Genomic DNA, 53816 nt, shown 5'->3' on the forward strand with positions numbered 1-53816 from the left:
GGATATTAAATACTGTTTTATTAGGTGTATGTACGGGGGTGGGGATATTAAATACTGTTTTACAGGTACTGTAAATAAGGTGCTGTCTCAGACCGGTACTGTAGCTTTGGGGGTGAAATGTATAATAACTGCACATCTTTTGAAGGTGTGTGTGTGTGTGTGTGTGTGTGTGTGTGTGTGTGTGTGTGTGTGTGTGTGTGTGTGTGTGTGTGTGTGTGTGTGTGTGTGTGTGTGGTTTTCCATGACGTCAGTCTCAGTTCCTGTGGTTTGGGGTCTCAGCTACTGTGAGTATCAGTCATGTCGGATCACTACTTTCACATACAGGTAACTGCCAAACTAAAGCAAACCCCAACATAAAGTGGCTTAACATGCACCTTGGAACTCAATTGGAGGGATTCTTTCACGAGAAATTCTATCTTTTGGTGTTTTGTTAATCTCCCATAAGTGTTCAGTTGGGTTGAGATCTGGTGACTGAGACGGCCATGGCATATGGTTTACATCGTTTTCATGCTCATCAAACCATTCAGTGACCGCTCGTGCCCTGTGGATGGGGGCATTGTCATCCTATGGGGGCATAGACATGGTAGCTAAAATAATGGCCTGCCCAGCAATTTTATACATGACCCTAAGCATGATGGGATGTTAATTACTTAATTAACTCAGGAACCACACCTCTATGGAAGCACCTGCTTTCAATATACTTTGTATCCCTCATTTAGTCACGTTCGTCTAATGACGGGTCAGACCAAGGCGCAGCGTGAAATGCGTACATGTTTATTAAACTAAATAAACACACGACAAAACAACAACCCAACGATACGTGAAGTCCTAAGGTAACACACAACAAACCTCACACGGAACAAGATCCCACCACTCAATAGTGCCCAATAGGCTGCCTAAGTATGGTCCCCAATCAGAGACAACGAGCGACAGCTGCCTCTGATTGGGAACCACACCCGGCCAACATAGAAATACACATACTAGATAATACAACATAGAACATACACAACAAAGAATATACACACCCTGACTCAACATATAAGCGACTCACATTTACTCAAATGTTTCCTTTATTTTGGCAGTTACCCGTATCTATCACTCTCTTCCACATCTAGAACCCTTCATTGACTGTGTCCCAAATGGCACCCTATTCCCTATTTGGTGCACTACTTTTGACCAGGAACCAATGGGACTCAAAGTAGTGCACTTTATAGGGAATAAGGTGCCATTTTGGGACTCAGAACCCTTTTCATCCACTTTCAGTAGGAAGCAGTACCTATAGTCACCACAGGGTGGACTGAAGAGCTCACAATGGGATTCAGTACATTTTACATTTTAGTCATTTAGCAGACTCTCTTATCCAGAGCGACTTACAGTTAGTGAGTGCATAAATGTTTCATACTGGTCCCCCCGTGGGAATCGAAACCCACAACCCTGGCGTTGCAAGACGCCATGCTCTACCAACTGAGCTACACGGGACTGTACCAATACTCACCACAAGGTGGAGTGAAGAGATTACAATGGGGTTCCAGTGACATTTTCAGAGGCTTGTGTGTTTTTTGATACAAAGAGGACATGTGCTCATATTCACACTAGAGGGCAGTAGAGCACGTGTTTTTGAGCTGAAACAATGTAGCTGCTTTATACAAGGATAGGAAAATGACCAGCTGATAAATGCTTAGTCAATTCTTCAAAATGAAACAATGATCTACTTTTTCAGTTTATAACCTTGACTGGGTATTTCCTTCTTCTCACTTAGACACACACACTCACACACACACACACACACACACACACACACACACACACACACACACACACACACACACACACACACACACACACACACACACACCAATCTGAATGGAGATGTATTGTATTTGCAGGAATATTAACATTTCTCTCTTTCAGGTGCTTCATATCCCTGCTGTCACACTGACAGAATGAATCAAAGAAAGAACAGATTACAAGGAAGACATCTTTCAGAGTATGTCAAAGACTATAAGAGGGGGGACAATAAATCTGGTAACACCAGGAAGTGATGTTTGTTTCCTATGGGAGTCGTGTAGGACACTGGGGTAGGATTACTGTCTGGGCAGCACTTCACAGCATTCTGTTTAGACCACCTGCGTGTGTGTGTGTGTGTGTGTGTGTGTGCGTGCGTGCGTGCGTGTGTGCATGCGTGTGTGCGTGCGTGTTTTGTGTGTGTGTGTGTGTGTGTGTGTGTGTGTGTGTGTGTGTGTGTGTGTGTGCGTGCGTGCGTGCGTGCGTGCGTGTTTTGTGTGTGAGTGTGTTTTGTGTGTGAGTGTGTTTGTGTGTGTGTGTGTGTGTGTGTGTGTGTCTGTGTGTGTGTGCGTGTTTTGTGTGTGTGTGTGTGTGCGTGCGTGTTTTGTGTGTGTGCGTACGTGCGTGCGTGCGTGTGTGTGTGCGTGCGTGCGTGTTTTGTGTGTGTGTGTGTGTGTGTGTGTGCGTGCGTGCGTGCGTGTTTTGTGTGTGTGTGTGGTGCGTGCGTGCGTGCGTACGTGTTTTGTGTGTGTGTGTGTGTGTGTGTGCGTGCGTGCGTGCGTGCGTGCGTGCGTCTCCGGGAGCATGGCACTGAGAGGTAAACAGGACTGAGGGGGAAAGTCCCCCTTTATTGTGCTGTAGAATACATCTCCTCCTCTCTCCCAGTGTTCAACACGGAAATAGACCCCTGGCAGCTAGCAGGTGCTTCCTACAACCTCCTACAGCCTCTCTGACTATTTGCCCGCATTTCCAGAGGATTTTTGAGGGAACTACATTATGGACACGGTCCAAATCGGCCTCACCAACCCCATAGCGGGCATGCATTTAAATCTTGTTGTTTGCAATATTATAATACGGTTACTCCTAAACATACCGGACCTGGGTTCAAATACTATTTCAAATATCACAATTACTTTCACATACATTCGAGGGAAGTATTCATATGTATTTTATTTGAAAAGACAAGTAGACATATTTTAATGTATCTGGAAATACACTTGGAAAGTATTTGACAGTATTTTTAAAATACCTTGGTTAAATCCATGGGAGTGTATTTGAGTCTGTGTATTTGAGGATTTGAAATACAATTTGGCAGACAATTATTATTATTTTTTTTTACAAATAACCATTGAAATACTCAAATAAAAGTACTTGTTTTGACCTGATAAACAGTGTACCCGACCAATGAACTTTGATTTGTTTTCCAAATGACACCCTATTCTCTATGGGGCCGATTCCGACCCGAGTTAAGCGCGTAAATGGAACGTAAACAATTTTTTTCATGCACTCTGTATGCGTATTCTGACCTTGAACTTAAGCATGAGTATAGCATGCTATTCACCCTGCTATTCACCCTGCTATTCACCCTGCTATTCACCCTGCTATTCGTTCTGGGTGGAGATCTAAGAAACGAATGTGTGGGAGAGGTGTGTCTACAGATACACCCTATATTGACCTTGACTTCATTTATTCATAACTAATTTATTCATAATTCCACCACCTTTACTTGTGAGGAAACCATGAATAAGGTCGAGGGAACCTGTCAATTCCATGTGTAAAAACGTTATTTTTTCCTGATAGAAATAACAGCATTCTCCATGCACTGTAATTTATAAATTGATAAGAGCCATTGATAAGAGCTAGAGAAATGAGTAATCCGTTTGGATAAGGGGGACTGTAAATATACATACAGTGCCTTCAGAAATGATTCACAGCCCTTGACTTTTCACTACATTTGTTGTGTTACGGCCTGAATTTAAAATGGATTAAAATACGATTTTTGTCACTGGCCTATACTCAATACCCCATAATGTCAAAGTGGAATTATGTTTTTCGAGATTTTTAATCAAAAATTAAAAGCTGAAATGTCTTGAGTAAATAAGTATTCATCCCCTTTGTTATGGCAAGCCTAAATAGGTTCGGGAGTAAAAAAAGGTGCTTAACAAGTCACACAATAAGTTGCATGGACTCAGTCTGTGTCCAATAATAGTGTTTAACATGATTTTTGAATGACTACCTCATCTCTGCTCCCCACACATACAATGATACAGTCGAGCACTGAATTTCAAACACAGATTCAACCACAAAGACCAGGGAGGTTTTCCAATGCCTCGCAAAGAAGGGCACCCATTGGTAGATGAAAAAAAATAATTGAAAAAAAGCAGACATTGAATATCCCTTTGAGCATGGTGAAGTTATTCATTACACTTTGGATGGTGTATCAATACACCCAGTCACTACAACGATACAGATGTCCTTCCTAACTCAGTTGCCGGAGAGGAAGGAAACTGCTCAGGGATTTCACCATGAGGCCAATGGTGACATTAAAATAGTTACAGAGTTTTAATGGCTGTGATAGGAGAAAACTGAGGATAGATCAACAACGTTGTAGTTACTCCACAATACTAACCTAAATGAGTGAAAAGAATGAAGCCTGTACAGAATAAAAATATTCCAAAACATGCATCCTGTTTGCAACAAGGCAAACTGCAAGAAATGTGGCAAATAAATTAACTTTATGTCCTGAATACAAAGCGTTATGTTTGGGGCAAATCCAACACAACACATCACTGAGTACCACTCTTCATATTTTCACGCATGGTGGTGGCTGCATCATGTTATGGGTATGCTTGTCATCGGCAAGGACTAGGGAGTTTTTTAGGATAAAAATAAACGGAATAGATCTAAGCACAGGCAACATCCTAGAGGAAAACCTGGTTCAGTCTGCTTTCCAACAGACACTGGGAGACAAATTCACCTTTCAGCAGGACAATAACCTAAAACACAAGGCCAAATATACACTGGAGTTGCTTACCAAGAAGACATTGAATGTTCCTGAGTGGCCTAGTTACAGTGTTGACTTAAATCGGCTTGAAAATCTATGGCAAGACTTTAAAATGGCTGTCTAGCAACGATCAACAGCCAACTTGACAGCTTGAAGAATTTTTAAAAGAATACTGTGTAAATATTGTACAATCCAGGTGTGCAAAGATCTTAGAGACTTACCCAGAAAGACTCACAGCTGTAATCGCTGCAAAAAAAAGGTGATTCTAACATGTATTGACTCAGGGGGTGTGAATAATTATGCAAATGAGATATTTCTGTATTTAATTTACAATACATTTGCAAAAATGTCTAAAAACAAAGTTTTCACTTTGCCACTATGGGGTATAGTGTGTAGATGGGTGAGAAGGCACTGTACTATATTGTGATGCAGGCCAGGGAGACCTAGGTGACCGTCCTCAGTGCCACACGGTCCATCAGAGTGACACCTACTATTTATGTCACATCCCCTCAGGTAGGGACCAATGGGATTACTCAGAAAGAGGCACATCCATCAGCCTTGTCCAATGGGGCGCCTATCTTGTAGCAGTGGCTCGCTATAGGTCTAGGTCTAGAAGGAAGTCTGGACGGACAGAAAGCTTCACATACTCATCCACCAACCCAACACTGACAGGACAGGGGGAGACTATTCACTAAAACCTGATAATAAGTACAGGCATGTCAAAGATGACTGTTCATTAAAACTGAGAATGAACATGTCATATCAAACTAATTATAAGATTCAGACTCAAATTCTCCCATTGAGTGTACAGCTAGATAGAAATGGAGAAATAACTGGATGTGTATACAGTAAGCCTTTCCTATAACAACAAGGTGATCAAATTAAGATTCTACATCTGTACATGGTTCTATATACTATCAGTTTCCATAGTGTTACATGGTTCTATATCCAATCAGTTTCCATTGTGTTACATGGTTCTATATCCTATCAGTTTCCATAGTGTTACATGGTTCTATATCCTATCAGTTTCCATAGTGTTACATGGTTCTATATCCTATCAGTTTCCATAGTGTTACATGGTTCTATATCCTATCAGTTTCCATAGTGTTACATGGTTCTATATCCTATCAGTTTCCATAGTGTTACATGGTTCTATATCCTATCAGTTTCCATAATGTTACATGGTTCTATATCCTATCAGTTTCCATAGTGTTACATGGTTCTATATCCTATCAGTTTCCATAGTGTTACATGGTTCTATATCCTATCAGTTTCCATAGTGTTACATGGTTCTATATCCTATCAGTTTCCATAGTGTTACATGGTTCTATATCCTATCAGTTTCCATAGTGTTACATGGTTCTATATCCTATCAGTTTCCATAGTGTTACATGGTTCTATATCCTATCAGTTTCCATAGTGTTACATGGTTCTATATCCTATCAGTTTCCATAGTGTTACATGGTTCTATATCCTATCAGTTTCCATAATGTTACATGGTTCTATATCCTATCAGTTTCCATAGTGTTACATGGTTCTATATCCTATCAGTTTCCATAGTGTTACATGGTTCTATATCCTATCAGTTTCCATAGTGTTACATGGTTCTATATCCTATCAGTTTCCATAGTGTTACATGGTTCTATATCCTATCAGTTTCCATAGTGTTACATGGTTCTATATCCTATCAGTTTCCATAGTGTTACATGGTTCTATATCCTATCAGTTTCCATAGTGTTACATGGTTCTATATCCTATCAGTTTCCATAGTGTTACATGGTTCTATATCCTATCAGTTTCCATAGTGTTACATGGTTCTATATCCTATCAGTTTCCATAGTGTTACATGGTTCTATATCCTATCAGTTTCCATAATGTTACATGGTTCTATATCCTATCAGTTTCCATAGTGTTACATGGTTCTATATCCTATCAGTTTCCATAGTGTTACATGGTTCTATATCCTATCAGTTTCCATAGTGTTACATGGTTCTATATCCTATCAGTTTCCATAGTGTTACATGGTTCTATATCCTATCAGTTTCCATAGTGTTACATGGTTCTATATCCTATCAGTTTCCATAATGTTACATGGTTCTATATCCTATCAGTTTCCATAGTGTTACATGGTTCTATATCCTATCAGTTTCCATAGTGTTACATGGTTCTATATCCTATCAGTTTCCATAGTGTTACATGGTTCTATATCCTATCAGTTTCCATAGTGTTACATGGTTCTATATCCTATCAGTTTCCATAGTGTTACATGGTTCTATATCCTATCAGTTTCCATAGTGTTACATGGTTCTATATCCTATCAGTTTCCATAGTGTTACATGGTTCTATATCCTATCAGTTTCCATAGTGTTACATGGTTCTATATCCTATCAGTTTCCATAGTACTACATTGATTGATGTAGGTCGTATTATTAATAGTTTGCTGGTTTTCTCCTGTAATGTTTTTCAGGAGGCATGATCTATATATTTGTCACGGTATACTACGCCAGAACCCAGAAGCAGACCAGGACAAGGTACTTAGAGGAAAAGGTGAGTGTTTATTAATTGACTCCCGAGTGAGGCTGAATAATCCAGGGACAGAGCGGGTGGCGTGGATGGGTTGTTGAGGGTGCAGTGGTAGGTCCAGACATGGCTCGGCAGCCGCCGACCATCAGGCAGAGGTTGGGTGAAGGTTCCGGGTGAGAGACTGCAGACAGAACAAAACGGAGGTGAGTACACAGCAATTCAACAAGGTGCAAAACAACAAAAACTAACGCTAGAACTCAAGGCTGATACGCTGACAAACATACTGTTCATGGCTAACGATCCGGCAGGAACTGGATGTTTGGCCAGAGCCTAAGAAGGGTGATGATCAGGACCAGGTGTGCAGATTGCTGATGGGATGCAGGTGCGGAAAACAAGAGAGCTCCCCGGAGCGTTCCCGAACCCTCGGGAAACTGGAGATCACGAACAGGAAAAACTAGTCACCAGACAGGACCCGACTCAGACTGCCGGGATCGTTACAGTACCCCCCCTCCGGCCGAAACGCCACCGGGCGGACCTCCCCGGAGCGCCAGGATGGAGGCGGTAGAAATCACTGATGAGGTCAGCATCTAGGACCTGTCGCCGCGGAATCCAACTCCTCTCTTCAGGACCATACCCCTCCCAGTCCACGAGATACTGGAAACCCCGGCCCCGCCGTCTGGAATCCATGATGCGACGCACCGTGTAGGCAGGACCACCTCCGATCATCCGAGGAGGAGGAGGAGGAGGCGGAGGAGGCAACAGAGGACTGAGGAAGACAGGCTTGAGGCAGGAGACATGAAAGGTGGGATGGACTCTGAGCGTCCTCGGTAGTTTGAGTCGAACTGCCACTGGATTGATCACCTTCTCCACCACAAACGGACCAATGAACTCGGTAACAACTTCCTAGACTCAGTCCGTAAAGGAAGATCCCGTGTGGCCAACCAGACCCTATCTCCGATGGTGTAGGTGGGAGCGGGGATCCGGCGACGATTCGCCTGGAGCTGATACCGGTCCGAAACTCTAAGGAGTGCCTTTCTGGCCCGATGCCAGGTCCGGTGGCAACGCAGAATATGGGCCTGAACAGAAGGCACTGAGAGCTCCTTCTCCTGAGAAGGGAACAAGGGGAGGTTGGTAGCCATACAGGCACTGGAAGGGAGACATCCCAGTGGCAGATGTAGGGAGAGTATTGTGGGCATACTCAACCCAAGGCAACTGAGAGACCCAGGAGGTGGGGTTGGAAGAGACCAGACAGCGTAGCGTGGATTCCATCTTCTGGTTGGCTCTCTCCGCCTGACCATTGGATTGGGGGTGAAAACCAGATGTGAGACTGACTGTAGCTCCAATGGCCAAACAGAAGGACTTCCAGACAGCAGAGGTAAACTGAGGGCCACGGTCGGAAACGATATCACTGGGCAACCCGTGGACCCTGAAAACCTCCCTAACCAGGATCTCGGACGTCTCCGAGGCAGAGGGAAGCTTGGCAATAGGCACAAAGTGGGCGAACTTGCTGAATCTGTCCACGATCGTCAGAACGACCGTGTTCCCCTCAGAAGCGGGCAACCCAGTGACGAAGTCCAGGGCCAGATGCGACCATGGTCGCCGGGGAATAGGAAGGGGGTGAAGTAGTCCAGAGCTGGGCCGATTGGTACTCTTATTCTGCGCACACACTGGACAGGCAGCAACAAAACCCCGAGTATCCTCGGCCATGGCAGGCCACCAAAAACGTCTGCGAAGAAACGCCATTGTCCGAGCCACGCCAGGGTGACAAGCCATCTTGCTGGCGTGGGACCATTTGAGGACAGCAGGACGAACCGACTCAGGCACAAACAACCGACCGGGTGGACCGTTACCGGGACCGGGCTGAGTCCGAAGGGCCGCCAGCACCTCCTCCTCAATCTTCCACATAACTGCTCCCACGACGCAGTTCCGGGGGAGGATTGTCTCGGTCTTGGACCCACTCTCCTCCGTCTTGGAGAACCTCCGGGACAAGGCGTCCGCCTTGCCGTTCTTAGATCCAGGTCGGAACGTCAGGGCAAACTTGAATCGTCCGAAAAACAACGCCCACCTGGCCTGACGGGAGTTGAGACGTTTAGCCGATTGCACGTAAGCAAGATTCTTGTGGTCAGTCCAGACATAAACGGTTGCTCCGCCCCCTCCAACCAGTGGCGCCACTCCTCCAAGGCAAGTTTCACCGCGAGAAGCTCCCGGTTACCCACATCGTAATTCCTCTCCGCAGGCGAAAGGCGACGAGAGTAGTAGGCGCAGGGCCGGATCGTTCTGTCACGGTATACTACGCCAGAACCCAGAAGCAGACCAGGACAAGGTACTTAGAGGAAAAGGTGAGTGTTTATTAATTGACTCCCGAGTGAGGCTGAATAATCCAGGGACAGAGCGGGTGGCGTGGATGGGTTGTTGAGGGTGCAGTGGTAGGTCCAGACATGGCTCGGCAGCCGCCGACCATCAGGCAGAGGTTGGGTGAAGGTTCCGGGTGAGAGACTGCAGACAGAACAAAACGGAGGTGAGTACACAGCAATTCAACAAGGTGCAAAACAACAAAAACTAACGCTAGAACTCAAGGCTGATACGCTGACAAACATACTGTTCATGGCTAACGATCCGGCAGGAACTGGATGTTTGGCCAGAGCCTAAGAAGGGTGATGATCAGGACCAGGTGTGCAGATTGCTGATGGGATGCAGGTGCGGAAAACAAGAGAGCTCCCCGGAGCGTTCCCGAACCCTCGGGAAACTGGAGATCACGAACAGGAAAAACTAGTCACCAGACAGGACCCGACTCAGACTGCCGGGATCGTTACAATATTATCTATTGTGTCAGGGATGTCATAGAGTGGTATTGTATTTCGCCATAGCTGTGGGATCCTTTTCTCTTGAAAAAAATAGCCATAGGCCAACCATTTTTATTTAACTAGGCAAGTCAGTTAAGAACAAATTCTTATTTACAATGACGGCCTACACCGGCCAAACCCGGACGACACTGGGCCAATTGTGCACCGCCCTATGGGACTCCCAATCACAACCGGTTGTGATACAGCCTGGAATCGAACCCAGGGGACTGTTGTGACGCCTCAAGCACTGAGATGCAGTGCCTTAGACCGCTGCGCCACTCGGGAGCCCATAGGTCAACCATAGGCCAACCATAGGATAACCATAGGACAAGTATAGGATAACCATATGACAACCATAGGATAACCATAGGACAAGTATAGGATAACCATAGGCCAACCATAGGATAACCATAGGCCAACCATAGGATAACCATATGACAACCATAGGATAACCATATGACAACCATAGGATAACCATAGGACAACCATAGGACAACCATAGGATAACCATAGGATAACCATAGGCCAACCATAGGATAACCATAGGCCAACCATAGGATAACCATATGACAACCATAGGATAACCATAGGACAACCATAGGACAACCATAGGATAACCATATGACAACCATAGGACAAAGAAATGAATGAGTAAAGAGAAAAGTAAAATATATTAATGAATTAATAAAAATGAATCAAGAAATGAATAAACAAGGCCTTTTCTTAAATATATTTTATTTCATAAACCATATCAGTACATGATTTACCATCATCAACTGTACAACTGAGAAAATATATTTTCATACAGGATAAATACAGCACAGAAAAACATGAGGAAACATTCAATAACTTAATTTGATACAAACATTTATATTTTTAAAATATATATATATATATATATATATATATATATATATTGCCACTTGGTTTCTGATATCCTGTAGATGCAGTGACTTTTGTATTTTCTACGATGGGAGAATCATCGACTCAAGGTTTTGTTGCTTCTATAGGTTTCTCTTCATTTGTATTTGACGGTGGTGTTCAATCTTGTGCAGTGAATAAAATTAAAAATGGTGGTTCACTGATGTTAATCAAGAAGCATCTAAGGCATTTTTTTTTTTCCCGTTTGTAGAATGCGTCCAATGTGTGTATTTAATGGGTTTACACCTAAAGTGGCAAAAGCTTATTTTAACCATAGAGTTATGCATGTCAGTTGGAATTTGAAATTTCAAAGATCATCAACAGGATAATAAAATAAAATGGTGAAATTGGGTCAACATTCTGGAATGGTTATTAAGTGACAAAAAACATGTAACTTAAAGAAACTTCTGTGGGTCAACAACCTGTTTCCACTAAAAATAAATAAAATAGTGTTTGTAGCTTAAATAGTTAAGTATCGTACGCTATCATAAAAGTGTCTGTTAAAATATTTAGTGCAATTTCATCTCGAAAAATACATTATCTCAAACATATCATGTTCATTTGATCATTCGAAGCCACAGCAATCTGATTTAAAGAAAACTTTAAATTAGATTAATTACATATAATCCTAAAGACATATATTCTCTCTTTCATACATACATACATACATACATTTGGAATGTATAGCTTCAAGCTACATGAGATTTGTTCAGTCATAGACAGGCAACAAAGAATGTTGCCGAAAAATGTGATATATATATATATATATAATCCTAAAATATCTACAAAATATATTTATTGTGCCTGAGGTACTTAATTTTAGATTCAAGTTTCACTTATACAGTACATAGTGTATATAACTATAGCTCCGTTTGTAGTTCGGCTTATTAATAGGTGAGTAGAATACAAAACATTTATTTGAACAATTAATTATTCTATTCATTACAGTTATAGTTGATTATTGCATTAAAACCACTCAAACGTAGTTTGATAAAAAATAAACAACACAAACGAGTGTAAATAATCTTCCAGAAAAATAAATATATATTTTCTGTTCTGCGAAAATAACAGAGAATTCGACTAATTTCAGTTTGCATATTTCAAGTTTGAAAATATTCCCTTTTTTTTGCATAACTTTCCTGTGCCACGTGACATGTGCAATCACAGTAGCAGTACTGAAATAAAGTTAAAGTTAAATAAAGTGCTTTGATCATTATTTGATCAAGTGATGGATCATTATTTGATCAAGTGATGGATCATTATTTGATCAAGTTATGGATCATTATTTGATCAAGTGATGGATCATTATTTAATCAAGTGATGGATCATTATTTGATCAAGTGATGGATCATTATTTAATCAAGTGATGGATCATTATTTAATCAAGTGATGGATCATTATCAACAATTCTATTATCCCTTTCAAACCAATCCGTTTTTCCGCCAACTTTACCGTACAGCCAACTTTTTTCCTGCTTTTCCTTACATCTGAAAGGTATTGCCGGTATCAAACCCTCTACTTTTTTTTCTGCCTAACAACCTAGTAATCATTTGGGTAATGTTCTGCCTATGGCTTGGTATGAAACGTAGCCGTAATGCTGAGACGTTAATGGCACGCACTACGCTGTTAAACTTTTGATAGTTGCTAGGCAGTGCCAGTTAACCATCCACCTGCCAGTTCTAAACTTTTGATAGTTGCTAGGCAGTGCCCGTTAACCATCCACCTGCCAGTTCTAAACTTTTGATAGTTGCTAGGCAGTGCCCGTTAACCATCCACCTGCCAGTTCTAAACTTTTGATAGTTGCTAGGCAGTGCCCGTTAACCATCCACCTGCCAGTTCTAAACTTTGCAAGGCATGTCACTTCACCCATCTCTTCGCATAGCCCACCACTAAGCATGCACTGTTTTCTTAGCCACAACTGGATGGATTCATAATGAATGACTGTGGGAATAAATATCACTGAATGATGAAACTATTGGAATAAAGTAGAAAGCTAAATCAATTGAAGGCATGTATCAAATTGTTGCTTACTGAAACATCCAATTGTTATTATACATTTGAAGCAACCTACCTGCGTCAGGCTGCGTGTGGTCAACTGGATACAGTGCCTTCAGAAAGTATTCAGACCCCTTGACTTTTTCCACATTTTGTTACGTTACAGCCTTATTCTAAAATTGTTTAAATAGTTTTTTTCCCCTCATCAATCTACACACAATACCCCATAATGACAAAGCAAAAACAGGTTTTTAGAACTTTTTGCAAATGTATGAAAAAAAAAATGTTTATATCACATTTACATAAGTATTCTGACCTTTTACTCAGTACTTTGTTGAAGCACCTTTGACAGTGATTATAGCGTTGAGTCTTCCTGGGTATGACGCTACAAGCTTGACACACCTGTATTTGGGGAGTTTCTCCCATTCTTCTCTGCAGATCCTCTCAAACTCTGGAAGGTTGGATGGGGAGCGTCGCTGCACAGCTATTTTCAGGTTTCTCCAGAGATGTTAGATCGAGTTCAAGTCCAGGCTCTGGCTGGGCCACTCAAGGACATTCAGAGACTTGTCTGCTTAGGGTCGTTGTCCTGTTGGAAGGTGAACCTTCTCCCCCAGTCGGAGGTCCTGAGCAGGTTTTCATCAAGGATCTCTCTGTACTCTTTCCCTCGATCCTGACTAGTCTCCCAGCCCCTGCCGCTGAAAAACATCCCCACAGCATGATGCTGCCACCCCCATGCTTCACCGTAGGGATGGTGCCAGGTTTCCTCCAGACGCGACGCTTGGCATTCAGGCCAAAGAGTTCAATCTTGGTTTCATCAGACCAGAGAATCTTGTTTCTCATGGTCTGAGAGTATTTTAGGTGCCTTTTGGCAAACTCCAAGTGGACTGTCATGTGCCTCTTACTGAGGAGTGGCTTCCGTCTGGCCACTCTACCATAAAGGCCTGATTGGTGGAGTGCTGCAGAGATGATTGTCCTTCTGGAAGGTTCTCCTATCTCCACAGAGGAACTCTGGAGCTCTGTCAGAGTCACCATCAGGTTCTTGGTCACCTCCCTGACCAAGGCCCTTCTCCCCCGATTGCCCAGTTTGGCCGGGCGGCCATCTCAAGTAAGAGTCTTGGTGGTTCCAAAATTCTTCCATTGAAGAATGATGGAGGCCACTTTGTTCTTGGGGACCTTCAATGCTGCAGACATTTTTTGGTACCCTTCCCCAGATCTGTGCCTCGACACAATCCTGTCTCCGAGCTCTACGGACAATTCCTTCGACCTCATGGCTTGGTTTTTGCTCTGACATGCACTGTCAACTGTGGGACCTAATATAGACAGTTGTGTGCCTTTCCAAATCATGTCCAATCAATTGAATTTACCACAGGTGGACTCCACTCAAGTTGTAGAAAAATCTCAAGGATGATCAATGGAAACAGGATGCACCTGAGCTCAATTTCGAGTCTCACAGCAAAGGGTCTGAATACATCGCGCTGCTTTGAGACAAGCGTTTGGACTCATCTTGATAAATCAATCAATGTCCGTTTGGATATTGGTTAGGCTACAATTAGGCTGGGGAAATGTTAGCTAAGTTGAGGTGAGTGATGCTCTGATCGTCTTGTCTAGTTGGCTGATTTATTAGAACATTTTGCCAGCATGTTATACAGTATATGTAGTTTAACAAGTGAATTATTTTGCACTTCACTCGCAGTCACTTAGTCGCTTTATTCCCGACCAAAAGCCTGTGACTTCACTGACTTGTCTCGATCAATGTGATTTTGTTTCACTGAATCTCCGTCTGTATATTTGGTTAATTCTCTGGCTGGGCAAATAAGTGGAGGTATAGCTCATCTATCACTGATCAGAAACATTTTAGCATGTAGCAATGTAGCCTAAATCAAGAGTAGGCCTATTCCTTTGCTCGATCGCGTGTAGGCAACTCTAAAAGCCCGCGGAGGTTATGAAATATGAACATGAGACGCACATGCTTTTGAAAATAGGATTTCTATTATTTTTCTATTGGTATCATGATGAAGAAACTCTCAACTCTCTATGCCTGCCCCCTAACAAAGGGGCTCTGTTTCAAAATATCACCTTTTTTTTATATATGACAGTGGTTCCACATATTTCCGTGACTCAAGTTGTGTGGGAACGAATTAATAATGGATTTTCTTTTTGATGGTGTAAATTCAATGGATTTAATAAAATAGACGCCCAGCCACATCTGCACACCTCTATTACCGCGGGAGGTATAAAAGGCATATGCAGGCAAGAATGTGGTAAAATGGGGGGGTCATATAAACATTGCCCAATTTTTGTTTTACAAGCAAAATATCGTAAATTAAGTTTTAAGAGTTTTTAGAAATCAAGATCGTCTTGATCAATATCCTTGGCCTTGCTTGACTTGACAGATCTTGCCAGAGACTTCTTTGGAGTCTTCTTCTTTGGGGAACTTACTTGTCGCTCGAGAACCTCGCTGGCTGACTCTGTGACTTCTGACACTCTGCTCTCGTCCTCTGTGTCCATCTGCTTTCTCTTCACCAAGAGGTGGTGGCCCGAGCTTATCCCTGACCCTGTCTGTGAACTCTTCTCGCTGTTGGACTCTCTCTCTGCCTCTTCATCCAGGATTTCGTCCAGCGAGCCTGGTTGGGATTCCATGGAAGATTTGGTTGGCTGGCTATGTAGGCTCGTTTCAGATGTCCCAGAAGGTCCATCGCCATCACTGTTGTCTTCAGACTGTCCTTTGATTGTGACATCATCAGCCTCATTGGCTGGTTCTTCCTCAGGAGCAGCATAGTTTTCAGCTGTATCCTCCTCATCTTCCTCCTTCCCCTTCTCAGCTTCTGCCAGATCCTCGTCAACTTCAGCCTGATCCTCCTCCACTTCAGCCTTCTCCTCTTCCTCCTCCTTCTCCTCCACTTCCTCCTGCTCCTCCTCAGCTTCTACCTGCTCCTCCTCAACTTCCTCTTCAGCTTCCTCCTGGTCTTCCTCAGCAGCAGCAGCAGCGTCGTCTTCTGCTGCATCCTTCTTTTCCACTTCCTCCTGCTCCTCCTCCCCTTCCTCATTCAGCTCCTCAACTGGAGTCTCTTCAACTGGGGTTTCCTCAGCTTCCTGCTCCTCTTCAGCTTCCTCCTCCGCCTCCTCCTCAACCTGAAGCTCAGCCTCTGCTTTGTCCTCTTGGGCCTCTGACTCTTGGTCGTTTACATCAGCCTCTGAATCCTCAACGTCGGCGTTGGCACCATCTTCAGAGAACTCTGCTCTGGTCAAGGCATCGAATGAGGTCACTGGAGTTTCCTCAACAGTTTCCTCCATGTTGTCTTTCCTGACGGCTGGCACTTCTGATTGTTCCCCCTCATCTGCCGACACTTCCAGCTCAGACAAATCCTCATCCCCTCCGTCGACCGAGTGCCCAAAGTTTCCGCAGCAATCCTCTTCATTGGCTGTCTCGTTTCTTGCCGTCATTTCCGCTTCTATTTCTTCCTTTTCAAACCCCTCTATGACATCTTCGGCTTGGTCTTGGCTTCCGTTTGCAAGATCCTCACTCTCTGCTTCTTCTGCCTCCTCTTCTTGTTCTGTTTCTTCCTCCTCCTGAACCATATCTTGGTCTGTCGTTTCGCCCTCCTTCGCCTCATCGTCTGCTTTTATCTCCGACATGTCATCGTGACCCTCCGTCTCCTTGACTACTGGCTCTATTTTCTCTTCTTTTTCAGCTTCCACTTTTTCTACATCCTCTTCAGCTCCATTTCCTGCTGCTTCAGCTGCCTCTGCTTCGGCAGTCTCTTCTTCGTCTGCTGTTTCGTCGTCAGCTGTTTCGTCGTCAGCTGCAGTTTCAGCTTGTGCTGTCTCTTCTCCTGCAGTTTCAGCTGGTGCCGACTCATCACCGGTTGTTTCAACTTCAGCCGACTCCTCGCCAGTTGTTTCATTTTCTGCTGACTCATCCCCTGTGGTTTCATCTTCTCCAGCAGTCTCATCGTCTGCAGTCTCAGCTTCAGCCTCCTCTTCTGCCTCTGCCTCCGCTGTCTCTTGCTCTAAGGCAGCTTCATCTTCATCTGCCTCTATTTCAGCAGTATTTTCTTCTGCTGCCTCAGCTTCAGCTATTTCATATTCAGCTATCTCTGCTTCAGCAGTCTCCTCGTCTTCTTCAATGCCTGTTCCATTTTCAACTGTTTCAGCTTCTGCAGTTTCCTCGTCAGCTGCCTCTACTTCAGTTGTACCCTCTTCTTCAGCTATCTCTTCTTCTGCAGTCTCCTCCTCTCCTGCAGTTTCATCTTGAGCTGTCTCTTCTTCTGCTGCTGTCTCAGATTCTGCAGCCTCCTCTTCTCCGGCAGTTTCGTCTCCAGCTGTTTCACCTTTAGCATCCTTTTCACCTGCTGTCTCATCAGCGGTTTCTGTCTCTGCTGTCTCAGCTTCGGCTTTCTCATCTTCCTCTTCAGCTGCCTCTTCTTCAGCAGTCTCTCTTCCTGCTGTTTCATTGTCAGCAGTTTCAGCTTCAGCATCATCCTCTACTGCTTCATCTTCTGCTAACTCATCTTCAGCTTCCTCCTCTCCTGCAGTTTCCTCTTCAACTGCCTCAGTTTCAGCTTCCTCCTCTTCTGCTGTCTCTGCCTCAGCACTCTTCTCCTCTCCAACAGTCTCATCTTCTCCGGCAGTTTCATCTTCAGTTGACTCTACTTTGGCACTCTCAGCTTCGACAGTGTCATCTTCTCCATCTACTTCAGCTTCCTTGTCTTCTCCTGCTTCATCCTCAGCAGTCTCTGCCTCTGCAGTTTCAGCTTCAGCTTCCTCCTCTCCTGCCATTTCATCATCAGCTGCCTCTGCTTCAGTGCTCTCCGCTTCTTCTGCTGTTGATCCTGCTGCTATAACAGTTTCTTCTTCTGCTGCATCTTCTGCTTCTTCGTCAGCTGTCTCTACTTCAGCAGTTTCCTCTTCTCCTGCTGTTTCGTCATCAGCTGCTGTCTCTGCTTCAGCAGTTTCTTCTTCTCCTGCTTCATCTTCTGCTTTCTCAGCTTCTGCTGTTTCTGCTTTAGCTTCCTCCTCCTCTTCTCCTGCTTCATCTTCTGGAGTTTCTGCGTCAACAGTTTCTTCTTCTGCTACTTCATCTTCAGCAATATCAGCTTCCTCTTCTTCTCCTGCTTCATCTTTAGCTGTCTCTTCTACTGCTGCCTCAGCTTTATCACCCATTTCATCATCCTGTTCAGCATCTTTCTGTTCTTGTGATGCCTCCACCTCCTTCTTAGCCCTGTTGATAACGTTTTCAACAAGAGTTTCCGCTGCTTTGGCTTCATCCATGCCTCCAGTCTCATCTGTAACATTGACTTCTTCTTGTATCTGTGGAGGATTGTCCTTTTTCAACTGGAGAATTGACTTTAAATCAAATGCATGTATAATACTAGTTTTCACTACTTTGGCTTCATCCATAGTTTCAGTGTCATCAGTAACATCAACTTCTTGTGTATTTGGAGTAGGGTCCTTTTTCAACTGGAGGATTGACTTTAGATCAAACGCCATTATGACTGGAGCAATATGCAAAACTTCTGCAGGAAGCAGTGGCCCCAATTCTAGTTTATTTTTATACACGTTTCACAAGGGCAATATTCATCATCACTCCGTTGGTCACTGAAAGAAGTGCCAGTTGCATCGTCGCTTTTCTCCTCTCGGTAATCAATAGACTGGTTGCGCACGACCTTCAGTCTTCTTCGCCTCGTCTCTGTTTGTGCACTTGATTCTCGTGACAATTCTTCTTTGGGTGGTCTTGGTCTTCCAGCCCGACCGTGGATCTTCCTCAGTTCCCTGTCGACGCTTAATTGTATCCTCCTATGCACATCGTCTTTCAGTTCGGCTATCATGGCATCGAGCTGTTTGCTTTCGTCCAAGTTCCAGCGAACCTTGAACTCAGCCATGGCATCCACATAATGTGTCATGAACTGCTTCTCTAGTTTGTTCAGTAACTTCAAGACCCAGACAGGATCAGGATCTAGGGAAACCTTTTTGGCTAGTTGTGCCCTTTGGACAGACGGAGGAGAGCCAGAGCTTGTGTCCTCTCGAGGGTCTGAGCTCTTGTTGGAAGACGGGGGTGTTTCTGGTAATTCTCTCAGACTTTCATTTCTAACGGTGTCATCAGACGCCGGGATGTCTTCATCTTTTTGTTTCTCTTCCTCCACTGCTGTTCCTCCTCCTCCTTCTCCTCCTCCTTCCTCTGTGGTCCATTGGACCTGACTGGCTACGTCCAGAGTGGCTGGATCAGACAATGGGATTGAGGACTCTGGGCTTTCCTGTTCCTCTGCAGTTTCATCAACTTCTTGTACCTTCAGCAATGCTTCCCCCTCTGCGTTCGGTGCCTGAGCCACACCACCTGAGCTCTTACCTGAGCCTGTTGAGCCACTGCTGACGTCCACCCCAGAGGAGGACTTTGCTTTGGTATCACCGTCCACAGAGTGTTGATCACAGCCATTCTGCTGTGTCTTTTGATTCTCTGCAGGGTCACACAACCAGAGGGACTGAAGGATGTTCATTAGCTCTCTGTACCTTGCTTCCTTAGCGTTTGCATCGTCATTGGGATCAAAGTCTATCAACTGCAGCTTTGCGAGGCAATCCAGGAGACCTCTGGCTGAGGTGCTCAGTTTACGTCCGTACACTGGGGAAACTTCCGGTAAGCTGTGACACCGGTCAAGCTTGGGACTCAACAGCACTTTCATCACCTGCACTGAGGAGTGAAAGCTCTTTGATAAGTCCTCCTGTGGAGCGGTGCCCTCTGGTGGGGTCTCTGGTGGAGTCTCCGCTGGCTCCTCACCGTCAGCCACATGGTTGGCTGCTGTCTCTTTGGGCTCTTCCTTTTCTTTTTGAGTCTCACACTCAGCAGTGATGTCAATCTCCTCTGTCCCATTCGGTTTTTCCTTTGGTGCCATCTCCGGTGAATGGCCTCTGTCACTGAATTCATCCCCAATGTCGTACATCGCACTGTCGGATGGTATTTTCTTAAGCCACTCACTCACAACATCTGTTGGAGAGGCGTTGGGTAGATTGGAGGGAACCAGCTCAGAGACATCTCCTTCCAGCAACCGTAGGGAGGAACTGCAAGAGGAAACCCCTTTCCTGTGTTTGCGCTTGCTGCTCTTGCCACTTTTGTTGTCACTGACATTCCTGCCTGTCGCTTCTAAGGGGCCATCGCATAAGATGTCAGAGTTCTCCTTCACTGGATCTGCTGCGTGTAACTTGTTACTGTCACTCGAGACACCAAGTAGAATAACAGGTTGTTTAATTTGTCTAGGGGTTGGTGGGCAGTGTGGTGGAGTAGGAGTGAGATGACTCTCTGACGCAACAGAGTTAGGTCTGGGAGTGTCTACATGATCTCTAGTGGCAGTCTTCTTTGATCTGTTTGTCTTAATTGAAATATCACTCCCTTTGTCACTTTTGGCATCATCCGTATTGTTTTTGTCCTTTTGTCCTTTCACTTGCAGGTGGGACGACACATTGGACATGTTGCTTTTAGGTCTCTCAGTCACTTCAGCAGTTCTGCTATTCTCTGATGCATGGGTCCTGTCTGATGCGTGGGTTCTGTCTGATACGTGGGTCCTGTCTAATATGTGGGTCCTGTCTGATATGTGGGTCCTGTCTGATGTGTGGATCCTCTCTGATGCGTGGATCCTGTCTGATGTGTGGGTTCTGTCTGATCCGTGGGTCCTGGCTGATGCTTGGGTCCTGGCAGATGCGTGGGTTCCGGCTGATCTTGCCGACACAGCACTTGTTGCTTTTTCCACATTTTCCTCTACCTGCTCTGCAGCCTTTTCGTCAGCAGTAACTTCAGAAGCTTTGGATTTCCCTGATCTTGCAGAGACATTGGACTTAGCTGACATAGCACTGGGTGCTCTCTCTTCTGTTTCATTCTCAGTTTCGTCAGCAGGAACTTCGGACTTAGCAGATATAGCGCTAGCTGCTCTCTCAGTTTGATCCTCTTTTTCAGCAGGGACTTCAGACACTCTGGACTTCCTGGATCTTGCAGAGATATTAGACTTAGCTGACTTAGCTGACATAGCGCTCGGTGCTCTCGCTTCAGTTTCCCCTACTTCATATTCAATGGTTTCTTCAGCAGGAACTTCTGAAGCCTCCACTTCCACTTCCACTTCAGGAGGAACTCCAGAAGCTTTAGATTTTGTCGATCTTGCTGAAACATTTGACTTAGCTGACATAGCACTAGCTGCTCTCTCCTCCTCTGCAGCAGGATCATCTGAAAAGTCGTATTTCTTGTGTCTTGCTGACATATTGTACTTAGCAGACTTAGCAGACATAGCACTGGATGCTCTCTCGGGTTCTTCAAGACAGAGTTCAGAAACATTAGACTTAGCAGACTTAGCAGACATAGCACTGGATGCTCTCTCGGGTTCTTCAAGACAAAGTTCAGAAACCTTGGACTTCTTTGATCTTGCAGAAACATTAGACTTAGCTGACTTAGCAGACATGGCACTGGATGCTCTCTCGGGTTCTTCAAGACAAAGTTCAGAAACCTTGGACTTCTTTGATCTTGCAGAAACATTAGACTTAGCTGACTTAGCAGACATGGCACTGGATGCTCTCTCGGGTTCTTCAAGACAGAGTTCAGAAACATTGTACTTAGCAGACTTAGCAGACATAGCACTGGATGCTCTCTCAGGTTCTCCAAGACAGAGTTCAGAAACATTAGACTTAGCAGACTTAGCAGACATAGCACTGGATGCTCTCTCGGGTTCTTCAAGACAAAGTTCAGAAACCTTGGACTTCTTTGATCTTGCAGAAACATTAGACTTAGCAGACTTAGCAGCTACGGCACTAGGTGCTCTTTCTTTAATTTCTTCCAATTCCTCGTCTCCATTTTCCATAGGAAAAATGTCAGAAGATTTAGACTTCGCCGATCTTGCAGAAACATTTTTGGATCTTGCTGAAACATTGGACTTTGCAGACATAGCGCTGGGAGCTCGATCCTCTGTTTCGTCCTCTGGCTCAGCAATTTCCTCTACATCCTCTTCTGCATTTTCTTCAGCAGGAATTTCTGAAGCTTTAGATTTCTTGGATCTTGCAGAGACATTGGACTTAGCTGACTTAGCTGACATAGCACTGGGTGCTCTCTCCTCAGCTACCTCCACTTCCTCTTCCGCGTTATCGTCAGCTGGAGCTGGAGTTTCATCCTCAGGTTCAGCAGGAACTTCAGACATAGCTGACATGGCACTAGGTGCTCTCTCAGTTTCTTCTATCTCTTTTGCATTTTCCTCAGCTGGAACTCCAGAAGCTTTAGATTTTGTCGATCTTGCTGAAGCATTTGACTTGGCTGACTTAGCTGACATAGCACTAGCTGCTCTCTCCTCCTCTGCAGCAGGATCATCTGAAAAGTCGTATTTCTTGTGTCTTGCTGACATATTGTACTTAGCAGACTTAGCAGACATAGCACTGGATGCTCTCTCGGGTTCTTCAAAACAGAGTTCAGAAACATTAGATTTAGCAGACGTAGCACTGGATGCTCTCTCGGGTTCTTCAAGACAAAGTTCAGAAACCTTGGACTTCTTTGATCTTGCAGAAACATTAGACTTAGTTGACATAGCACTAGGTGCTCTTTCTTCAATATCTTCCAATTCTTTGTCTCCATTTTCTACAGGAGGAACTTCTAAAGCTTTAGACTTCACTGACCTTGCAGATACATTGGATTTCTTTGATTTTGCAGAAGCATTAGATTTAGCAGACATAGCACTGGGTGCTCTCTCTTCAGTTTGATCCTCTTCTTCAGCAGGAACTTCAGAAGCTCTGGATGTCTTGGATCTTGCTGAAACATTAGACTTAGCTGACTTGGCAGACATAGCGCTCGGTGCCCTTTCCTCAGTTTCTTTTTCTTTATCTTCAGCTGTTTCTTCAGCAGGAACTTCTTTTTCCTCTTCTACAGTTTCTTCAACTCTCTCTTCAGTTTCTTCTACTTTCTCTTCTGCATTTTCTTCTGCCGGAACGTCTTCAGCTGTTTCTTCAGCGGGAACTTCAGAAGCTTTAGATTTCTCACATCTTGCCGAAACAGCAGACTTACCGGACAACGCGCTGGGTGCACTCTCTTCAGTATCTAATTCAGGACAAAGTTTAGAAACCTTTGACTTCTTTGATTTTCCAGAAACAGACTTATTTGACTTAGTTGACATGGCACTAGGTGCACTCTCTTCAATTTCTTCAAATTCCTCGTCTCCGTTTTCCTCAGGAGGAACTTCAGAAGTTTTAGACTTCGCTGATCTTGCAGAAACATTGGATTTCTTGAATCTTGCTGAAACATTGGACTTAGCAGACATAGCGCTGGGAGCTCGGTCCTCCCCTTCTGCATTTTCATCAGCCAGAACATCAGTTTCTTCTACCTTCACTTCTGCGTTTTTCTCAGCTCCCTCTTCAGTTTCTTCCTCGGCAGCTTTAGATTTCATAGATCTTGCTGAAGCGTTTGACTTAGCAGACATAGCACTTAGTGCTCTCTCCTCAGTTTCCCCAACTTCATCTTCTGCGTTGTCTTCAGCAGGATCATCAGAAATATTGGACATAGCTGCTCTCTCTTCAGTTTCATCCTCTTTTTCATCTGAAAAGTCATATTTCTTGTATCTTGATGACCGATTGTACTTAGCAGACATGGCGCTGGATGATCTCTGAGCGTCTTCTTCAACACAAAGTTGTGAAACCTTGGTTTTCTTCAATCTTGAAGACACATTGGACTTAGATGACATAGCTGACATGGCGCTAGGCGCTCTCTCTTCAGTTTCCTCTACTGTGTCTTCTGCATTGTCTTCAGCAGGAATATCAGAAACATTACACTTAGCTGACATAGCACTGGGAGCATGTTCCTCTGTTTCATCTGCTTCTGCGTTTTCCTCTGCTGCGTCTTCTGCTGTTTCCTCAGCAGGAACATCAGTTCCTTCTACCTCATCTTCTATGTTTTCTTCAGCAGGAAATTCAGAAGCTTTTGACCTCCTGGATCTTGTAGAGACATTGGACTTAGCTGACATGGCACTAGGTGCTCTCTCAGTTTCTTCTACTTTGTCTTCTGCATTTTCCTCAGCTGGAACTCCAGAAGCTTTAGATTTTGTCGATCTTGCTGAAGCATTTGACTTGGCTGACTTAGCTGACATAGCACTAGCTGCTCTCTCCTCCTCTGCAGCAGGATCATCTGAAAAGTCGTATTTCTTGTGTCTTGCTGACATATTGTACTTAGCAGACTTAGCAGACATAGCACTGGATGCTCTCTCGGGTTCTTCAAGACAGAGTTCAGAAACATTAGATTTAGCAGACGTAGCACTGGATGCTCTATTGGGTTCTTCAAGACAAAGTTCAGAAACCTTGGACTTTGATCTTGCAGAAACATTAGTCTTAGCTGACTTAGCAGACATGGCACTAGGTGCTCTTTCTTTAATTTCTTCCAATTCCTCGTCTTCATTTTCCTCAGGAGGAACTTCTGAAGCTTTGGATTTAACTGACACAGCACTGGAAGCACGATCCTCTGTTTCCTCTGCTTCCTCTGCTTCCTCTGTTTTCTCTGTTTCCTCTGCTTCCTCTGTTTCCTCTGTTTCCTCTGCTTCCTCCGGGACGTTTTCTTCTGTTTGTTCTACCTCCTCTTCTGCATTTTCTTCAGCAGTAGCTTCTGACATAGCACTAGCTGCTCTCTCATGTTCTTCCACTTCTGCATTGTCTTGAGCATTGGAAACATTGGACTTAGCAGACATAGAACTATATGGTCTCTCTTCAGATTGATCCTCTTCTCCATCAGAAACATAGTATTTCTTGTATCTTGATGACCGGTTGTACTTAGAAGACATTGCACTGGATGTTCTCTCAATATCTTCTCCAACACAAAGTTGAGAAACCTTGGTCTTCTTTGATCTGGTAGAAACATTGGACTTAACTGACATAGCGCTTGGTGCTCTCTCCCCAGTTTCTTCTTCCTGTTCTGCATTTTCGTCAGCTGGAGCTTCAGAAACATTGGATTTCTTAGATCTTGCCGAAACATTAGACTTAGCTGACATAGCGCTCGGTGATCTCTCCTCAGTTTCCCCAACATCATCTTCTGCTGTAGACTTTCTTGATCTTGCTGAGGCATTAGATTTAATAGACATAGCACTGGATGCTCTCTCTTCAGTTTGTTCTACTTCTGCATTTTCTTCAGCAGGAACAACTATCGATTTCTTGCATCTTGCCGAAACGGCGGACTTACCAGACAAGGCACTGGCTGCTCTAAGTTCTTCTTCTGGACAGAGTTCAGAAACCTTGCACTTCTTTGATTTTGCAGAAATATTAGACTTAGCAGACTTAGCAGACATGGCACTAGGTGCTCTTTCTTTAATTTCTTCCAATTCCTCGTCTTCATTTTCCTCAGGAGGAACTTCTGAAGCTTTGGATTTAACTGACACAGCACTGGAAGCACGATCCTCTGTTTCCTCTGCTTCCTCTGCTTCCTCTGTTTTCTCTGTTTCCTCTGCTTCCTCCGGGACTTTTTCTTCTGTTTGTTCTACCTCCTCTTCTGCATTTTCTTCAGCAGTAGCTTCTGACATAGCACTAGCTGCTCTCTCAGGTTCTTCCACTTCTGCATTGTCTTGAGCATTGGAAACATTGGACTTAGCAGACATAGCACTATATGGTCTCTCTTCAGATTGATCCTCTTCTCCATCAGAAACATAGTATTTCTTGTATCTTGATGACCGGTTGTACTTAGAAGACATTGCGCTGGATGTTCTCTCAATATCTTCTCCAACACAAAGTTGAGAAACCTTGGTCTTCTTTGATCTGGTAGAAACATTGGACTTAGCAGACATAGCGCTCGGTGCTCTCTCCTCCACTTCAACCTCAGGTTCAGCATTTTCTTCAGCAGGAACATCTGCCTTAGCAGACATAGCGCTTGGTGCTCTCTCCCCAGTTTCTCCTTCCTGTTCTGCATTTTCGTCAGCTGGAGCTTCAGAAACATTGGATTTCTTAGATCTTGCCGAAACATTAGACTTAGCTGACATAGCGCTCGGTGATCTCTCCTCAGTTTCCCCAACATCATCTTCTGCTGTAGACTTTCTTGATCTTGCTGAGGCATTAGATTTAATAGACATAGCACTGGATGCTCTCTCTTCAGTTTGTTCTACTTCTGCATTTTCTTCAGCAGGAACAACTATGGATTTCTTGCATCTTGCCGAAACGGCGGACTTACCAGACAAGGCACTGGCTGCTCTAAGTTCTTCTTCTGGACAGAGTTCAGAAACCTTGCACTTCTTTGATTTTGCAGAAATATTAGACTTAGCTGACTTAGCAGACATGGCACTAGGTGCTCTTTCTTTAATTTCTTCCAATTCCTCGTCTTCATTTTCCTCAGGAGGAACTTCTGAAGCTTTGGATTTAACTGACACAGCACTGGGAGCACGATCCTCTGTTTCCTCTGCTTCCTCTGTTTCCTCTGCTTCCTCTGTTTCCTCTGCTTCCTCTGCTTCCTCTGCTTCCTCTGCTTCCTCTGTTTCCTCTGTTTCCTCTGCTTCCTCCAGGATGTTTTCTTCTGTTTGTTCTACCTCCTCTTCTGCATTTTCTTCAGCAGTAGCTTCCGACATAGCACTAGCTGCTCTCTCAGATTCTTCCACTTCTGCGTTGTCTTGAGCATTGGAAACATTGGACTTAGCAGACATAGCACTATATGGTCTCTCTTCAGATTGATCCTCTTCTCCATCAGAAACATAGTATTTCTTGTATCTTGATGACCGGTTGTACTTAGAAGACATAGCGCTGGATGTTCTCTCAATATCTTCTCCAACACAAAGTTGAGAAACCTTGGTCTTCTTTGATCTGGTAGAAACATTGGACTTAACTGACATAGCGCTCGGTGCTCTCTCCTCCACTTCAACCTCAGGTTCAGCATTTTCTTCAGCAGGAACATCTGCCTTAGCAGACATAGCGCTCGGTGATCTCACCTCAGTTTCCCCAACATCATCTTCTGCTGTAGACTTTCTTGATCTTGCTGAGGCATTAGATTTAATAGACATAGCACTGGATGCTCTCTCTTCAGTTTGTTCTACTTCTGCATTTTCTTCAGCAGGAACAACTATGGATTTCTTGCATCTTGCCGAAACGGCGGACTTACCAGACAAGGCACTGGCTGCTCTAAGTTCTTCTTCTGGACAGAGTTCAGAAACCTTGCACTTCTTTGATTTTGCAGAAACATTAGACTTAGCAGACTTAGCAGACATAGCACTGGGTGCTCTCTCTTTAGTTTCCCCTGCTTCGTCTCCTGCATTTTCTTCAGCAGGAACGTCTGCAGCGGGATTATCAGAAACATCGTATTTCATCAGAAGCATCGTATTTCTTGCTGACATATTGTATTTAGCAGACATAGTGCTGGATACTCTCTTGGTTTCTTCAACATAAAGTTTGGAAACCTTGGACTTCTTTGATCTGGTAGACACGTTGGACATAGCAGACATAGCACTAGCTGCTCTCTCCTCCGCTTCATCCAATTCGTCTTCAGCGTTGTCTTCAGAAGGAACATCAGAAACTTTAGACTTCCTTGAGGCATTCGATTTAACTGACAAAGCACTTGATGCTGTTTTTGCGTCTTCTTCTGGTGTAATGTTTTCTTCAGCTGCCACTTCTGACATTTTAGACTTAGATCTTGTTGAGGCATTTGATTGAACTGACATGGCACTTGAGGATCTTTTGTCTGTTTGATGTTCCTGTACTTCTACATATTCTACATCTGAAACATTGGACTTCCTTGACTTTGCTGAGGCATTGGATTTGACTGACATAGGACTTGATGACCACTCTCCCTTTTCCTCCTGAACTCCTGAATCCCCAACTTTGGGCCTCTTGGATCTGGTAGAGACATTTGATTTGACAGACAGCGAGCTCATTGCCCTCTCCTTTGTTTCTGGGTCTTCGGTTTCAGTGTCCTCTGAAGGGATCCCTTCTTGACCCGCTTCCTTTTCTACTGCAGTCTCAGCACTTTCGTCATCAGCATCCGTTGCATCTCCTGCTTCGTCAGATGCTTCACATTTACACTCGTTTGATTCTTGGTCATCTTGTCCATCTGCTGGTGCCGGAGACTCAGCCTTGACTGACTTAGAGTGCACATAAGATGCCTTCTTACTACTAGGAGGCCTGGGAGATACATGTTGCATTGGTGTTGCTGCTGTGTTCAAAACAGCACTTCTGCTGGGCTCCTCCTCCCTTCTGGTGGGATCCTCCTCCTCTTCAGCATTACTATACTGAGAACATACACACGCTCTCGAAGCACTTGGTGGAAGGTCGTCGTCCTCATCATCCTGGTCTTCCCTGAGCGATGCCAGAATCTGAGAGGAAAGACTAACAGCAGACAAAGGCCGCTCCTCTTCCTCTGCATCAGTGATCTTGACGCTAACCTCGCTCCGAGACTCCTTGGAGGGAGCAGAGGAAGAACTATCAGCGGTAGCCTCGTCGTTATCCGATGCCTGGCTTGTAATGTCAACGCTCTCGCTCTTGCCAAGGATCTCGCTCTTCTCCTCGGTGGACACCCTACTCTCACTCTTGGCGGACGTCGTCGTCAAGCGCGTCTCGCTCCTGCTGCAGCCGCGGCTGATGGTGCAGTAGTCCACAGTGGTGTCGCCCCCCGCTTCCTCCACAGTCTGTTGAAAGCGCTTCTCCACCACGTGCTCGGTGATCTCCTCACTGGACATGGTCTCCACCGATCCCTTTTTACGGACAATGGTGCGTGAGGAAGCACTGGAGCTGGAGGAGGTGACTTGGTAGACAGTCCCCTGCCCGCCGGAAATATGGCTCTTCCAGATCTCGTACTCCTGGCAGTGGCCGCAGCAGTGCTGACAGTGAGGGTCCTCCAGATGCTTCTGATAGAGCTTTGTGACGTAGGCATCGTCAGCCTCGCCTGGTGAAAGGGACTCCGGCTCTGAACGGCTCTCCACACTACTTTGCTGAAGAGAGCTGTTGTCGTGGTATCCTTGGAGGTATTCGTTGGTCGTTCCTACCGACTTCTTTATTTGTGTGGACCAATGCAGGGTCTCGTCGTTCAGTAGTCGGAAACGCACTTTCATTTCCATTGACAAGCTGCCATCTTTGTTGACTAGCACCCTTTTCTCGATGTCATCCTCCATCAAGCCTTCACTTGAATGAGGGCAGGGGCCAACATGGGCAGGGGACGTAGAGTTGATTGGTGGGAGTGATTTGTCAGATGATATGGAGTGCCTGGCTGACCGGTTGCTGGATTCAGATCTTTGGTGGATGACACTTTTCTTTGTCTCAAGTCCTAAGCTGCCTGTATTAGTGAAAAGGAGAGAAAAATAAATGATCAGTTAGGTTTATAAGAAGGTTGACACTGATGATATTTCAATTTGCTAATAAAATAAAGTTCAATAACTTTCTTTTACAAAGAATGATCAGATTTGTTGTTGAAGATTGATGATGATATCTATGATGGCCATGATACCGACCTTTCCAAATAAAATGTTTTGCTTAACATAGTAGTAGAATTGATCAAAAATGTATTGTAATGACAGTGTAAGACGTTGTTGAGTTGTATTTATACCCGTTTTCTTGGACTCCTGTCCTTCACTGGCTGTGTTGGAGCGTCCCAGAGACTTTGGACTCAGTCGTGGAAGCTTGGCGTCCAAGTTTTTCCAGAAGTTCTCCGGAAGGATGGGGTGAGAGGGCTCACGGCCCACACAAATCAACACACTGGGGCACTGCAAGAGACTCTGAACACTGTCGATCTGAGGAACACAGATAGAAAGGTGAGAAAAATTTTCCGGTAGATGAGAAAACGGACAAAGAGAGTTAGTCAAAATCAGTTGTGATCGAAATTGAGATTGTCAGGTCTCTCTCTTGCAAGAAATGTTTTATCTCAATGAGACAAACCCTGAATGAATAATGTTCACATAAAGAGTTAAATGACGCTATATGGTTAAAGTTAGGCCAAACGCAGGATATGGACATGGATTCAAAGTCGTTATGGACTACAGCCATCAACAACATGAAGATGTTAATGAGTTCAGGAATCATAAACATCTGCCATCTTAACTTTCCCACACTAACATTAAGGCTAATCATTAAAACAGCATTCTGATATGATCAGCTTGAGTTAATTAGGGGAAGTCTGTTTTAGGCCTACTGCATGTTGACTTACGTCCATAACACTGTAGCCCTTTCCTGCAGTCAATGACCAAAAGCGCCCTCTTTGTCCTCATGGGTGGAATGTTATTAATATTATTAATAATTAAATAAAGATTATTTAATAAAAACAGACATCTGGTGTTTCAATGTCAAACAGTTTTGTTATATTTCAGTCTTCTGTGATGTATATCACGTTTAATATTGGGATGAAAACTCAAAATTGAATACATGTCAACTCTATATCTGACATGGTACACGTGTCTTATTTTTTTTTAAGCCCATATGTGTGAGGTGTATACTTTTGTTTCAAAGTAGGCTTGTTTAAGACCTACCAAGAATCCCTCTGTGTGGCACTGATTTAGCCCACTGCAGTAAAATGTTTTAAGGTGGTGAATTTTGCTCTATGTAAGTGCTTTGAGCATCTGGAAAAGCATTATATAAATTCAATCAATTATTAACTTAAAGCAGTCAAATACAATGCAACTCTCTAAAAAAAAATTCCATCTCCCTAAATTGCAGCCAATGAAATATCTGTTGATTATTTCATGCCATGCAAACAGTAGTAAATCGCTTAAACCTCTTAAAGTGACAGTCCAGGAAATCGGGCATTAGAATTACTTTTAAAAATATGTATATGTTTACATTACTTCTTTTATTGATTTCCCACCGTGTTCTAAGTCAGAAGACAGCCATCCAGACCTTGCTAGGACTATGTAAACGAGGGCATTGCGTTCATCCACCTCTGGCCTGCTGGCTCCCCTACCTCTGCGGAAGCATAGTTCCCGCTCAGCCCAGTCAAAACTGTTCGCTGCTCTGGCACCCCAATGGTGGAACAAGCTCCCTCACGACGCCAGGACAGCGGAGTCACTCACCACCTTCCGGAGACATTTGAAACCCCACCTCTTTAAGGAATACCTGGGATAGGATAAAGTAATCCTTCTACCCCCCCTTACCCCAACCCACCCCCCCCAAAAAAAAGAAAAAAAGATTTTAAAAAAGATTTAAAAAAAAACTAAAATAAAGAAGAAATAACTGGAAAAAAAATACTGAAATTAGAAAAAATTAATATATATATATTTTTTAAATAACACAAAAAAATTATAAAAATATAAAATAAATAAACATTGTAAAGTGGTTATCCCACTGGCTATAAGGTGAATGCACCTATTTGTAAGTCGCTCTGGATAAGAGCGTCTGCTAAATGACGTAAATGTAAATGTAAACGTCCTCTGTCGAATTTTTTTTGTATTTGCCTCCCTCTGGTGGTCGGCTGCATCATTACATCCATTTATATAACTTCACTGCAATGGTATGTCAAAGGGGCGGTCCTTCGAAAAACATTTATCCAGCTCGACTGCTTCACGGCACAGAGATGGCAAAGCAATCGCTGAATTTGTCTCGAGCAGGCGGATGGAAAATTATTTATTTCATAGCTCTACGATAAAGAATGCGACCTACACTCTTCCTTAAACCTAAAATAAGTAAAGAAGTAATTTTGTGTGGAAGTCAAACATTTGTTTTACATCGGAGGCAGACACATTGCATATGCTCAGAAACGACAAAATGGAGCCCTTTCCATAGCACTTCTCCCTTTGTCTATAGGAGGGAGGCACGCTGATTAAATGGCCCCAAATGTTGATTTAGACGTTCACAAATGTAACAGTGAACAAGTGACCTCTGCGTTTCCTATATTAAACCACTTTAGTGCCTCTGCCGTGTTAGTGATGCAACATCCCAGCAGCAGCAAAGGGCTGTGTGAGGGTCAGTCTGTCTGGCCATATTATCTTCCTAACCCAGGATCATCTCCTAGTCCAAGTCCCCATCGCCTGAGGTGACTGTGCATTCTGTTGTCTTTCCACTGGACGGCTCCCATTGTCACCAGACAAAGAGCCCCAAGCATGGCTCAGCAGTCCTGGGAGTTTGCTGAGTTTGGGGAAAGCAGGAAGGAATTACAACAGACCAGAACGCAGGAGGTCTAGGTAGTATTTAGTTGGCACCAAACAGGGAAAGAAAATAACATAAAACTGCGAGGAACTACTTGGATTTGTCCAATAGGAATTGGTTGTTTTAGTTTTCCGTCAATTCCGCCCGTTTCCAGCCCTAGGAGTTTGCTGAATGGGCGAAAGCAGGAACCACAGCAGAGAGAGTTGTGATCACTGTAATGACCACTGTAATCCATTACAGGTAGCATAATGACCTAGTGATTTATCTGCTCAAGTAACAAACTATTCTCTTCACTCTGTGGTTCGGGTGGAATCTCCATGTTATATGTTCATTGGACTCAAAATTAAGTAGTTCAATTTGCAATCCACAAATCTAACACAAATTAATCAACACGTTTTTTTTTTCACCTTCCTTAGTTTGCACAATTAAGTGTTCATTTGGTGAATACTATAACTTTGATTAAATATTAAAGGTTGTGAAATGTAATAACCTACTATCCCAAATAGCGTACCAATGTAATGTTTAAGTTTGGTCATGAAACACCAGACATCAAAACACCCAACATCTCAACATGAGAAAATACATATCAAATTAAACTGGAGACATACTTTGCTGATTCCAGTGAGAGCCAACAAAACTATAACCCTCTCCAGACATAGGCACTTCTGATGTTTTGTAATTTGGGAAAGCAATCGGGATATTCCCTCACATACATACATATATATATATACAGTGGGGAGAACAAGTATTTGATACACTGCCGATTTTGCAGGTTTTCCTACTTACAAAGCATGTAGAGGTCTGTAATCTTTATCATAGGTACACTTCAACTGTGAGAGACGGAATCTAAAACAAAATTCCAGAAAATCACATTGTATGATTTTTAAGTAATTAATTTGCATTTTATTGCATGACATAAGTATTTGATACATCAGAAAAGCAGAACTTAATATTTGGTACAGAAACCATTGTTTGCAATTACAGAGATCATACGTTTCCTGTAGGCATTGACCAGGTTTGCACACACTGCAGCAGGGATTTTGGCCCACTCCTCCATACAGACCTTCTCCAGATCCTTCAGGTTTCGGGGCTGTCGCTGGGCAATACGGACTTTCAGCTCCCTCCAAAGATTTTCTATTGGGTTCAGGTCTGGAGACTGGCTAGGCCACTCCAGGACCTTGAGATGCTTCTTACGGAGCCACTCCTTAGTTGCCCTGGCTGTGTGTTTCGGGTCGTTGTCATGCTGGAAGACCCAGCCACGACCCATCTTCAATGCACTTACTGAGGGAAGGAGGTTGTTGGCCAAGATCTCGTGATACATGGCCCCATCCATCCTCCCCTCAATACGGTGCAGTCGTCATGTCCCCTTTGCAGAAAAGCATCCCCAAAGAATTATGTTTCCACCTCCATGCTTCACGGTTGGGATGGTGTTCTTGGGGTTGTACTCATCCTTCTTCTTCCTCCAAACACGGCGAGTGGAGTTTAGACCAAAAAGCTCTATTTTTGTCTCATCAGACCACATGACCTTCTCCCATTCCTCCTCTGGATCATCCAGATGGTCATTGGCAAACTTCAGACGGGCCTGAACATGCACTGGCTTGAGCAGGGGGACCTTGCGTGCGCTGCAGGATTTTAATCCATGACGGCGTAGTGTGTTACTAATGGTTTTCTTTGAGACTGTGGTCCCAGCTCTCTTCAGGTCATTGACCAGGTCCTGCCGTGTAGTTCTGGTCTGATCCCTCACCTTCCTCATGATCATTGATGCCCCACAAGGTGAGATCTTGCATGGAGCCCCAGACCGAGGGTGATTGACCGTCATCTTGAACTTCTTCCATTTTCTAATAATTGCGCCAACAGTTGTTGCCTTCTCACCAAGCTGCTTGCCTATTGTCCTGTAGACCATCCCAGCCTTGTGCAGGTCTACAATTTTATCCCTGATGTCCTTACACAGCTCTCTGGTCTTGGCCATTGTGGAGAGGTTGGAGTCTTTTTGATTGAGTGTGTGGACAGGTGTCTTTTATACAGGTAAAGAGTTCAAACAGGTGCAGTTAATACAGGTAATGAGTGAAGAACAGGAGGGCTTCTTAAAGAAAAACTAACAGGTCTGTGAGAGCCGGAATTCTTACTGGTTGGTAGGTGATCAAATACTTATGTCATGCAATAAAATGCAAATTAATTACTTAAAAATCATACAATGTGATTTTCTGGATTTTTGTTTTAGATTCCGTCTCTCACAGTTGAAGTGTACCTATGATAAAAAATTACAGACCTCTACATGCTTTGTAAGTAGGAAAACCTGCAAAATCGGCAGTGTATCAAATACTTGTTCTCCCCACTGTATATATATAAATATATATTTAGACTGCTGGGATGTTTCAGCCCTCCTGAGTAACTATTAATCCTGGTCAAAACAGAGCTATTTTGAAAGACTAGAAGCAGGTCAGTGTTGAGAATACACAGGCTATTTGAAACCAGGAGTCGCTCAGAAATGCATCTTCCACTACAGCAGCGATTAATTATCTTCATCTGGGCTACGTGTGACCACGGACAAAGCCATTTATCTGTTTCAACTGCCAGTGTGCTTTTTTACAGTTGAAAAATGCACTGTAAGCAGTAAGTACAACTGAATGTACAATAGAACAAATATTACATTCAGAGCAATCTTGAAGAGACTTGGCCTTTCTGATTTTTTGACTGGACGGAGATGCCAGTTTTGATAAACTGTCTGAGGATAATCAACGGACAAAATATGAATACATCTTTGACAGTATCAACTTTTTCTGGAACTAGACTTTTAACTTTTAACTTGATCCTTTGTCACCCTACGGCTCATTCCTTGTTATCTACAACCCCTGCTGTAGAGGTTTGGTTCGGATGCATCCTCGGGGCGCTACAGCGCCAGTGTTAGCACCACTAATGGACAGAAGTGGAGAGCAGTACAGAACTTTACAGAATGTTTACCCTGGGTAGAACATGGTAGGGGGTAGGTAGCCTAGTGGTTAAAAGCATTGGGCCACTAACCGAAAGGTTGCTGGTTTGAATCCCCAAGCTGACTAGATTTTAAAAAAATCTGTCTGAACCCTTGAGAAAGGCACTTAACCCTAATTGCTCCCGGATGTCGCTCTGGATAAACGAGTACTTAATTCTTGTACTTCTTCTCCTTAAATGTACTTCTCACATTCGGTGTTAGGTGTTCACTGAAACATTAAGTCCTGAACATATTCTGCATGGCCTTAAGCAGATAAAGACTAAGGAAGGAGCCATACCAGAGAGCTTGGAGGTAGACCTTATCTTAGGGATAAAACCCTTTAAATAGAGGACAGGCGCCGAACAAGCCAGAGAAACCTCTGCCTCTTAAAGAGATAGGCTTTTCCTGAACAAAACTTTGAGGTTCTCGTACTGTAATTAATACAAATTGGGTTCTGAATAGAAAAATGGAATCTCAGCATATCAGGGTTGAAGGCGCTTTGGGGCTTAGTAAAGATAAAGTAACTCCTGCCACTAGAGGCCTCTCTTTCCCTCTCACATTTCCACGCCTCTCAGGCAATAAAAAAAAAAGAAAAAAAAAAGAAAACTGCTCTCAAGTCTCCACGCTGTTGCGTAACATTTTCCAAACCAAATCATTAATGTGATGACTAAAAACAATTATAACACATTCTGTTTTTATTTCCTGGTTATTATGTCTTGTGATGTATGTTGGAAAGCCTGCACTTTGTAACAAAGCAAATTTCTCTATGAGAAGTATCCCATTCTACTCTGTTGCGTCCCTCCAGAGTGTACACTAGTGGGTTATCTCTATATTAGTGGGTTATGTGTGTGGGTATCTACTATCTGATGTTGTTGTAATAGACGGTCAGTGGTGTCACCTTGCGTCCCTCCAGAGTGCACAGCTTCCTGACGTGGTACTGCATGAACTCAGAGAGCTCCTCCAGAAACAGGCCCAGGCTGCGGATGGTCCCGCGATGGAGCACGATGGTCCTCCGAACAGAGGGGTCGCTATTCTTCACCAGCACCACCTTCTTGTTGTGCCTGTGGAGGTGGTGGAGGTGGTGGTGGTCAGAGGCCTCAGCAGGGGGCTCGTCAGGCCGGACCGGCCGCCTGCGGACATACTGCTGGGGGTGGTGGTGTGGGTGGACCGGAGGGAGGTACCAGGATGAAGCTTCTCTCTGGGCCTCTCTCTGGGCCTCTCTCTGGGCCTCCTGTCTGGCCTCTGTGGCCTGGGCACACAGGTAGCACCCCCGGTCCTCCAGGGGCTCCTGGTGAATGCTACCCCCACTATGTGGGGATCTGCTGGGGGGCGGCGCGGGGGCAGAATGCAGCCCGAAGGGGAGTGAGGGTTTGGGGTGTTGGTGGCCACCGTCGTCCAAGATGGCATCGAAGCACTGGAAGCTGCGCTTGTGGGAAGACATCTTTATTACTTCCTGTCCAATGGCTGTTACTTCCTGGTCAGTCCCCCGCCTCTGGATGAAGTTATCTCAGCCGAGATAAGGGAGGGGCAGGTGGTTGTTGTCATGGTTACGCCGGCTGGTTGTCTCCCATTCGCCCCGCACTGGAAGAGAGGAAGAGGGAGAAGGTTAACGGGGTCTAATGATGGTGCAGTCAAAAACGTGATATACCTGTGTTTTATATAGTTCTCCACACTAGGAGGTTGGAATAATACTGTGACATTATGAAAATTATCATGATGTCCTTTTAGTGTAAGAGCTGTTTGAAAAGACCACCTGAAATGTAAACACATTTTGCTGGGTGGAGTTTTGGACCGCCTGACGACATCACCAGGTGGTATAAGTGAATAGACCAATAACAAAGAGAGTTTCAAAACTCTCCGCCAATAACAGCTAGTTTTTAGGTTACATTAGGCTCGTCCAATTAGGCCCCTCACTCAAACCACTCCCAGACAGTCCTAACTCAATTCTTGCTTGAGAAATTTCTTTTTGCTAAGAAGCTATTTTTCTTTCATTTTGACCATTTTAATTGAAATCAATCACAGTAAGGTACTTAATTGCTACACAGAAAATATTTTATATTGAGATCAAAACGGCTCCATTGGATCTTTAAAACTAGAATCCTTAATTGGTGAAACTGCCACATCCATTTGGAAGTTACTGCAAAAAACTAACATTGTTCTTTCCTCCTCAGACATCATTGCATGCACGATAGAACAACAGTACTTAATTCTTGCACTTCTTTTCCTTAAATGTACTTCTCACATTCGGTGTTAGGTGTTCACTGAAACATTAAGTGCTGAACATATTCTGCATGGCCTTAAGCAGATAAAGACTAAGGAAGGAGCCATACAAGAGAGCTTGGCAGTAGACCTTATCTTAGGGATAAAACCCTTTAAATAGAGGACTTTACATTCAATGTCATTCATAACGAACAATTGCAGGGCAATGTCACGGCTTGATACTGTGCTTGAATATGATCATGTAAAATGTGTAATTTTGTCTACAAGACTGACCGCGTTGTTGACAACATTGGCCTTAAATTGTTACATGAGAAGATTATGAAAGGAACCATTAGGAAGCAACTTTGTTTTGGAATGCAGTACTTTTTGCATGACATTAATGGAGGGTGAGGACAGACAGGTAGAGAGCAGGTGAGACAGGTAGAGAGCAGGTGAGACAGGTAGAGAGCAGGACAGACAGGTAGAGAGCAGGACAGACAGGTAGAGAGCAGGACAGACAGGTAGAGAGCAGGTGAGACAGGTAGAGAGCAGGTGAGACAGGTAGAGAGCAGGTGAGACAGGTAGAGAGCAGGACAGACAGGTAGAGAGCAGGACAGACAGGTAGAGAGCAGGACAGACAGGTAGCGAGCAGGACAGACAGGTAGAGAGCAGGTGAGACAGGTAGAGAGCAGGACAGACAGGTAGAGAGCAGGTGAGACAGGTAGAGAGCAGGACAGACAGGTAGAGAGCAGGACAGACAGGTAGAGAGCAGGTGAGACAGGTAGAGAGCAGGACAGACAGGTAGAGAGCAGGTGAGACAGGTAGAGAGCAGGACAGACAGGTAGAGAGCAGGACAGACAGGTAGAGAGCAGGACAGACAGGTAGAGAGCAGGACAGACAGGTAGAGAGCAGGAGAGACAGGTAGAGAGCAGGACAGACAGGTAGAGAGCAGGACAGACAGGTAGAGAGCAGGTGAGACAGGTAGAGAGCAGGTGAGACAGGTAGAGAGCAGGTGAGACAGGTAGAGAGCAGGTGAGACAGGTAGAGAGCAGGTGAGACAGCCGGCAGCAGAGGTAAGCTTCATGTGACTTTATATAAAGAGCTTAGGCCTAGCGAGCTGACCGATTCAAAGTGGACCTGTCCATTAGTTAATCTACTGCAAGTCACTGTCCTAAATATCAAAGCATTAGAAGTTATTGTTCAATATATACATTTCCCCCATAATACCAGTATCAACCAGTTCAACATACTGTATATACTACATAAATACAGTACAGTATATAAATAGAGTACAATGTACAGTACACTACATAAATACAGTACACTACATAAATACACTACAGTATACAGTACACTACGTAAATATAGTACAGTATACAGTACACTACATAAATATAGTACAGTATACAGTATGTAAACTGTACTGTATTTATGTAGTGTACTGTATGTATGCAGTGTACTGTACACTGTACTGTATTTATGTAGTGTACTGTATTTATGTAGTGCATAAATACAGTACACTACATAAATACAGTACACTACATAAATACAGTACACTACATAAATACAGTACAGTGCATAAATACAGTACACTACATAAATACAGTACACTACATAAATACAGTACAGTGCATAAATACAGTACACTACATAAATACAGTACAGTGTACAGTACAAATGCAGTTATCTTAAGAGACTATGTGGAGGGTTAACGCTAAAATCCTTGAACGTGGTGAGAAAAGATTCAAGTCTACTGGCACGTCAGAGAATAACAGACTATGTGGTAATTAACAAGTAGGCTACAGGAAGTTGGATATAACAACAGGTTTACTGGAGAATGGTTCTCTCCAGCAGAACTCATTCAGTATAGTGAAGAGACAGAATGGTTCTCTCCTGCAGAACTCATTCAGTATAGTGAAGAGACAGAATGGTTGTCTCCAGCAGAACTCATTCAGTATAGTGAAGAGACAGAATGGTTGTCTCCAGCAGAACTCATTCAGTATAGTGTAGAGACAGAATGGTTCTCTCCTGCAGAACTCATTCAGTATAGTGTAGAGACAGAATGGTTCTCTCCTGCAGAACTCATTCAGTATAGTGAAGAGACAGAATGGTTCTCTCCTGCAGAACTCATTCAGTATAGTGTAGAGACAGAATGGTTCTCTCCTGCAGAACTCATTCAGTATAGTGTAGAGACAGAATGGTTCTCTCCTGCAGAACTCATTCAGTATAGTGAAGAGACATAATGGTTCTCTCCTGCAGAACTCATTCAGTATAGTGAAGACACAGAATGGTTCTCTCCAGCAGAACTAATTCAGTAAAGTGTAGAGACGTAAGATCGACAAGTGCAATACAGACGCTGTAGTCTGATAAAAACTTTTTACTTTTAAACTCGGACAAAACAGAGATGCTTGTTCTAGGTCCCAAGAAACAAAGAGATCTTCTGTTAAATCTGACAATTCATCTCGATGGTTGTAAAGTCGTCTCAAATAAAACTGTGAAGGACCTCGGTGTTACTCTTGACCCTGATCTCTCTTTTGACGAACATATCAAGACTGTTTCAAAGACAGCTTTTTTCCATCTACGTAACATTGCAAAAATCAGAAATTTTCTGTCCAAAAATGATGCAGAAAAATTAATCCATGCATTTGTTACTTCTAGGCTAGACTACTGCAATGCTCTATTTTCCGGCTACCCGGATAAAGCACTAAATAAACTTCAGTTAGTGCTAAATACGGCTGCTAGAATCCTGACTAGAACCAAGAAATTTGATCATATTACTCCAGTGCTAGCTTCCCTACACTGGCTTCCTGTTAAGGCAAGGGCTGATTTCAAGGTTTTACTGTTAACCTATAAAGCGTTACATGGGCTTGCTCCTACCTATCTTTCCGAGTTGGTCCTGCCGTACATACCAATACGTACGCTACGGTCACAAGACGCAGGCCTCCTAATTGTCCCTAGAATTTCTAAGCAAACAGCGGGAGGCAGGGCTTTCTCCTATAGATCTCCATTTTTATGGAACAGTCTGCCTACCCATGTGAGAGACGCAGACTCGGTCTCAACCTTTAAGTCTTTACTGAAGACTTATCTCTTCAGTAGGTCATATGATTGAGTGTAGTCTGGCCCAGGAGTGTGAAGGTGAACGGAAAGGCTGGAGCAACGAACAGCCCTTGCTGTCTCTGCCGGGCCGGTTCCCCTCTCCACTGGGGTTCTCTGCCTCTAACCCTGTTGCAGGGGCTGAGTCACTGGCTTGCTGGTGCTCTTTCATGCCGTCCCTGGGAGGGGTGCGTCACTTGAGTGGGTTGAGTTACTGACGTGATCTTCCTGTCTGGGTTGGCGCCCCCCCCCTTGGTTATTGCTGTGGTGGAGACCTCTGTGGGCTATACTCGGCCTTGTCTCAGGATTGTAAGTTGGTGGTTGGGGATATCCCTCTAGTGGTGCGGGGGCTGTGCTTTGGCGGAGTGGGTGGGGTTATATCCTTCCTGTTTGGCCCTGTCCGGGGTTTCTTCGGATGGGGCCACAGTGTCTCCGGACCGCTCCTGTCTCAGCCTCCAGTATTTATGCTGCAGTAGTTTATGTGTCGGGGGCTGGGGTTAGTTGGTTATACCTGGAGTACTTCTCCTGTCTTATCCAGTGTCCTGTGTGAATTTAAGTATGCTCTCTCTAATTCTCTCGTTCTCTCTTTCTCTCTGAGAACCTGAGCCCTAGGACCATACGTCAGGACTACCGGGCATGATGACACCTTGCTGTCCCCAGTCCGCCTGGCCTTGCTGCTATTCCAGTTTCAACTGTTCTGCCTGCGGCTACGAAACCCCTACCTGTCCCAGACCTGCTGTTTTCAACTCTTTAATGATCGGCTATGAAAAGCCAACTGAGAGACCTGAGCCCTAGGACCATACGTCGGGACTACCGGCCGTGGTGACTCCTTGCTGTCCCCAGTCCGCCTGGCCTTGCTGCTATTCCAGTTTCAACTGTTCTGCCTGCGGTTATGGAACCCCTACCTGTCCCAGACCTGCTGTTTTCAACTCTTAATGATCGGCTATGAAAAGCCAACTGAGATTTATTCCTGATTATTATTTGACCATGCTTGTCACTTATGAACATTTTTGAACATCTTGGCATGGTTCTGTTATAATCTCCACCCGGCACAGCCAGAAGAGGACTGGCCACCCCTCATAGCCTGGTTCCTCTCTAGGTTTCTTCCTAGGCTTTCGCCTTTCTAGGGAGTTTTTCCTAGCCACCGTGCTTCTACACCTGCATTACTAGCTGTTTGGGGTTTTAGGCTGGGTTTCTGTACAGCACTTCGAGATATTAGCTGATGTAAGAAGGGCTATATAAAATAAAATTGATTGATTGAAAATTGATTGATAGAGAACAAACCTTGTCCATTAGATCCCCTTTAATCAGTGTAGATGAAGGGGAGGAGACCGGTTAAAGAAGGATTTTTAAGCCTTGAGACAATTGAGACATGGACTGTGTATGTGTGCCATTCAGAGGGTGAATGGGTAAGACAAAATATTTAAGTGCCTTTGAACCAGGTATGGTAGTAGGTGCCAGGCGTACCGGTTTGGGTGTGTCAAGAACTGCAATGCTGCTGGGTTTTTCACGCTCAACAGTTTCCCGTGTGTATCAAGAATGGTCCACCACCCAAAGGACATCCAGCCAACTTGACACAACTGTGGGAAGCACTGGAGTCAACATGGGCCCAGCATCCCCTGTGGAATGCTTTCGACACATTGTAGAGTCCATGCCCCAACTAATTGAGGCTGTTCTGAGGGCAAAAGGGGGGAGCAACTCAATATTAGGAAGGTGTTTCTAATGTTTGGTACACTCAAGAGTAGATCTACAAACTTTCACCTGGATCGTCTTAAAATACACCTAGAGCATAAAATCCCTTTTCCTTAATTGTTCACAATCTAGCCAGTGGCTGCTCACCCATGTTGTGTATTCAGGATTAGGGAAGCTCACGCCATTCTTAAAACAGAGTCACCTCCACCTAGAGTCACCTCTCCACTGTGATCACTGATGTGATTAAAAATGGCTGCCGCAAAATGGCTGCCATGCATCACCCCTTATTACAATAGATATAAACTGCTTTGAACATCTGGTGAAGTACTAAACCAATCCATTTTTAAAAAATGAGACAGGTAGAGAGCAGGACAGACAGGTAGAGAGTAGGACAGACAGGTAGAGAGCAGGACAGACAGGTAGAGAACAGGACAGACAGGTAGAGAGCAGGACAAACAGGTAGAGAACAGGACAGACAGGTAGAGAACAGGACAGACAGGTAGAGAGCAGGACAAACAGGTAGAGAGCAGGACAGACAGGTAGAGAGCAGGACAGACAGGTAGAGAGCAGGACAGACAGGTAGAGAGCAGGACAGACAGGTAGAGAGCAGGTGAGACAGGTAGAGAGCAGGACAGACAGGTAGAGAGCAGGACAGACAGGTAGAGAGCAGGACAGACAGGTAGAGAACAGGACAGACAGGTAGAGAACAGGTGAGACAGGTAGAGAGCAGGACAGACAGGTAGAGAGCAGGACAGACAGGTAGAGAGCAGGACAGACAGGTAGAGAGCAGGACAGACAGGTAGAGAGCAGGTGAGACAGGTAGAGAGCAGGTGAGACAGGTAGAGAGCAGGACAGACAGGTAGAGAGCAGGTGAGACAGGTAGAGAGCAGGTGAGACAGGTAGAGAGCAGGACATACAGGTAGAGAGCAGGTGAGACAGGTAGAGAGCAGGTGAGACAGGTAGAGAGCAGGACAGACAGGTAGAGAGCAGGACAGACAGGTAGAGAGCAGGACAGACAGGTAGAGAGCAGGTGAGACAGGTAGAGAGCAGGACAGACAGGTAGAGAGCAGGACAGACAGGTAGAGAGCAGGACAGACAGGTAGAGAGCAGGACAGACAGGTAGAGAGCAGGTGAGACAGGTAGAGAGCAGGTGAGACAGGTAGAGAGCAGGACAGACAGGTAGAGAGCAGGTGAGACAGGTAGAGAGCTGGTGAGTCAGGTAGAGAGCTGGATAGACCGGTAGAGAGCAGGTGAGACAGGTAGAGAGCAGGACAGACAGGTAGAGAGCAGGACAGACAGGTAGAGAGCAGGTGAGACAGGTAGAGAGCTGGTGAGTCAGGTAGAGAGCTGGATAGACCGGTAGAGAGCAGGTGAGACAGGTAGAGAGCAGGATAGACCGGTAGAGAGCAGGACAGACAGGTAGAGAGCAGGTGAGACAGGTAGAGAGCAGGTGAGACAGGTAGAGAGCAGGTGAGACAGGTAGAGCGCAGGACAGACAGGTAGAGAGCAGGTGAGACAGGTAGAGAGCAGGACAGACAGGTAGAGAGCAGGACAGACAGGTAGAGAGCAGGACAGACAGGTAGAGAGCAGGTGAGACAGGTAGAGAGCAGGACAGACAGGTAGAGAGCAGGACAGACAGGTAGAGAGCAGGACAGACAGGTAGAGAGCAGGACAGACAGGTAGAGAGCAGGACAGACAGGTAGAGAGCAGGACAGACAGGTAGAGAGCAGGACAGACAGGTAATGGTTGCTGGTTTGAATCCCCAAGCTGACTAGATAAAAAATATGTCTGAACCCTTGAGAAAGGCACTTAACCCTAATTAAATCACAGAATATTGAGATCAAAACGGCTGCATTGGATCTTTAAAACTAGAATCCTTAATTGGTGAAACTGCCACATCCATTTGGAAGTTACTGCAAAAAACGAACATTGTTCTTTCCCCCTCAGACATCATTGCATGCACGATAGAACAACAGTACTTAATTCTTGCACTTCTTCTCCTTAAATGTACTTCTCACATTCGGTGTTAGGTGTTCACTGAAACATTAAGTCCTGAACATATTCTGCATGGCCTTAAGCAGATAAAGACTAAGGAAGGAGCCATACAAGAGAGCTTGGCAGTAGACCTTATCTTAGGGATAAAACCCTTTAAATAGAGGACTTTCCATTCAATGTCATTCATAACGAACAATTGCAGGGCAATGTCATGGCTTGATACTGTGCTTGAATATGATCATGTAAAATGTGTAACTTTGTCTACAAAACTGACCGCGTTGTTGACAACATTGGCCTTAAATTGTTACATGAGACTGAAGCAAAGCTCAAGGACCGAAGAGGATTTTGAAAGGAACCATTAGGAACCAACTTTGTTTTGGAATGCAGTCATTGTTTTCTCTCGTTAAAGGTTGTCCTTTTGATAGCAACACCAAGACATCCCCATTGGGTCTTTACTGGACCAATGACCAATGAGCACATTCCCTCAACCTTTTGAGTTATTCTCCCGACAGTCTTAACCTTTGCTGCCCTGCAGATAACAGGCCATCTCTGCGTGCAACACATATAGCCTTAGCCCCAGATCTACAGTACTAAACATTTGCACACGGTGCAAAGTTTATATTAATATTTCAGTAAGGGATTTAACACAAAGACAACTATCTGTATTCACACCTTCCCTAATATCTTGTTCTATCTCCTAACAATTACTTTACATTTTCTGTTATATCCTCAATGTTTAATTCCCTTTTGAAAAAACAGGCGCAAACTCTGGGTCCAAGCATTACCAGTATAGATGCAACAGATGATATTACTCACGCTTTCAACAATCATGATCCCCGAATCCCAGCAGATAAAGAGAACCAAACTGCTTGAAAAACCACAACGGCAGGTAGGTAAACCAACTTCATCAACCAGATCCCTACATTAAGTCTCCATATGACAACAAACCCTCAGTCTGCACACTGTGAGCATACCAAGCGACCGAGCGACCAAGCGATCAGAGGACAGAAGGAAGTGTCAGGTCTGAAGCCTTACGCCTTCCTCCCTGTGAGGCCTCTCCTGTCCGCTACCTGCTAATCGGTTCAATCTCTCTCTCTCTCTCTCTCTCTCTCTCTCTCCCCCCACCCTCTCTCTCTCTCTCCCTTTTTCTCTCTCTCTCTCTCTCTCTCTCTCCCCCACCCTCTCTCTCTTTTCTCTCTCTCTCTCTCTCTCTCTCTCTCTCTCTCTCTCTCTCTCTCTCTCTCTCTCTCTCTCTTTTCTCTCTCCCTCTCTCTCTCTCTCTCTCTCTCTCTCTCTCCCTCTCCCCCCACCCTCTCTCTCCTCCCTCCCTGTGGGGCCTCTCCTGTCCGCTACCTGCTAATCTGGTCGTCGTGGGTTAGGAGCAGGCTAAGGATAGAATGGAAAGCCTCTCTAATCGCTAACCCTCAGATCGCTACCAAATCTGCTGAGACTTTGGGCAGACACATGACAAGGACTTCAGCGTTGCATAAACCCAGGGGAGACAAACTTAGCACGTTTTCAACGGTATGCCACAGGGAGCCAATGGATGTCCATGACTAGGCGTTATCCGGGAAGCCAACCCTGTCCACGTGGGAACCTGTGGGGCTATACCGTTTCAGACTGATCGAGAGCTAGACGGCCAATTAGACATCTGGACTGGAGGAGAGGGTGAGGGGCACTGGAAGTGAAATAATTGTCATCATGGGCATAAGTCATTAAAATGCAAATCAATTTATAACATTTTTGACATGCGTTTTTCTGGATTTTGTTGTTGTTATTCTGTCTCTCACTGTTCAAATAAACCTACCATTAAAATTATAGACTGATCATTTCTTTGTCAGTGGGCAAACGTACAAAATCAGCAGGGGATCAAATACTTTTTTCCCTCACTGTATAATATACAGTAGGTATAATATACAGTAGGTAGAATATACAGTAGATATAATATACAGTAGATAGAATATACAGTAGATATAATATACAGTAGATATAATATACAGTAGGTAGAATATACAGTAGGTATAATATACAGTAGGTATAATAAACAGTATTTAAAGACACAGTGGTTAACATCGAGACTTAAGTAACTGAACAAGTTATTCAACTAATTGAATAAGTAGACAAATCTCAGCCAGTCAAGTCCTTGCGTCACAGAAGTCAGTTAGCCTACACGTGACTAGCATACAGGTCACACTGCTACAGTAATGTGTTGCTGAATCTACAATAGAGGACGTGAGTCTCTGACTTGACAGAGATCACATTTACATTTTGGACATTTAGTGGACGCTCTCATCCGGAGCGTCTTACAGTCAGTGCATTCGACTAAAGCCAGGTCGAGTGGCACAGACACAGAAATGTCATTAGAACACGGTCAAAGAAAAGAAAAAGGCAGTTTTGAGCCATTGCTGTAAACGATCCATACTGCAGCCAGGGGAAGAGTAAAACAACACGGAACCAGAGGGCTAGCAGACAACGGGCAGGACCACCTCTCTCTGTGGTGGGTGAGGGCTAGCAGACAACGGGCAGGACCACCTCTCTCTGTGGTGGGTGAGGGCTAGCAGACAACGGGCAGGACCACCTCTCTCTGTGGTGGGTGAGGGCTAGCAGACAACGGGCAGGACCACCTCTCTCTGTGGTGGGTGAGGGCTAGCAGACAACGGGCAGGACCACCTCTCTCTGTGGTGGGTGAGGGCTAGCAGACAACGGGCAGGACCACCTCTCTCTGTGGTGGGTGAGGGCTAGCAGACAACGGGCAGGACCACCTCTCTCTGTGGTGGGTGAGGGCTAGCAGACAACGGGCAGGACCACCCCTCTCTGTGGTGGCTGTGTGTCTTCTGGTGAGAGAAAGTGCTCTATCGTCACCGTGCACTCCTTAACATAAACAGACTCTCAAAGAAAAAATATCTGCCGTCTGTCTCCTGTCTTAAGGAGCTTGTCAGGGTCGGCGTGGGGTGGGGAGTGGGGTGCTGCTCTGACTCATGGGATGCTAGCTCTCTCAGAATGACCTTCTTGATCCAAACCAAGAAAATGAGGAGAGAGAGAGAGAGAGAGAGAGAGAGAGAGAGAGAGAGAGAGAGAGAGAGAGAGAGAGAGAGAGAGAGAGAGAGAGAGAGAGAGAGAGAGAGAGAGAGAGAGAGAAAGAGGGAGAGAGAGAGAGAGAGAGAGGGGGGAGAGAGATAGAGAGAGATGAGAGAGAGAGAGAGAGAGAGAGAGAGAGAGAGAGAGAGAGAGACAGGGAGAGAGAGAGAGAGAGACAGAGAGAGAGAGAGAGAGAGAGAGGGGAGGGGGGGAGAGAGAGAGAGAGAGAGAGAGAGAGAGAGAGAGAGAGAGAGAGAGAGAGAGAGAGAGAGAGAGAGAGAGAGAGAGAGAGAGAGGGAGAGAGAGAGAGAGAGAGAGAGAGAGAGAGAGAGGGGGGGAGAGAGAGAGAGAGAGAGAGAGAGAGAGAGAGAGAGAGAGAGAGAGAGAGAGAAGAGAGAGCAGAGAGCAGAGAGCAGAGAGAGAGAGAGAGAGAGAGAGAGAGAGAGAGAGAGAGAACTCTCCTGCTATCTCTCTCAGAATGACCTTCTTTATCCAAACCAGTCAGGTTTCAAGACTGGTCATTCAACTGAGACTGCTCTTCTCTGTGTCACGGAGGCTCTCCGCACTGCTAAAGCTAACTCTCCCTCCTCTGCTCTCGTCCCTCTAGACCTATCCGCTGCCTTTGATACTGTGAACCATCAGATCCTCCTCTACACCCTCTCCGAGTTGGGCATCTCCGGCGCTGCTCACTCTTGGATTGCGTCCTACCTGACAGGTCGCTCCTACCAGGTGGCGTGGCGAGAATCTGTCTCCGCACCACGTGCTCTCACCACTGGTGTCCCCCAGGGCTCAGTTCAAGGCCCTCTCCTATTCTCTCTATACACCAAGTCACTTGGCTCTGTCATATCCTCACATGGTCTCTCCTATCATTGCTACGCAGACGATACACAACTAATCTTCTCCTTTCCCCCTTCTGATAACCAGGTGGCGAATCGCATCTCTGCATGTCTGGCAGACATATCAGTATGGATGTCGGATCACCACCTCAAGCTGAACCTCGGCAAGACGGAGCTGCTCTTCCTCCCTGGGACGGACTGCCCGCTCCATGATCTCGTCATCACGGTTGACAACTCTATTGTGTCCTCCTCCCAGAGTGCAAAGAGCCTTGGCGTGACCCTGGACAACACCCTGTCGTTCTCTGCTAACATCAAAGCGGTGACCCAATTCTGCAGGTTCATGCTCTACAACATTTGCAGAGTACGACCCTACCTTACACAGAAAGCGGCACAGGTCCTAATCCAGGCACTTGTCATCTCCCGTCTGGATTACTGCAACTCGCTGTTGGCTGGCCTCCCTGCCTGTGCCATTAAACCCCTACAACTCATCCAGAATGCTGCAGCCCGTCTGGTGTTCAACCTTCCCAAGTTCTCTCATGTCACCCCGCTCCTCCGCACACTCCACTGGCTTCCAGTTGAGGCTCGCATCTACTACAAGACCATGGTGCTTGCCTACGGAGCTGTGAGGGGAACGGCACCTCCTCACCTTCAGGCTCTGATCAGACCCTACACCCAAACGAGGGCACTGCGTTCATCCACCTCTGGCCTGCTGGCCCCCCTACCTCTGCGGAAGCACAGTTCCCGCTCAGCCCAGTCAAAACTGTTTTTGCTGCTCTGGCACCCCAATGGTGGAACAAGCTCCCTCAAGACGCCAGGACAGCGGAGTCACTCACCACCTTCCGGAGACACTTGAAACCCTACCTCTTTAAGGAATACCTGGAATAGGATAAAGCAATCCTTCTACCCCCCCCCTTACCCCACCCCCCATATTTTTTTTTTTTAAAGTGGTTGTCCCACTGGCTATCATAAGTTGAATGCACCAATTTGTAAGTGGCTCTGGATAAGAGCGTCTGCTAAATGATGTAAATGTTAAAATGCAGAGGCTCCTGTTGAGCCTCACTGGTTAGTCAGAGCGACTGGTGATGATGTCATCCACCCACGTCCAATGAGAGGGCTTTCCTGAACCAAGCACAACATACATTGAAAAGAGTGAGAAGGTTATAGATCCCCGAGACATTCTAACCTCTCACCATTACAATACCAGGGGAGGTTAGCATTTTGGGGTGGGGGGGTATGATATTTGTGCGTCTGTAACTTTCCCACTCATCATTATTCACATTAATGTAGAAGTGTTTAGAAACATATTCTATTCTTATTTACAAAGTGACTCCAAAATGACACAATACATTATTTACCATTCAATTCTATTGGGCAAATGCATCCAACACATTTGTAGTCACAAGCTTGATGTAGTCACTGCGTGCTGTGAATATGGGACCAAATACTTAACTTTTTACTACTTTAATACACATATAAGTGAATTTGTCCCAATACTTTTGGTTCCCTAAAACGGGGGGGGGTCTATGTACAAAAAGTGCTGTAATTTCTAAATGGACTAACAGCATAGTCATTGTATCACTTCAAATCCAAAGTGCTGGAGCACAGAGCCAAAACAACAACAAAATGAGTCCAATGTTCCAATACTGTGGAGCACTGTGTAGTCACGAATTGGGGGTGGGAAATAATGTCCTGATGATTTCCACGTGGACCGCAGAAACATCAACATTTAGGCACTGACCTTAGCTAGCTATCTTGACTGTGAACTTGTTCGTTTACCCGACCGTGGGACAGACAATGTTTGTTCCCACACTCGCGACTCTGACTCTCTATTGGTTAAACGGTCTCTTGGCCTCCCATCCTATTCTGACCACCTCTCGCCGGCTTTGCGTTCATGTTACCTGATGAAATTGCGGTACAATATGAACGTGTAACCATCTGATTGATACACATTCCAAATGTCATTTAAAAAATCAACACTGCAGAGCTCTCCCTGTCCTCTGCCGTGCCTTGATTGTATTACTGCTGATGATATCTGGAAATGTCCCCCCCCCCCACCTCGCACAAGTACTTGGGGAGTATGGGTAGACGGTACACTGTCCTTCTCTCAGCACATATCAAAGCTGCAGGCTAAGGTTAAATCTAGACTTGGTTTCCTCTATAGTAATCGTTCCTCTTTCACCCCAGCTGCCAAACTAACCCTGATTCAGATGACCATCCTACCCATGTTAGATTACGGAGACGTAATTCATAGATCGGCAGGTAAGGGTGTTCTCGAGCGGCTAGATGTTCTTTACCATTCGGCCACCAGATTTACCACCAACGCTCCTTATAGGACACATCACTGCACTCTACACTCCTCGGTAAACTGGTCATCTCTGTATACCCAACGCAAGACCCACTGGTTGATGCTTTTATATATCAAAAACTTTTAGGCCTCACTCCCCACTATCTGAAATACCGACTGTAACCCTCATCCTTTTTTAAAACTTTCATAATAAACTCATATAAAAGAGAAAAATGACGGGGGACAGGGTAATTTAGTGGTGGATGATGTTGGTTGCAGTGGTCACTTATTTCAGCAGCACTTTCAAAACAGGCTATAATCAATTGAAACTTTCAATTAAAATGAGTATTTTACATGTATGGTTACAGTTTATGCTTCATTATTAGGTTGTGTATACAGGAAATGTTTACTATCAAGGATTTTAGGTGAAACGGGAAAAAAATGTATTGTCAGAAGTGGGATTCGAACCCACGCCTCCAGGGGAGACTGCGACCTGAACGCAGCGCCTTAGACCGCTCGGCCATCCTGACTTGATAGAACAATTGTCAATATAATCGGCTTTTAAACAGTTATATGGCTTAAGCTTTCTATACAACATTTCTTTGTGGACAGAAAATACATATTTAGCAGCTAAACCTTTTAAAAAATCGTTTAACACTAGCTTACTAATGCTAACGTTAGCTTAGCTGCTATTGTATATCAATGGCTTACCCGCTGTTATTTAGCATGCCAGCTAGCTAGTCATTTTGACAGGAGCTTCAGCTTGCCTGAACAAGCGTGATGAATCGTTACTTTTCTCGTTGTGTTTTTGTGATAAAAGGCAGCTTGCTGCTGGCTCCCACATTTATTTGACCCAATAGATATTTCTAACTTGCTGGTCAAATTAGAGGCCGTTGAGTGAACAAGCTCCCCAGCGTTCCTCCGTGGCGGTGAGGCTCTACCTTTACTTAGCTTACTTACAAGCCCTTAACAAACAATGCAGAAAATATTTACCAAATAAACTAAAGTAAAACAATTCTAAAAAGTAACACAATAAAATAACAATAACGAGGCTATATACAGGGGGTACTGGTACCGAATGAATGTGTGGGGGTACAGGTTAGTCGAGGTAATTTGTACATGTAGGTAGGGGTAAAGTGACTATACATTGATAATATACAGTGGGTAGCAGCAGTGTAAAAACAAATGGAGGGGGTGGGGGTGTCAATGTAAATAGTCCGGGTGGCCATTTTGATTAATTGTTCAGCAGTCTTATGGCTTGGGGGTAGAAGCTGTTAAGGAGGCTTTTGGTCCTAGACTTGGCGCTCCGGTACCGCTTGCCGTGCGGTAGCAGAGAGAACAGTCTATGACTTGGGTGACTGGAGTCTTTGACAATTTTTTGGGCTTTCCTCTGACACCGCCTAGTATATAGGTCCTGGATGGCAGGAAGCTTGGCCCCAGTGATATACTGGGCCGTATGCACTACCCTCTGTAGCGCCTTACGGTCAGATGCCGAGCAGTTCCATACCAGGCGGTGATGCAACCAGTCAGGATGCTCTCGATGGTGCAGCTGTAGAACTTTTTGAGGACCTGGGGATCCAAATCTTTTCCGTCTCCTGAGGGGAAAAGGTGTTGTCGTGCCCTTTTCATGACTATCTTGGTGTGTTTGGACCGTGATAGTTTGTTGGTGATGTGGACACCAAGGAACTCGAAACTCTCGACCCGCTCCACTACAGCCCTGTCGATGTTAATGGGGGCCTGTTCTGCCCGCCTTTTCCTGTAGTCCACGATTAGCTCCTTTGTCTTGCTCACATTGAGGGAGAGGTTGTTGTCCTGGCACCACACTGCCAGGTCTTTGACCTCCTCCCTATAGACTGTCTCATTGTTGTCGGTGAAGTACTGCGAGAATGCACTCCAACGTAGGTCTAGCTTATGTCTAGCTTATGTCACATAGGCTAAATTCATACAGCACCCATAATTCATACAGCACCCATAATTCATACAGCACCCATGATTCATACAGCACCCATGATTCATACAGCACCCATAATTCATACAGCACCCATAATTCATACAGCACCCATGATTCATACAGCACCCATAATTCATACAGCACCCATGATTCATACAGCACCCATAATTCATACAGCACCCATATTCCGTAAGGGATGGGTCTGCAACTGGCGATTTGACCCGTACATTTTAATTCATGCATTAATTAATTAATTCACGCATACACACACCTCCCTCAACCTCTCCAACAACAACCCCAATGTTTCACACACACACACACACACACACACACAAACACACACAAATAAACACACACACAAACCTCTCCCTCAACCTCCCCCTTGGTGGGGTAGGGTGTGGTGGTGGGAAAAGTGAGTGTGGAAATGACAGCACAGTGACCAGTCCAGTTCCAGTCGTCAAGGCCACCTGCTACCGTTCCTCCCTAACGCTGCTATAATGTCAACACTGGGGTTGCATCCCAAATAGCACCCTTTTCCCTTTATAGTGCACTAATTTTAACCAGGGTCCATAAGGCTCTGATCAAAAGTAGTGTACTTGATAAGGGAATAGGGTGCCATTTTGGACGCTCTCTGAAGATCAAGGCTCCGGAAAACTCTTCTGTGTCATGGGGTGACGTTACCACATAATCAACACTGGAGGATTCTGTTGTTTTCGTTTTGTAGAAACCAACTTTCTCAATCATCATAGCTTTTCATGCTTCCATAGAAGCCTTTGGGGGACATAGAGCAGAACAGTGATGATTCAGATCAGACCAGTTTATGTTGTTTATCAGAGTTTATGAATGGCTCTGAAAGCCTTGAGAGCCCTATGAAGATTGTAGGCCTAATATTAGTATATTTTTAAAATTACAATGTTTTCTAATTAATTTAAATCTTTAATTTTAGTGCACTATTTAAATAATCTAGTCATCTTATGTGGAAATGGCAGTGATTGTAAGTGTCTGAGAAACGTTGTTGTTGTTGTTTTTTTTTTTTTTGTTCCTGTGCAACAACTTTTCAACGGGGCTGTGTAGTGTAGTAGCTTAGTTTGTCTTGGTCCATCAGAGCTGTTAAAAGGGAGACGTCTGACCTTGTAACGTCAGTCAGCAACATCATTACTGTGTCTGCTGGTCAGGATGCAGTATGCTGACTAAACCCAGTTAGCACAGACAGGATGACAGGACCAGCCACATAATATAGGTTCTGCAAAATGAAAAAGCAGAAGGAAAGAATCAAAATAAATAATCACTTGCAGGCTTTGAATGCATTTAATGAAATTAGAGTTTTACTAAACTGAGAGATTATTACCAAACTGAGAGAGTATTACTAAACTGAGAGCGTATTACTAAACAGAGAGCTGAGAGAGTATTACTAAACTGAGAGAGTATTACTAAACTGAGAGAGCTGAGAGAGTATTGCTAAACTGAGAGAGTATTACTAAACTGAGAGAGCTGAGAGAGTATTACTAAACAGAGAGCTGAGAGAGTATTACTAAACTGAGAGAGCTGAGAGAGTATTGCTAAACTGAGAGAGTATTACTAAACTGAGAGCTGAGAGAGTATTACTAAACTGAGAGA

The 53816-nt window shown here is 44.6% G+C and overlaps 1 protein-coding gene and 1 non-coding gene across 2 annotated transcripts; both read right to left on the reverse strand.

Moving 5' to 3' along the window:
- Positions 1–15411: 15411 nt before the first annotated feature.
- Positions 15412–36512, reverse strand: rp1l1b (rp1 like 1b). Its single transcript, XM_045210029.1, has 6 exons — positions 35970–36512; positions 29576–29759; positions 23216–29305; positions 18690–22489; positions 16000–18381; positions 15412–15885 (listed from the first exon to the last, which is right to left on the reverse strand). The coding sequence occupies exons 1-6, from the start codon at positions 36510–36512 to the stop codon at positions 15412–15414; spliced, it is 13473 nt and encodes a 4490-aa protein (XP_045065964.1).
- Positions 36513–50695: 14183 nt separating this feature from the next.
- Positions 50696–50778, reverse strand: trnal-cag. Its single transcript has one exon. It is a non-coding gene; the product is annotated as a tRNA-Leu (tRNA).
- Between the last annotated feature and the right edge of the window lie 3038 nt (positions 50779–53816).

This window comes from Coregonus clupeaformis, chromosome 33 (genome assembly GCF_020615455.1).
Source record: "Coregonus clupeaformis isolate EN_2021a chromosome 33, ASM2061545v1, whole genome shotgun sequence".
Taxonomy (NCBI): domain Eukaryota; kingdom Metazoa; phylum Chordata; class Actinopteri; order Salmoniformes; family Salmonidae; genus Coregonus; species Coregonus clupeaformis.

Excerpts from the sequence above, each read along its gene's own strand:
- rp1l1b (XM_045210029.1), bottom strand. The coding sequence starts at position 36,512 with ATGTCTTCCCACAAGCGCAGCTTCCAGTGCTTCGATGCCATCTTGGAC. Across the intron at positions 22,490-23,215 it reads ATTTGAAGAAATTGAAGAGA|AACCCGAGAGAGCATCCAGT; the intron begins GTGCACCTAGTG and ends TCTGTTTTGAAG. Across the intron at positions 18,382-18,689 it reads GAGAGGAGAAAAGCGACGAT|ATACAAGAAGAAGTCAATGT; the intron begins GCAACTGGCACT and ends AATCCTCCACAG.